Below are 72,089 nucleotides of genomic sequence, written 5' to 3' on the forward strand. Positions count from 1 at the left end.
AATTCTTCAAGTGAAGAAAACCTTCTCGCATTCCTCCTCTCATTGAAAGCTTTCCTGACTTGAACAATTGAAAAAAATGGTCGGAACCTATTCGATGACATGCTTATAAGCGATTCAATGTTGCTGCCATTCCATTGAGTTTTTTCATCTCCTTCACCTTGGTGGGTCGCTTTATCACCTGGATCGCCTTTATCTGCTATGGATCCACTTCTATTCCTCGATGTGTGACCAAATGGCCCAAGAACTTCCCAGTACTCACCCCAAATGCACACTTTATGGCATTGAGGTGCAGCTTATTCTTCCTTAGAATGTCAAACCCTTATTGGAGATGCATCAAATGGTCAAACTCTTGCTTGCTCTTCACTACCATATCATCTATGTACACTTCCATGGTCCTCTTAATCAACGATCTGAACAGCTTTGTTACCATCTTCTAGTACGTCGCATCTGCATTCTTAAGTACAAAGGACATCACTCGATAACAATATATACTATTTGGAGTTATGAATGAGGTCATGTGTTGATCTGCATGATACATAGGGATCTGATGATATCCCCGATATGTATCAAGGAAACTCATCCTCGTCTATCCTGACATAGAATCCACCAACTGAAAAATCTTCAGTAGAGGGAAGAGATCTTTTGGACACGCTTTAGTAAAGTCAGTAAATTCCATGCAAAGTCTCCATCTCACATCCTTCTTCCGTACCACCATGGTGTTAGAGAGCCATTCGGGATATTGCACTTCCCTAATGGCCCCTGCCTTGAGCAGATTATTGACTTCCTGCACAACATCTTTAATCAAGGCTTCACAATTGGTCGATGGGTGGAAACTTCTAGATCCACCCTTGGCATCTCGTATGACATCCAAGCGAATGCTTTCACATTTCTTCTTAGCATTCCAATCAATAACAGCTTTTCTGATGGAGATTCGTCCCAACTAGAAAATCTCTTTCCGAATATTTTGGTGCCACTTGCACCTTCTCCATGTCCTGCACAGACTTTACAACTAGCTCTTGTCCAACTTCCTCTAATATCGATGCTTCTTTCCCCTATGATCTCTACTACTCCATCCCTAGAGGGTAACTTCAATGTCTGACTATATATATATGGTACCACCTCCATCATCTACAGACATGTTCTACCCATTATTGCATTATAAGAAGACGATAGGTCTCTAACGAAAAAGTCTACCTCTAAAGCCTTTAGTTAAGCAGTGACCGATAATCTTATCTTTCCCAATGGCACACGGGCATCACATTCAATCCTACCAGGTGGGTAAGGACTAAGATGAGGTCAGCCTGAGTTTTTTCAACTTTTGAAAAAAAGAGTAATACATTATCTTCGCTGAGCTTCCTTGATCCACCATTAGTCTCTTCACTTTAGCATTCTCCATGTGCAAAGTAATCACAAGCGCATCTTTACGTGGAAAGCTTATCCTCGTTGCATCTTCTTTTGAGAAGGTTATTGCTAGGGTATCATCTCATAGTCTTCTCCATCCCACCCTGGGCTTGAAATCTAGACATAACAACTCCTACTGGGCTTCAGAAAAAAAAAATTTAACTTGCTATTTAATCTTCAATCTCGTGCTAATTTGTAGTCTCGCGATAATACAAATCCAAAGCCATTAACTTAACAAATCCAAGAACAAATGTAGCCACAAAAAGAACAAAATTTTAACTGAATAAAATGGGTCCATGATCTCAATCAACTTTAACAGACCCCTGAAACCACATTAGCGAGCCCCCATCAATGATCAATGCATCTTCAACCCTTCATCGATGCCACCAGCTGCTCCACTTTAGTACCTCTAGTCCGTCAACATGATCTTCAGCGCTTTCATTATGATTTCCTCCTCTTTTTCCTCCTCAAATTTTCATCCTCGAATTCACCTTTATCTTCAAATAGCATTTTCAGAGGAGGCAAAAAGGGCATCGCTAGGGGATTGAGCACAGATTGAGCCAGGGAATCGCAGTGTTCTTTTAGTGACGAGGGCCAATTCCAGTACCTTGACTTTCTCTTTTTTGCGAGCATGTTAATGTTATGATTAAGAGATTTGGAGTGTGAAACTAGATTGACAACAAAGCCAAGCCATTGGAAACATTAATTCATAAAATTCCATTTCTTGTATTCTAAGGTTTCATCGATAATCTTGTGATCTGATGTCTTAGCATGTTTGTATGGAAGTCTTCAAAGCCCAATTCTTAACTTTGTTGATTGCATGTTTTGTGATTATATGAGTCTTGATTGAAAGTAGTTTGGCACCTACGGAATGGATGTGGTAATGTTATGGTGCATTGATTGAAAGTAGTTTGGGCACCTATGGAATGGATGTGGTAATGTCATGGTGAATTGATTTTTGAGTGTGAAACTAGGATGCTGGCTAGGCTAGCTCTTTTGAATGAAAATTAAGTGCACTATTTTTAGGCTTTCATCGTAAACCAATGAACTAGATGTCTTGCCATGTTTCAATTGAAGTAGTTAGAAACTACTTTTTCAATTAAACTTGTATGATTGCTTGCTTATTGTCTTAAACATGAAAACTACGTATCTATCGGGATGGATTAGGGGCTTGGTTGTTTTCATTCATAGTTTTCTAAAATAATTAGTTTTGATACAATTTCTCATGCTACCGAGTCATTCGGCCTTTTAAAATTTCTGCACATAATTCTTCATTCTTTGCGATAAGCTACTAGTTTTTGCATTAAATCCATTCAACTCAGCATTGTTTGTTTCCTTGTGGTTCGACTCCGAACTTCCGGAATTATTACTTGATGACCGCCCTATACTTGGGGTAGTTTCTTTGACACTTTTTGGTGCAATTCACTCATGTGGTTAAAATCACCACATTAAGAATTTCTTCGTCTTGGCAACTACGAACAAATGGTTTATTTACCAGTTAGGTGTCATAATGCCTTTTTAAATGGAGACTTAGATGAGGAAGTTCATATGAAACCTCCTTCAGGGTATAAAACTCAAAACATAAATCAAGGCTGCAAACTTAAAATATATATATATATATATATATATATATATTTATTTATTTATTTATGGCTTGAAGCAAGCTTCAAGACAAGGGAATGGAAAAAAAATACACAAAAACTTTGATTGACTTTGGATTCAATCAAAGTAAAGCATGTTATTCTATATTTTACTGTAATAACAAAAATAGTAAAGTTATACTTTTATTATATATGTTGATGATATGACAATTGGAGGGGAATGACATTCATCTTATCAAGAAAATTAAACAAGACATTAAGACATTGCATCATGCTTCAAAATTAAGGATTTAGGTATTTAAAAATACTTCTTAGGTTTGGAATTAGATCAGGCATATTTAGGAATAACTATTTGTCAGAGAAAATATGCACATGCTATTTTAAAAGATACGGGCCTCTTATACGCTAAGCAAAACAATTCCCCAATTGACACAAAAATCTTTTTTACTTGTTCTCCACTCTCCTTCTCCACAAGAACCTTAAACCTCTGAAACATAGAAAATATCTCAAACTTCTCTCTTAGAAAATAAACCTATATTATTCTGGAAAATTCATGTATAAAAGTTAGAAAGTATCTGCAATGATTGATAGAAGGGACTTGCATGGATCCACACAAATCTATATAAATCAGCTTCAAGACAGTTTCTGCTCTCCAAGTCCCTTGTTTTGGAAATGAACTCCATATGCTGCTTTCCCACAGGGTAAGTCTCACAGACTCCCTCTAGATCTATGATATTTGGAAGACCAATAACCAACTCCTTTTGACATAGCAGCTTAAGGTCAGGACCATCAAGTGATAGAACCTTATGTGTCACAACTGAGTATCCCCTACTTTTCAATTTTTGCCTTAAGAGCCACCATCTCATCATCAAGTGTAAAATCTAGCATGAAATTTTTATAATTTTTCATTGGCACAAACATAATATCCTTCTCTGCATTGTCACTATCATAGATCACACATCCTCCGTTCTAAAAAATCAGTTTGTACCCATGCTCCATCATTTGTCCCACACTTAGCAAATTATTACTAAGTTCAGGAACATACATGACATCATTTATGAATTTTATTTCCCCATCAGTTGCTATTTTAACTCCTCCCTTTTCCCTTAGATTCTACCACTTCACCATTTCCCAGTCTGATTCTGAAAGAAGCACTATGCTGAATACCGTCAAACAAACCCTCATTGCGAGACATGTGATTGCTGCAATCACTGTCTAGATATCGACAATGGTTTTGGAAGGCAATGTAGATTGAGTAGTATAAAATAAATTTTCCTCCTGAGCAGGACTAAACTCAGCAAAGTTAGCCTTGTTCTCTATTTTAAATCGACAATTCTTTTGAATATAGCCAAATGGCCCACCCTCTGACATATTTCACATAGTTTAGTATTGCCAAAAAAATTGTATCATTGACAGTACTGAAGCTAGTACCTTTATCAGAGCCTTTCCAATGAGGTTGCTTGCGCTTTTTGGAGTCATCCCTGAATGCAAGTTTGGCTTGAAATTCTGATTCCATAGACTGAGTATGTTCTCCATGCCTCTATCTCCTTTGCTCATGGGCTTCCAGTGACCCAACTAGTTCCTCAGGTTATAACATATTCAAATCCTTAGATTCTTCAATAACTGCTACCACAATATCATACCTCTTTGGCAGACTGATAAACATCTTTTGAACGACTTTCTAATCTATGACCTCCTCTCCGAAGGTCCTCATATGATTTACGACATCCATAAGCTTGTTGTGAAGTCCTTCACCACTTCTACCTCTTACATCCGAAGGTTTTCAGATTCACATCACAAGTTTTGTAACTTGATGACTATTGTTCGACTATCTCCTTCAAATTCTTTGGCAAGGATGTCCCAAGCCTCCTTGGCTTGTGAAGCCCTAATAATACAAGGGAAGATTGTGCCTCCTACTCCGTTTTGTAGCCTAGACAAGGCATTAGCATTCAACATCTTGCTGCCTTCAAGGGCTTTCTTTGCTTTAGTATCCAAAGCGCTCTCATTTGTTAACCCTTCTAACGTGAGAAAAGTCTTCATCTTTACCTTCCATGAAATATAGTCTTCGCCGTTGAACACAGGAATCAAGGATCGATCATTCAAAGACGTCATTTCTTAACGGTGAAACATAATCCGAGCTCAAGTCTTGCTCTGATACTATTGTAGGGAAAAGTAATCAGACAATGAACACAAGAAAAGCTTAACACAATCGTAATCTTCTGCAAGTTGAGAACCCCAGATCTAGGTTTTCACTCTCTCTTTAATCGATAAATTAGTTGCTTAACCTCTTCTTATGAGAGGACCATATAACATATTCAGACAGTAAGACAGTAATATAAACTAACCATACTACCTTTGACCCAAGGAGATGTAAAGAAACTTACATTTAACATTAATACAAACATAATCATACTTAATTAAACACAAATGCAAATCATTCAACAAATTTAGCCCCACCGTCGGTGACCAAAATTGTCGTTGTCGGTGAAGGAACCTGTGACACAATTGGAAAACCAACTCTCCCATTGTGAGAACTAAAGTGCAGCACAGGGAAGATCTGGTTGGTGGCCCACATGGCTGTGAATGAAGGGTGGTCCTAATGGGCCGCATGAAAAAAAGAGAAATTTTATCTACACACCACAAAAACACTATCTTTACACCACTTTTTAATTTTTATAATTTACATAAATATCCTTATATATAATGACATATTAATCCTTAAACTAAAAATTTTAAATAAATAATTTTTACATATTTAATTAGAGACTACTAAGTTTACACCAGAAGGAAAAACAACAACAACAATATGTCGTTTTTTTGAAGGAAAAACAATACAACCTAGAAAAACAACACGACCCTACCAATTTTTGGAGAGAAAATCAGACCTGATTTGCTAATTTTCATTTCAATATTTTTATAACACAAAATTAGTACAAACTTTTTATGTTCTGTGATCCTCAACACCAATTTCGAATTCATGGCTTGCCCTTTCAAGAGGGGTTCACCAGAGCCAGAGTTTCAGGTTCTACAGAGAGCAAATCAGTCTACCTAAAGACCCACCAAAACCCATAAAAAAGCAAAACTCACAATTGATTTGGCAGACCCAGCAAATCAGTGTAGAAAATAAATTATCGTGAAATTGAAGCCAATCCCACTTCAAAAGTTCCAATTTTGTTGTCAAATTCTTGGTTGGGAGAAGAAGAAGAAGAAAGAGAAGGTAGTGGTGCTGGTGGATTTGACGGTGGTGGTTGTGGTGACGATGGGGGTCAGGGTTTCATGGGAGTGAGGGTAGTGATAAATCATGTAATCATAAACGCAGTCACCTACCTACTATCAGGTCTTGCATATATACTTACCTTACTGGGTAGGATAATTCAACGATTTTTTTAGACAAGATGGGACCAGGGAAAAAAAAACATTGGAAAAAGGAGCACACTTTATGATAGATTTGATTTCATTAGGTATTATTGCCAGTTTAGAACAAGTACAACATATGATACCAACACAAGTTTTGCAGCAAAAAGGTTAAGTAGTTGTAGGAGGTGGTATATCATATATAGTGGGGCAGGTCTGTGGTTGAATTTGGGCAGTGATTAAATCGGTAAGAGAATGTGAAGATGAATTTGGGGTTAAAGAGATGTGTGTGTAAACTTAACAATAGAATTTCTAATATTTTACACATTAAGGGTAAATTGGTCTTTTCACTATAATTTTGTGTGTAGATTTATAATTTTTTTGTGTAAATTTATCATATTCAAAAAGTGGTGTAAAGATAGTGTTTCTGTAGTGTGTAGATAAAATTTCTCAAAAAATAAAACAGAGAAAGAGAACTTGTTTTAAATTTGGGTTTAAGGCACTTGAGAATGTAGGCCTAGAACTCTTGGGCTTTGACTTATTTTGGCCCATGTTATAAGTATAGGCCACCAATAAAAGGCCCACTATAGTGTATTTAAAACGGAGAATGCCATATTGGTGCACACTTGATGAAAGTTGGACAATTAGGTCAAAGAAAAAAATAGTTTGCCACATAAGTACCTTTTTTCCTAATAAATACCTGTTTTATTTGTTTCATTATTTCGTATTCCGAGTTTGCCCTTCTCTCTCATATATTCCTTGTTTTTGCGTAAGTTTTCTATTTTGAGGAAGCTTTATTCAGATTTTCTCCGTAATTTGGTTTTGTGATTGATTGCATTGATTCGAGATGAAATCATCTGTTTCTATAATCTCACGTCTCGATTTACCTGGCTTCATTAATATTGTCAGATCGATATTTGATATCGATAAGGGAAATCTTTGATCAACGTTTTTGTTTGGATTGCTTTAGTTCTTAATCGTAGATAATGGAGGAAGAGGTGATGCTTCTTTGTAAGTTTGGTTTAGATTCTTTAGTGTTGAAGATTTGTAGTGGTTTCGAATTTAACAGTTTAATTAGTAGGTTATGTGAGAATTGAAGTTGTTTGGATAGTAATAATATCATTGTTTATTATTCTCTTCTTGGACATCCTAGGTGCTTTTTGAGGAATAATAACGAGTTGGACATGATGATTTCGTTGTCTCGTTCGTTTGGTTTGAATGTTGTTGATCTTACCGTTACTGTTTCAGAAGTTTCAAATGTTTCTAAAGATGTAGAGGTTGAGGCATATGCTAATGAAGAAACGGTAACATTAACTAATACGAATGCCTTTTTGAGTTGTAATGATACTGATGTTGTAGACATTGTGGTTCATAGGGAAAAGCATTATGTTACTAATAAAACAGTAATATCATCCAGTGTGACAGTTTTAGATAATGAAGATACGCTGTTGGATAATCAATGTGCTTCATCTTGTAATAGAGTATTATTTTCTTCTCATTGGTCTAATGGAATTAGTCACGTTGGGCAGGTATTTGATGGAGGTTTTGATGAATTTAGATCTACACTTTCTAGGTATTCAGTTGAGATAGGTTCAAGTTCAATTATGTGAAAAATAATAAGGATAAGGTGGCAGCTGAGTGTTTTGAGAAGTATAAGCAAAAGTGTAATTGATTTCCACGGTGAATGGATCTTGCATTGTGAAGAAATTTGTTAAAGAGCATAGTTGACAATTAGTTTTATGTACTGGTGATTCTAGAAGGTTGTGTTTTGATATTATATTTCTCGATAGTGCACAAGAGTACTAATATCACAGTGTATGCAAGTAAAGAGGTCGATCCCTCAGAGACTAGCTAATTCAATTATTGTACCTAACTTATTATATGAATGAAAATTGATGACGAATGAGAATGTGAATGATGTAATTAAACTAACTAACGAGGAATGAAAATTTAGATTTTTGGGATATCAATATAAGAAAAGTACTAGGGCAATGATTTCACCTAGTACTGATATCACAAGCATCCAATTAACAAACACAAAATTACGGTTCCAATTCAAAGGTTGTTTTTTTCTCAAATATGCTAGTTCATTCTCGTAGTGCCAACAAATATTATTAACAATGGATTAATCCTGTTCGGTTCCCAATTGTTAACCTAAGGCCAATAACTCATTACTATCTAAAGAACTATAACAACCAATCAATCCCCTAAACCTTGTTCATGGCAGTCGACAATTGATTTCCTTAGTTTCAGTTTAGTCAAGACACGTGAATTCGTTTCGTTCCTTAATCCTAACTAGATGAATCTAATTGAACATTCAATTGACGACCAATCAATCAAACAAACAATAGATTATAAGCGTAGAAATTAAAGACACGAATTATGAACCAAAATTATGCATTCAATTAATTGAAATACTTGTAATAATCATCCTAGGCTACATCAAGCCCTAGCAAAGAGGTTTAGTTACAACCCATCATTCGAAGGACGAAATCGAGTCTAGAGAGAGAAAACATAGAAGAGAGATTTGAATGAAAACCCCTTGAATTGACGAAATTGTGGTTGGGTAGGAAGCCTCAATTCTTCGAATCTTGCAAAAGCTTGAAGAAACTAGTTTTGTCGCTTGGAGACCCCCCAGAAAAAGTGTTTCCAACCCTAGAAACGTGGCCCTTCTTTTATATCAAACTTAGGAATCAAAAGAAACCTAATTTTAGTCAATCTCAGAAAACTGTCCCGTCAGGTACAGCTCTAGCGGAAATGACCGCTTGAGAGCTGGGAAAAGCAGCTTCTGGTCCCCCAGCTCTGTCATGCTTCGCTCGATCTTGCTTGGCCGCTTGAGCGGTGATTTGATAACGTTCTGCTGAAGCTTTGCTTGACCTAGGCGCTTGATCGGTGATTAACGATGCTTCTATTGCAGGAGATATATACTAGGGTGGTCAAGCGGTGATTTGTGCTCAAGTGGCCTAGTACAAGATCCAACTTCAATGTTACTCTTTCCTTCACGCAATTTCATCCATCTTCGTATCTTTCCACTTCATACTTTTGCGCTGGCTCTCCTACAATAAAAACACAAAGAATTCATGTAATATCAACCCAATTTCATCAAAAATACCAAGAGTGGGATTAAATATGTGCATATCAAGTTTCAACAACATAGCTGAGCTTATTCAAGATAATATCAGAGTTAATCACTCTTTATCCCTAACTGAGGTTGTAAATCTTATGCTTCCAAACTACGGCTTGATAATACCATATAAAAAGGCATGGAGAGCAATAGATAAGGCTAAGACCACGTTGTTTGGTGACTCGACTGAGTCTTTCAAGCTTTTAAGGTGGTATATGGAGGTTGCAGTTATGAATAATCCTGGTAGCCACATTGTTTTAGATGTGGATAATGTATCAAAGAGATTTCGTCCTATTTTTGTTGCATTTCATGCTTGCATTCATGGTTTTCAGTTCTGTAGGCCAATGTTGTTCTTGGATGGAACATTTGTGAAGGAAAGATTTAAGGGCATCATATTATCTACCACTGGGAAGGATGGTGATCAAGGTATTGGATTTTTTTATTATTTAACTAATTGTGTTTCATGTTATTGTTTGTATGTTACAGTTTGATGTTACTGTCCCTTTTTTCTATTGGTGCCAGGTTTATATCCATTGGTTTTTGCTGTTGTGGACTCAGAGAATCAAGAGAATTGGCTATGGTTTTTGACTGAACTATTCAAGTTTGTTGGGAATGATCGTGAAATGACATTTCTATCGGATCGGAATGCTGGTTTATTGGATGCATTTCCCAGAGTTTTTTCAGATGCCAATCATTTTTACTGTCTGCAACATTTGATGAACAACCTAAGAGATAAGTTCTGTTGTAGTGCCTTTGGTAATAAATTCAGGGAGCATATGGTTTGGTTGTTTTGTTAATGTGCGCATGCTCTAACTGAATTATTGTTTCGTAAAAGGCTAAATGTTCTGAAAAGTAAAGGAGGCTCGATAGTTGAAAGTTTTATAGAGGGATTATCGCTTGTTAATTGGAGGAATGCATACAGCAGAGGTTGTCGTTATGGTGTCGAATGTTGTAGAGTCTTTCAATGCTTGGATTGTTGAGGCTAGGAATTTGCCCATAAAGCATATGATAGATGCAATAAGAATAAAACTTATGATTATGTTTTCTTATAGGAGGCAGGAAGCTGCCAAGTGGAATGGTATATTGTGTCCGAAGATGACAGAGAAGTGGGATAAACATGTGGTCAATGGTAGGATATGGAACGTGAAGATATCTTCTGATTTGGTGTTTGAAATTATTTCAAATCCTTTAGATACTGTTAATATTAGAGATCGCACATGTACATGTCTGCAATGGCAGCTCAACATATTTCCTTGTGATCATGCTGCTATCGCTATCAATAGGATTGGATTCTTGATGAAAGAGATTGTGGAACGTTATTTTCATGTCAGTTCATACCGAAGGTCTTATAAAGAAATTATATATCCTATTCCAATATTTACAATGCCTGAATTTGGTAGCTTTAATGGGAACGACATAGTTGCACCATTGACAAAAAGACAACTTGGGAGGCCTAAAAAGAGAAGATTCAGGTCAAGGGGTGAGCTTGTTAAGAGAATTAAATGTTCAAGGTGTGGTAAACTAGGTAGTCAGAACAGGAAAACTTGTAAGGAACCAATAGTGTGTTAATGGTTTATCTGTTATTGAGATTTTGATTTTATAATACAATATTTTGTTTTTTTTATATGTTTAGTTATTGTGATTGACATTTTTGTCTTTATGCATATTTAGAATTTAAAAATTACAACTGAATAAGAGACAGTAACTTCATCATACAGTACCACCGAAAGAAATAGTAACATGAAAGATATATAATATTGAACTAAACATGTTTGTCAGCAGACATTATAGAATCAACAATCAGTTTCACTACAAAAGATATGAACAAGCTACAAACATCAACTTGATTTCTATTTATTGTCCTTGAAGTCCTTTATGAAATTTGACACTATTTTTGCTCTCTACTTTTTGACTTCAGGCAATGGCATTGTTTCTTCAATTTTCTTGTTGTTGCAGATTTTGTCAATGATTAGGCAGACTATGAATCCGCAGTAACACTTCCTTGTTCTTGTTGTGGACTTTTCATTTCAGCTATCAGAAGAAATGTAAATTTATCATCGCTGTAAGTTACGTTTGCAGATATTTCTGATTTTAGCAATTGTTCCTTCATTACGTTCTCCACATATTCTTTCTGCAATTCATTAATGGTGAAGAAAATTAGTTATTTATATGTATAATAATGCTATATATACATATAGTATAAAAAACCCATTTTAAATATAGAAAGAGTAACACGATGTTTATTCATTACTTACTAGAAGTTTGGCATCTTCAAGGTAGGTGTTTGGTCTTCCATCTTTAGGCAGGAGCGAATTGTAATGGGTCTATTCATATTTCTCATGGTCGAAGACCAGCATTGTCCAGTGATCTGGTACAGATTCCCCCTGGCGTTGGAGTTCATTGGAAATATCATATACCTGGGGATATTAGTTAGGGGCAAATGATCATCTATCAATCTTTTTCAGCTATCTTCCATCTTTTCGTATCTGTCATAACTATGTAAAAAAATATATGTTAAGTAGTTATCTTAAAATATATGTTGTAGTATTTTTTTGTGTTAAACATAATTTTTCCCAGCATAAACTGTTAAATATTATGCATCTTTTTACAAATGTGTCTTCTACAATTGATGATGCATTTTCCATCAAAATTTGATTGTGAGCATTAATGACCTGCACATACATTGTAATCACACATATTAAATCATTTTTTTCATATATGTTAATAATAAACCAAAGAAGTTTCAAACTCACATTGTTTGAAATTTTATAATCATTCAGAATATCAAACAAGTCTTGTAATGTCACTGAGTTGTTGTAAGATGATCCATGCCAAATGTATTCTCTGTGGAATAAGACATTTGAAAAAACTGTAAGGTAAAAAGGAAAAGAAAAGAAATTGAAAAAATAACACTGAAATAGTAACATCAAAATTGTAACTTGAAGATTTCTTAAATAGGATTTACTCTGGCTTTTTGTCTTTGATTTTTTCAAATATACTCTTGATATATGAACTAAGATATCTTCGTGTTGTCCATTTTGTAGCCACTTTGGTTGCTACTTTTTTCATCTTGTTCGGCGGAACAACTGTATCAACTACTCCATCATAAGTTTCTTCTCCCTAAGCAGTTTCTTTCTATTCCTTCCAGAGTACGTGAATTCTGGATTAGTTTTTGACTTTCTTTCTTTTGCTTTGATGTTACGTACCATTGATCTTTGTGGCGTTAATCCTTCTTGTTTGGTCTCCATTTTTTCAGTGAAGTCAACAAGTTGGACAGCCAAAGTTGCATTTTCTACCTCAAGATCTTTAATCTTTTCCTCTGATGTCTTCATATTAGTTTTTAGTAACGTTATATCATATAGATGTTTCTGCACCCTTTCTTGTTTTTGAATTAGTTTCGATTTTGTATCTTCATGCTCCTGATCATTGTTTTCAAGTTTTGCAATAGCTTTAACAAGCTTGTTCATTAAATCTTCCTCTTTGGCTTGGGAGGCTTCTAGTTCTTCTGCAAGAACTCGATTCGAACTTATGCTTCAGCTTACTGTTGTTCTTCAGGTTTTTGTTATACTTAAGGTTGCTATTTTTATTTTTCTTCAACCTGATGTGCAACATTGGACAATGTTTGTAGCCTTGATTCGAAATGTTCCCCTTCTTCAACTGTGATGTCTTCTCTTTGTCGTTCTGTTAATTCATAACGATCTTCATCTGATTGACTTCGTTGTGATTCATTGCTTTCTTCTTGTTCTTCAGTTTCTCCTTTCTCTCTTGTTGTTTCTTTTTCTTTTTCTTTTTCTTCATCAGAATTTGTTTTCCCTTCATTGTATTGTCCCTCTTGCTCTACTTCCCTTACATCAATAGACAGTCTTTCTTTCTTTTTCGAAATTATTATATTTATCAACTCTTGTAATGTTTTTTCATTGTCTGTCATCTCTTGCTCATATCCTTCTGACATACTTTTTTATGCTGACACTTCTTTTGTCAGTTCTTTCTCTTTTGATTCTTTAGAAACTCCTTTCCCATTTGACTCTTCTTCAGAGTTTTCCTCATATTTTGATTCTCCATCATCTGTCGACTCTTTATCTGATTCTGTTTCTTTTTTACTCTTCTTCTGGTTCTTTTTATTTAACTAAGAAATCCTTCATCAAATCATATTCAATAACTAATTTATGTAAATCCCCCTGGTTATCTGCATTAAATAGTTTGGAAAATAAAAGTAAGGTTACTATTTTAAAGTGTAACTTTATTGTTCATGTTACTGTTTAAAACAATAACTTCATGAGACAGTAACTTAATTGAAACAGTATTTTGATTCTCTAAAATATTTGTCTTTCCTTCTCCTCTTCAATTGTTTGAAGATCAGTTTTTTTCATTGCTTTGGCTAGTTTGCTTAGATCCCACTTGAGAACTCGAGGTGATGCAGTTTTGTTTCTAAGTTCAGTTTCAATTATCCGCACATGCTCACACAACCAAATCTGTCATTATTAAGAATATTTTAATTAAATACGATATTATACTTATGAATACTTAAATGAAACAATAACAGAAAAAGATGTATAATATAGTATCAAGCTTATAGGTATGCCTATAACATAGCCAGTTACGTTGCCTGGATGTGATACATTCACACAAAGAGACGTAATTAAGTTCTCCAGTATGTGGACAGACCATTCATATGTCTTCATGCTATCTATGTCCTTAACATAGTCAATATAGACCCATCCTAGAGATTGTGCCTTATTTGGTATAAAAAAAGGTCACCAGAATTTGTAGAGTGATTAACCTTGCAACATCTTCAATATCATTTCCTTTGATTGCATCCTCAAGTGCATCAGAAATTAATGTCTTTGTGAGTCTTTTGCAGTTGGTAAATCTTCGTTCCACAAGTTCTGATTCTTGCTTTGTGCTTTTCCAAGATTCCACTTTTTCGTCTCCATCATCAATAGCGAATATCAACTTCATATCCTTTGCTGTCATCTTTAGTGCTCTTCTTCCAAAGTGTAAAATGAGTTCTACAATAAGATCATCGCTCTTCTTGCACTTTTGTCTTTTGGTCTCTTTGTTGAGGATGTTGTTGATGATGTTCCAAAATGGTGTTTTCCTCAGCACTGTCAGATATGATTTTTTGAAATTCAGATTTTCAACCTCTCTTATTACTGCTTGATTGGACCTGTATTGTGGTGTGTATTTTCCCCTTTCAGCAGTAGTTTTTGTTGACATTTTCTTAGTCCCTACATGTAAGTAACATGAAAAGTTAACTTTCATTTAAAGTATTTTAAATAGTAACTCTAGTAATGTAACTTACCTTAGCATTTGGCGTAGTAGCTTCAGTTTTCTTTATATTCTTAACCATAATTGCAATGTAGTATTATGATTTTTTGAGAAGTAAAACAAAAATGGGTTCATATAGTCATCATTGATGGGAGAAATAAGATTAAAGTAAATTCAAAACAGCAAATCATTTATATTATTTTGGGATTTGATATCTTTAGAGCTCGTGTTCTAGACAAAGTAGTCACTAAGATTCAGCAAAAGATACTAGAGAAAAAGTAACTTTATCCATAGGAACAACAGATGTTTAGGGAAATTTTTTCAAAAAAAATTTCATATGTCAATGATACACATAATGCTAAATGGAAGCAGAAGTCGTTCTCATCACTATGAAACAAATAATACAAAGGACCACAACATGATGTTATGTTGTAGTTCTTAAGGCTTATTGGTTTTTAGGTTACTTTACTTACCTCTACGAAACTCGAAAACGGTAGTAGTAACAACTTTATTCTACTTATATATATTGATTTGTTGAACTTTATAGAAAGTGAAAGTGATTTATGATGGTTTCGCTAATCTTTGTATTTGAAGTTAATCGCATGTAAACGATAGTCGTTCCGTTTTGATTTTGAACTTGCTGTAGGTGGTTGCGGAAGTTGCTTGATCATCGATGAAGGTTTATTTTTTTTTATTTTTTCTCTGAAAGTGGAAGCAAGACGAACGCTCGTTACTGCCCTGTCCATGGAAGAAAGTGGAAGGACGATTTAAGAGACTAGTAAGGTAAATGTACATTTGATGGATAGTTTTATGTCCATCAGTTTTTTCGCTGGACCTAAATGGTCAAAAGCCCACTAAAGGGTACCGGCCAGCATTCTCCCTAATCTAAATCACCCATATAAAAGTTAGTTTTGTAAGGGGGGAAAATGGCCACGCGTCAATGGACCATTTAAATGGAATTGGCCCAATTGTCAAGTAAAGGAGTTTGACCAATACCTTGTTTTGGTCGTGAGTAAAGTTTAGCAAATAAAGGGTTGGACCCACCAGATTGGGTTTGCCCTTTTAAAGACCATTCTTGTAAATTAAATAAGTTGGCCATTTTGCCAATTTATTAGGTTGATCAGTATGACCAAATTAATAAGTTGCTCTACGGCTTAGTGGGCTAGACATGCCAGAAAAATAATTAAGATATTTGAAAAATTATTTTGGACAATTTAGTAATTTATTATGGTCAATTTAATGACTCGTTGTAGACCGATATAATCTTTTAGGAGATCGAGGAGACACAATAGACGTTTATCATTGCTTTCACTTCTATCGAGTTAGGGGTTATGATCTCTTTGGCTTTTAAATACCTGACTTTTAATTTTGTGTATAAATTCTAGGATATTATCTCCTTTATTATTTGGTTGCTCGCTAAATTACTTAATGTCATCTACATTAGGAAATACTAGTATTCTGTTCTCTGAAATTGGATTCGTTTAGGGATTCGGTTAGAGTTTCGTTTGCTGTGTTGCTTGTTTCACTCCTTTACTAACATGTCAGGGTTCTTCGTTTATTAGCATCTGGTGCCGATACTTCTTGTTTTGGATATTCTGTGATATATTTCCTTGTGTGTTAAACACCTGTTTCATTGAATCACTATTTGTTACCTATTCTTTGATTCGCAGTTCTACAAGCTTGATTATATTTCCTTTGGCATGTAGTTAAGCATGTGCTATTTTGGATATTGGGATAAAAATGTTGGATTTGATTAGGACTCTTCGTAAAGTTTTGCTTTATATTATTGGGAAATAAAATATTTTCTAAATTAGTTTCGGAATTGTTTCAGGTGCACGGGAAACTTATTGATAGTACATGTATCATCATATATGGTTGATCGTGTATTGGGATGGACTGGATTGTGATTGAGAGTTGTTGGGTTATTGTGATGGCCTTATTGTTGTTGTCAGACCAGTTGTGATTTGGTAATTTATGGATGGATGTGACAGCCTTGTTGTTGTTTTCTGATTTTGTGCGGTGATTGTGTTCGCAACACACCATCATGAGACCTGATAATTGTCTGAGATTTATTCCCTTATTTGTTATCCATTTGATAGTACGTCGTATTTGAGCGCCGTGGCCATCGAGGGGGAATCCAGACTATCGTGTGTTGTTGATTGGATGTGTGTGAAACGTGTTCACTGTCTGAGATTTATCCGCTTATTTGTTACCCATTTGAAAGTATTGGGTATTTGAGCACCACGGCCTATGACGGAAATTTAGACTATCGTGTGTTGTTGATTGGATGTGGATGATTTGTGACGCTACATGCATCGGGAAGAGATGTGTGATTGCATATATATTTTCATGCTTATATATATGCATATTAGATGGTGATTGTGGCATGATTCATTTTCATATTGTCTTAGCCCTTCTTTGCATGACTTCGAGTTTATTGCCATATTTGTAGACTTGTTTTGTAATATCCTGTACTTTTAACGTCCATGTATGATCGACAGGTGTTGAGTATGTATCCATTTGAGTCGGGTAGATAAGTTTGAATAGTCAAATTAGTGGTTTAAAAATATTAAAATTAATACCAAGTGATTTTGGGTGGATTATAAGTGTTCAGGACTCATTTTGGAGTACAACATTAATTAAAAATAAATTCGAATAGACTAGGAAAGGTGTTAGTGGAAAAAATCTAAATAGGGACTGCAGTGTCAAAGGCCGATTGATCTGGATTGGGCTCGATTGATCTACAATTCATTCCTGTTTAAATTTTTTTTGGAAAAAGTGGGTAGCCATCTGGATGGCCTGTCCAGTCGTCCAGACAGCACTCAAATTTTTGCACACATGAGTTTCTTTAAAAACACCCATTTCCTAATTTTTCTTCAAACCATCTGACCTAAACAACCCCCAAAACTCTATTTTCTCTCAAAATCCCTATTCTCCATCACCCAAGATCATCAATCAAGGTAAGATTCTTCTAAGTTAAGTTGTTTCCAAGTTGGATTATAGATTCTCTCTCTAGATTACATGTTCTTCAACTTCTCTCTTTGTTCGAATTTTCAAGGTTTGAACCCAGACTTGAATCCATGAGTTCTTGCATCATTGGGGGCCTAAAAGAAGCTTGAATCCCTTCCTTTTACTTGTTTTTATACCCTTGGTAACTCTCTTTAACCTAAAAGTTTGTATTTGGGGATATGGGATTTTAGTGTTCATGGGTATTTCAAGATTTTTGGTTTAAATCAATAATTTCAGGTTATTAATGATAAATTGTGTTGTTTATGGGTGATTGGCTCAATGGATAGTACTCGGAAAGCATTTGGTGCTCAAGTGGGTCGATTTGTGGATTTTTCTATAAAATGCTAAGGAGGAGAGGTAGGGGATTTCTTATTTTGTTGGGCTCTAAATTTTCAATATTTTTGTGTTGCTTATTCTTGAGATGGGATTCCTTGAAGAAATCACTCTTAGAATGGTCATAGGTATTCCTTGAATAATTTTCCTTTAACCATTATTTGAGCTTGGGTGTTTTGAATGGCCATGTTGTATGTTTTCTTAGACTTCTAATTTATTTAATATCCTAATCCTTAATGTATTTCGATCATTGAGATTGTTGGACTCTTTCTCTTGAATTAATCCATATTCCTTGGCATGTTGTTGATTTGATATTCGTGGATCTTCCTTAAATCATGTCTTCGTTGTCTCTCGCTTTGAAATGGTTATCTCCCGCTTGATGTTCATTCTTGAATTCTTATGTGGGAGAAAGTGGTTCATGCATTCATGGGTTTGAAATGGTATAGGTTTCCAATCTTTGCATTGAATGAATTCATTGTTATATATATATATATATATAGAGAGAGAGAGAGAAATTCTCCTATGCACACCTAATTTGTATACTTAAAATACGCACATATGTTTTCACCGTTGATAGGAAACATGTGGGACCCAAAGTAGTGAGTCTCATTTGTCATTTTACTTATCCACACACTTAAAAAGTGATGCGTATTTTAAGTGCGCAAATTAGGTGTGCATAGGAGAATTCCTCTCTCTCTCTCTCTCTCTATATATATATATATATATATATATATATATATATATATATATATATGTTTACTTGGTTTCCTTAAAACTTGCATATTTTGAACAAATGGGAGATTGATGTGGAAATGTTTTAAACTATGGAAAAAAAATGTAGCATGTATCATGAATTTGATGGAATTTTACATTGGAACTATGGATTGGATATATGTTTGACACAACCCGTAACTCGCGCCTAACTTAACTGAGCTATGGAGAAGAGGCCGAGAAACCAAAGTCGTGAGAGTCTAGGATTGAGCAAAACACTCAGCCCATAATTCGCGGGGGTCTAAGATTGAGCAAAACTCTTGGCCCAAGATTCTTTAGTCAGAAGTAGGCTATTGGAATTTTATACTCCAATACCTAAGTTAAGGCTCCGGATGTCCTGTTAGGTTTACTTATAACCTAGTTAAGCAATAATTGGTTATCGTTTTCAGTGAAAGACCAGTAGCGGATCATGGTATGGCTAAAGAGTGGTTGATAGTCGAGATTTGAGATACTCGGTAATTGGTTTAAATGTATTTATTTTATTGAAATAATTCTATTGGTTTTGAGCATACTTTGATGAGATATTACACCATTTACGTTTGGTTGTCATAGCGAATGATAATGATAATTGGAATAAGAATATGTTCGATATCTGCTGCTCTGGATAGGAGATGTCACTTTTCTGAAAGTTGGAGATCGATAAAACTGTTTGGGTTATGGATAGTGTGTGTTCAAGGGTGCCAGGACTTTCTGTCAGTCCAAAGATTATTGATAAGGGTTACACCAAATCTGAACTGTTCATCAAATGAGCTGTGTTCAGACTTACAATACAAGGCTACTGAATCGAGGTTGCCTTTCGGATAAAGGACTTAAAATTCAAAAAGTGTCAAGTGTAAAAAGTCAGAGATAGGAGACTAACACCGAAAGGAAATAGCTCCTATTAAAATGAAATGAAAAACAACACATCGCTGGAATGCATTAGGAATTTCATTAAATGGGAATACATCTTGTAATGTATTGAGGCATGCTTTACAAGCCAAATCAAAGACATAGCCGCGGAGAATTTAAAAGTAAAGGTTAAACTAGAAACTAATTAGCCGGAGGCATGCTAATTGAAAAGATAATTGATCGGAGTCATTGTCAAAGAAAATAGTAAAGATATGTAGACATGGATCTATGTTTGACGTTGAGTAATTGTAGACTTCTCTTCTTCCTCCTTTTATACTCTTCATGGTGACCATGGTAATCTTCAACTCCTATTCCTTTGACACGTTCTGAACATGTGCAAACATGGGAGGTCGTGGGGAACTGCTGTTGCTTGATGCTAAGGTTGTTGGGCTGAAGTACTTCATAACCACAACAACCTTCTGATAGTGGATATCATGATAAATATCCTAGGTCATGCTCCTTCTTCAAGGTGGACGTGAGAGTGGGGGAAACATGTGCCTTGCTCCACCTTCCTGGATTGTAGGCCTTATTCTTGCAATTAAATACAAATGGCTAACATCCGCCATCTCGATAGTGCTCCTGTATGGTTGAACGTGGGAGGACTTTGTCTTCTTCAAAGTGTAAGACAATCGTGCTTCAAGTCTTTAGTCGTTGTGCAGTTGTTGGAAATGTGTTTGAGAAAATTCAGGAATGTATAGCCAACAAACTCCGATTTCTTCTATACTTCTTTGTACTTATCCGGGTAGAAATTCAGTTTTTCTTCAACAAATTGTTTTAAGTTGAAATTCAAACAATTATGACAACAAATCCTCATTTGTAGCTTTTCGGACATCACCCTTTAGACAATCCTAATTTCAGCAACTATATCTTGTGGGTCCCTCATTTCCACATGTCAGCAGATGACTGGAGGTCATTTCTGGTATAAACAGAATGGTAATGAAAATGAGAAAGGAAATGACCATTATAATTATACATTTGGTTGTGTAAGGAATAATGATATTAATGGTGGATTATAATGTTTGGTATGCAAAATATTTATTGAAATGAAATGTGAAATAACTATTCATTGATCGAAATACCCTTATATGTTTATATATTTATCTCTTCATAAATATGTCATAATAAGTTGTCAAATAAAATAAAGAAATATATTGTTGAATTATGATATATTATATCGTTATATGTAAGTTTTTTACAACATATATGGACCATCATTGTATAATATAAGTCCTTAGAACAATGTTTATAGAGGAGATATAATAGTAAAAAATCAATAGTTAATCATTATTGTACAATGTAAGGTCTTATATTGTACAAATGTAAGAGTTTTAAACAATGTTATGGTAGTGTTAATGTTTGGGCAAGATTAATTTGCTGCTGCCTGCCGTTGCAAGTATTCTTGAGTAGCAGCTGTCGCGAAATACCAGTAGTCACAAATGAAGGAACAACAAAGGAGAAGTACCAATAAAGAAAAGACTCACGGTCTTGATGCCATTGCTATATCAGGCTGCCATCCAAACACATACCTCAAACCAATTCCTCGCCGTTTGCAGCGAAATTTGAGTGTTGCGAACAAATGAGATCAGATGATATTTGCAAGAACAAACCTCTTGGAACAAAGTCCCAAAAAGGGGTGCAAACGCGAGAAAGAAATTAGCCTCTAAGGGGTGCAAGCACACGAGAAAGAAATTGTAAAAAAGCGATTGAATTAAAATGCTATGAAACGGAAATTACATGCTCTTTTTGAGTCTTTGATTGATCAGTCCTTGTAAAATCTAAAATCTAGGCTTATATACATGTTCTACAAAACTGTTAACACTGATATTTACAATTGAATCCATTGGATTGTTGCCAAGTGTCCTATGTTCTTTTAACTGCTCAGTAGTGTTGAATAACTAATTCTTCCTTGGTTGACACGTGTTCCCCACGTCTTGGTGTCGTCACGTCTCTTCTGGGCTATATAACTCCCACGTTGTCCATTTTCTCCACACGTTGAGGTGTTTGGATAACTACCATGTTTGATCGATTTATTTTGTTCAGGCTCCCAACTAGTCCGATTGCTGTCTTATTTTGGTCACTCATTCAGTCTCCACTCAATCAACTAAATGACCTCATTATACCACGTAGCATATAGACATTTTTTATATCTAACAATTACCCCCAATACGGCTTGATTAAATTCTTTTGATTAAGCCATATTCAATTTTTTGGACATTCTCTTACCTTGTCTTATTGGGCCTTATATTTTCATTATGACCTAACATTAAATGCTTGGCTTGTCTTTCTTTTCACACTCTTGTCATCGTATATGACATTGATCTTGGACGACAGCTATTTACAGGTTGAATGGCTCTACTTTTGCCACGTTGGCAAATTCAAATTTCTTGATTTCAATCTGATCACGTTAACCATCACGTTACTCTATTTGGTTAATCATGCTACTTTCTTCGGATATCATTGCCCTCATACTCACTTTTTCATGACTTTCACTTCCTCTTCTTCGCCGCCTTACTTCTATAATTCTCGCTGTTTTCGTACTTCCCAAATCCCTTAACCATGGTGAGATCTTCTTCTTCCAAAGCTAAAAAGACCTCTTCTTATCAAGATTACTGTTTTGCTTTGAACGCGGCTACTAATGAATCTGATTATCTCTTCCCATCTGAACATGAATCTGGCAATTTCTACCTTCGCCCTGCCTTTGTGGATGGGGACACTGTTTCTACAGCTCCTTTGGGTCAACTCTTCCCACTTACAAGCATCTTGCCCTATACAGAGCCTATTGAATTTGGTCCATTGTGTTTGCCCAACGTCATTCTTACTTGGCCTAAACATGACAATGCTTATCAGACTTGGTATCAGCGCATTGTTAATCATACTTCTTCGTGCGCAATACTCACTCGAGCTGGTATTCTAGACTTACTCCAGCTTTATACTTCCATTCCTGTTTATGATTCATGTCTTTTCCTCATGGCTCTTTGTTTTTGGTCTTCTGAATTTAATACTTTTATTTTCCCCATGGGGACCATGACTATCACTCTTCGTGACCTAAGTGCTTTAATTGGCTTGTCTCCTCTAGGTGAGACTATTTCGGCCAATCTCACTTATTCTACTGTTGTTCCTTCTTTAGACAAGTCTACATTTTCTTCTTATTCAACCCTCGTGAATGGCTTTTTTGATCATTCTGTTGAGCCTACCGAGCAAGAACGTACTGCTTTCATCCATCATTGGCTTTGTAAATACATTATTTGCATTCCAAGCTCCAAACCAATTGGGGCTATCTTCAACTTGCCTCTGAAATTGCTAGTGGTGACATTTCTTTGGACATTGCTTCTTTTGTCCTAGCTGCCATTTACCGCAGCATGTTTCTCTTTTTAGATCGAGTGTCTCATCATCATGCGCCTAATGCTTCTGGCCCACTCTGGATCGTCCAGCTTTGGCTTAGGGCGTATTTCCCTACTCCAGTGAAATGTGCTGGCCTTGTTCTGAACAGGCTCGATTTGATTACTTTGTCATAACGAGAGATTTTTGGCTATTTTTACTCTGTCTATACTATTCCTTCTTTCTTTCCTTTTCGTTAGGCTAATGTTCCCGATTTTGTTTTTATTTTTGATGACCCCAATCTTGAATCTACTTCTCTATTATGGGCTTAGTTTTTGGTTAGCCGGGAACATATCCATGACATCTTGATTGGCACGAATGGAAAGGTAGGTTTCGAAGTGTATTGCCCCAATTTTGCTGCTCGCCAATTTGGCCTAATTCAGGCTTTTCCCCTTCCTTATTTTTGTGCTAGTAGTAAGGATCTGTTGTAGCTTCCTCAGAAGAGATGCTTTTTCTGAAAATACTTATCTTTTATCCAAATTCTTGCTTTCCCCGTTTTTTAGTCATGCAGATACTTATCCAATTTTTAAGGTTTGCTACAAATCTATTCATTCTAGACTCTTTATATCCTCAACCAATTCCACATTTTCTACACTTAATCTTTTTGTCCCTTCTAAACCCACCAAATCCACGAAAAAGAACATTGGCACCAGTATTTCTGTTACTTAGGGCGAAACTCGTGTTGTTCCCCCTATTGAGAATTTTCAACCAATTCCAATAGTTCAATACACTGTGGCTAATACTCAGAGTATTTCCAGGGTTTCCTCTCCTCCTAAAGCTTCTTCCCCTGATGAAATATTGGAGGAGTGATGTAAGCATATTTGTGCATGTTTATATCACAGATATTCGGTCATTTTAATCATTTTATTGGTTGATGAGGTTGATTTGTGATGATATTTTATGAAGATAACTTCAATGGAATGATGTTAAGAAACTGTGCTTTAAATTGGAAATTACAGAATTTTGGTACTTAAGACCTTCTTGGATATTTTGCAGGACATTCGGCTAAAGGAGCTGACGGAATAAATTGTCGTCTTCGACAGACTTTTAAAGGACATTTCAAGCTGTTTGGGAAGTGCTGGTTCAAGTCAATCGGAGTACGTTGGGACTCTGAACATTACCCCAAAGTCAGGGCTGGAAGTTTTATATGAAGCAGGATTTTATGCTGCTGACCAGGTCTTTAAAAGCCCAGAACTTGAGCATATGAGATCCAAATCAAGTGATTCAAAAGCCCATAATTATTTACACATTCGGAGCTACAACTTTGATGAAGAAGTTCAAGTCTGAATATGCTTTGAATTGCCCAGAATCCAGTTGCGGGATCGTGAACAGATTTCTGTTTCCTAAAATAATAAAGGAAACAGAGTGATTTTAGGAGTCTTAAATTAGGGCTTCTTAGGAGATGTGGGAGGTAACTAATTATATATAATGGCACGGCAGGACTAAGAAAGAGACACAAGGAGAGAGAGCCATACGCAATCCATAGAACGTAGGTTTCTCTCCACACTATGAGCGACTAGTTTATTTCTTTGGTTCAAGGGATTTGACTCCAATTCATGAGATTTTGAGACTTGGTTTGCTATATTTAAAGATCATTCTGGATTCGAACATCTGTAGTTCTTTATTATATTCGTGAATGATTACATGAATTATTTGATTGAGATGCATATTGATTGATATTTCGTGTGATTAAATGCTATATTGAGTACATGATACGTAATTGTTGTGTTGCTTGATTAAAAGTAGCGATTGGGCAACGTGATTATGATCCAAGTTTTCATCGTTTGCACAAGGGAATTACAGGATGAATTAAATAGTTTTCGCTTGTTAAACTATTGTTCAGTCTTAGTTTCGTCCAAGAATCCAATGCTGTTATTGATAGGAAGAGGATTGCTTAATACCACTTCAGTTGATAACAAGAATTAACTTGAATGTTGAGCTCATGTTAATAACAGAAGGGAGGTAAGGGTTTATCTGTCGTACAGATAGATTTAGCTAAGTGTTTGATAAAGATTGTGTATCCTAGAAGTCTATGATAAATCCATGAATTGGTTGCTCAATATCCTTTGATCCGAAGTTTGTTAATTCTTATTTCCCATAAGTATTGTTGTGTTTACATTCTAATTTAGTTGAATTAAAATCAAATCTCCCCCTATTTCAATTAGCGCGTTAAGAACTGTGAATTAATCACTTGGTCCCTAAAGATCGACCCTTATTCATCACTTTTACCAATTAAGGTTTCAGAGTAAGGTAATTATTTTTGGTTGCGCTTGGCACGCATCAAAATTTGGCGCTGTTGCCGGGGACCAACTGTGATTGAATTTTGTGTTGTTAACGTTTTTATTTTTATTTTTTTAGGTTTATGACCAGGTCGTCTCACATTGGTGAACTAGAATACGATCCAGAACTTGAAAGAACAGTCCGTAGATTGAGGAGGGAAGCCCGACAAGCTCAAGCATTATCTCCTCCGTCAACAAGCACTCCCTGCAGAATCAATATAGCAATAGATTTACACTCTCAAAGCTCATATAGTGAATCTGCATCCGAAGAGGAAGACATGGCTGCAAACGATAGGACTTTTAAGCAATTGGCTGCACCTGCCTTGAATGAACAACCTTTATGCATTGAATTTCCTGCATTAGGCGCTGCCTTTGAGTTGAAGTCGGGACTAATTCACCTTTTGCCTACTTTTCGTGGTCTAGCAGGTGAAGATCCACACAAGCATCTAAAGGAATTTCATGTGGTATGTTCTAGCTTGAGGCCGCAAAACATCACCGAAGAACAAGTGAAATTACGAGCTTTTCCTTTTTCCTTAGCAGATTCGGCCAAAGATTGGTTGTATGATCTTCCTTCGGGGTCCATTAATTCTTGGAATGAGATGAAGCGTTCTTTCCTAGAGAAATTTTTTCCTACGTCACAAGCTGCCAGCATAAGGAAAGACATATGTGGTATTCGCCAACTGAATGGAGAAACTTTATACGAGTATTGGGAGCGTTTCAAAAAGTTGTGCGCAAGCTGCCCACATCATCAAATTCCCGAGCAGCTCTTGATCCAATATTTCTATGAGGGGTTAATGCCAATGGATAGGAACATGATTGATGCTGCCAGTGGTGGAGTACTAATGGACAAAACACCAGCAGCTGTAAGAACTTTGATTGCAAACATGGCAGCGAATTCACAGCAATTCGGGGCACATATGGAGCATCCAGCCAAGCAAGTTAGTGAGGTAAGTACTTCTAACATTGAACGTCAAATTTTTGACTTGACTACTTTGGTGAAACAAATGGCTATAGGATCTTTACAAGCAGCAAAAGTATGTGGCATTTGTACGATGATTGGGCATCCGACGGATATGTGTCCCACTTTGCAAGAGGAGGACTCAACACAACAAGCTAATGCCATAGGAGGTTTTCCAGGGCAACCTCAACTGAAATTTGACCCATACCCCAACACATATACCCCAGGATTTAAACATCCAAATTTGAGTTATGACAATCCAGCAGTTGCTCAAAATAGTTTCAAGTTTCCTTATCCAGCTAGACATCAACAAGGGACACAACCTCCAAATTCAGGTATGGCACTTGATGAACTCATTAAAACATTGGCTAATAACACTCAACAATTTCAACAGGAAACAAGGAGTAGCGTTCAAAATCTGGAGAAACAAATTAGCCAATTGGCTATGGCAGTGAGCAATCTTGAGGCTCAAGGATCCGGGAAGTTACCGTCTCAAACAATTGTGAATCCTCGAGAAAATGCAAGTGCTGTCACATTGCGAAGTGGGACAAAAACCGCTGATTCCAATCAACATTCTATGGTTTTAGCCCAGAAAAATGAAGAGGAGAGGGAGGCCAACAATGACATTAAAGATTCTTCTAAGGTAACTTCTCAACCCACTGTGCCAAATTCTTCTAATACTATTCTTGTTCCTTTTCCTAGCAGGTTGTCCAAGTCTAAGAAAGAGCAACAGGAGAAAGATATCCTAGAGACATTCCGGAAAGTTGAAGTAAACATCCCATTGTTGGACGCCATCAAACAAGTTCCAAAGTATGCAAAATTTCTCAAGGAATTGTGCACTACGAAGAGGAAATTAAGGAGTGACGAGAAGGTCAAGGTGGGGGAGAATGTGTCAACCATGATCCAGCGTAAGCTACCTCCAAAACAAAAAGATCCAGGAATGTTTACAATTCCATGTGTGATTGGTAACAAAAAAATTGAACGTGCCATGCTAGATTTAGGTGCATCTATAAATGTCAGGCCACACTCAATTTATGCATCGTTGAATTTGGGTCCATTGAAAGAAACGAGAGTGATTATTCAGTTAGTCGACCGTTCTAATGCATACCCTGACGGGGTAGTTGAAGATGTTTTGGTGCAGGTTGACGAGTTGATTTTTCCGGCTGATTTTTACATCCTCAATATGGAAGATGGAGGGTCTCCAAATCCTGCTTCAATTTTGTTAGGAAGACCCTTTCTCAAAATAGCAAAGACAAGAATTGATGATGGTACTCTCACCATGGAGTTCGACGGGGAAGTTGTGAAATTTAATATATTTGATGCTATGAGATACCCCAATGACACTCACTCTTTATTTTGTGTTGATTTGATTGAGGTACTCGTGCAAGAAGCTTTTGAATTAATGGATGGAGACGAGTTGGGCATAGTTCTTGCACACGACTTAGAAAAAATAGATACAATTTTGCCTCTGAATTCGGCCATGGAGGAGACAATTATGGCAATGGAATCGTTACCTCCAGTTCCTAAGAGGTTTGAATCGTCCAAAATAGAATTACCACTCTCCCATTCTAAGTTGTTACCTTCTATTGTGCAGGTACCCACTTTGGAGCTGAAGCCTCTTCTGGGACACCTAAAATATGTCCATTTGGGAGACAACAATACACTTCCAGTCATCATTGCTCACGGTTTGACAGCACTGCAAGAAGAAAGACTAATTCGAGTGTTACGAGATCATATCACAGCAATCGGTTGGACCTTAGCCGACATTAAAGGCATCAGTCCATCGATGGCATTGGATTTTATTGGAAGCAGGGTCCAAGCCAAGTCGAGAAGCTTAACGGAGATTGAATCCAATCATGAAGGAAGTGGTCATGAAGGAGATCTTTAAGCTTTTGGATGCAGGAATCATACCCTAATGAAATATTGGCGGAGCAACCTTTGATTCGTAGGAAATGGCCTACACCGACAGAAGGGACATCTCATACTCCTAAGGTACTTAAGGTCACTTTATAACCTTTTGCAAATTTGAATGTAATGACTGATCTCTAACTATTTTGTTGATACTGGGGTATAGAAAGTTCTTGCTCTGAAGAGGAGAGCTACCCATCCCAATACCGACATTGATGTTGAGGGTAATGATGATATGCTCTTGTCAACTTTTTTACCTACCACCCCTCTTCAGATTATTCAACCAGACATTTTAGAAGATACCTCTATTGCTCCTATTGTCTCAGAACCACCAGAGGGAGTTGACAATCAGAATGTTGAGGTTGACCCTATGGCCAATGCCAGGCCGTACCAAAGCTTCCTTGCAATCTTTTGTTGCCTTCTTCTGATGTTCAAGTTGAGGAATTTGTCAATCTTTAATAGTGTTGTAGCTCATTATACAGGATATAACTTGTACATATCAATGTTGAGGACATTCCACCACCTCCAACCATTTCACTAATTGTCCAAGATTCTGAGGTTTGGGTGGCTCTATTGAATTCGTATTCTGGATTTTTAGAGGCACCTATATTAGCCCATGCATACTTTTGTAACCCCTTTCCTCCTTGATTTATTTTTTCTTTTCCAAGACTATTCTTCTATTTTCGCCTCTCTTACTGATATTTTTTCAAAGATAGATAAGATCAAGTCTCCTCAACCTTCATCCTTCTCAAAGCGTTCGCCTGCGCTATTAGCCGGGATGACATAATTCAGGTCATGAACTCTTTGCTAGCTTTTATGGACCTTCCTTTATCCCAAGCTGGAACACCAGAAAACTTGAATAAGTTGGATGTAGCCTCGACTATGTTTGCCCAAATTTCATCTAGTGTTATGAAGTCTTCCATTACCGACAGAATCATTCTTCGGGGCATAGGTAGTGAGTTGCATGCTCTTGTTAAACGGTACAACGAGCAACAAACTACTCTTCGGTCAACCAAATTGGCTGCATCTACTTAGATGGATTTGACCCTTTTTCTTTGTGCTTATATGAAGGCAATCTTCAAAAATATACTAAAGAGGTACAAGCAAACAATTCCAAAATTCTGGAATGTGAGAGGCAGATACAAGAACTTCAGCAGAAGCTAGATGGTCTAGGCAAACAAAAGCTGCTAAATCTAAAGTTGGAAGGAGGAGAAAAAATAGACTGAAAGGGTTCTTTCCGAATTGGAGGGTCTTGGCCGAACCGACATGATTGCTGATTTGGCCGCCTTGGGTTAGGAGGAACAAGACCTTCTTGATTCGTGGAATAATTTGAAGATTATTGCAGAACGAATCAAGGCAGCTGAAAACGATCCCCTGTTATGATTTTCTTCTCTTTTTTTTTACTTCTTGAACGTATTCGTTCAATTTTGCTACATGTGATGACATTATTTGAAGTGTAATACTCGTCCAGCTAAACGTTGTTGTTTTATTTTAAATTAGGAAGTGATGACTTTCCACTAATTAGCTTTAACTTTCATGTTTCTTTCTAACGTATTCCGTTAGAATTATGTCATTCTTTTTCTCAACTGACTCCCATTTAATGCTTAGTTTGCTTACGTAACCTCTTCATCATAGGTTTTACAACATCATCATGGGAAACCTGGTGTCCTAGTTTGTTTTAAGGGCGTGAGACGTGGGGCATAATGACTACATTCTTCTCATATCTTCTTCTGCCATGTGTATCACTACTTAGGCGGTTACTACTACGTAGGTAACGTCTTTAACCTATAAAAGCAAGCTTTTTACCCATTATTCATTATTTTGCCCTTCGTCTTCTTTCCTGCTTCTCACTTAAGCTTCTCGCCATGGCTTCTTTATCCTCGCCTTCATTCTTAACCTTTGAGAGATTTTTTGAATTGCAGCAAGACCCTTTCGTTACTGGCAATATAGTCTTTTCTTCAAGGGTCACTAGGTTTTTAGGTCCTGCCTTTACACTCTCAGGTGCCTTGGACTCTTTCAATTCGGCTAAGCTATTTCCTTCTTCACATCCCTGGCCTTTTATCGAGCCACTTTCTTTTTGCTGGGTTTTATGATGCCAATGCCATTGGCACATGGCCTATCGAGGACAATCTATTATATTTATGGTACAAACATTTGATTGCTGATGAGGCGACAGAGTAGAGTCTCAGGGCCACTGATATCTTGAATTTCTTGAAGGTTTCTTTACATGCTCCTGCATATGATCCCGTGCTATTCCCTATAGCATTGTCTTTTTGGTCTTCAGAATACAATGTTTTCATCTTCTCTGTTGGTCCTATGAACATTACGTTGCGTGATCTCGGCGCCCTTATTCATCTTCTCCATTGGGTGAGTCTATTTTGGCCCATACACGTTTTGAATCTAAAAGATGGAACCCTAGAGTTTTTAATTTCTGTTCCTATCGTTCCCTTATGCGTTGGTTCTCCAACAGCCCAATTAGGCCATCCAAGTTTGAATGAACTCTTTTCATTTATTACTGGCTCTACAAGTATGTCTTATGCATTCTTGCTTATGAGTTCACAAGGGGATATTATTCTTTGGTTGGTGATATTACCAATGGGCTGCCACTTTGATTTATTTTCCTTCGTCCTGGCTGCACTGTATAGAGGATTAGCCGTCTTGCTTGAACGATTGCGCTTTGGCCAGGATTTAATTGTGTCGCGCCTTCTCTGGACTCTTCAACTTTGGCTAAGGGCCTATTTTCCTTTCTTTGGTGCTGCACCCAGGGACACTGAGCTTCCAGGCAGCATCATTGGTCATCTGCCTCCTGTTAACCTCCTATTGCAGGACGTTTTTGTTCATTTTTCTTCTCATAGATTTTTACCACCTTTTCCTTTTGTTGGAGATAATTATCCTCCTTTTGTTTTCCCCCCTTCTGATCCTGCCTTAGAAGACTACAAATTAATTGTTCTAGTCTGGCATAAATTCTTGGTTGGGCGTGAACTCTTTTATGATTTTATAGAGGAAAGAAGGCGTGCGAAGATCTATTCTCCTAATTTCGCTACAAGCCAATTTGGGCTTTCTCAGGCATGGCCTGTTCCCTTGTTTTATGGCCGCAACTTGTGTTCTATTGATAGTTTTCCTTGTTTGACCCAATGAGCTTACCATTATTTCCTCTGAGTCTGACATTCTTTTTTTTTTCTTTTCCTGCTTTGCCTCCCATACTTGGTTCCTTGTTCCGTCATTCTATCTTTGAGACCTTTTGGTCTGAGGCTAGGCAGCGTTTGTTTCCTTCTTTTGTTGGCCATGTTTGCTTGGCCTCTAAATTGGGTCTTTCTGAAGCTCTGCCTTCTGCTCATCCATTGGCTAATTTGATTGGCCTTTCAAGGCGTGGTAAATGGCCTATAGACGATTCGACCAGCAATGCCCATCGCAAAGAATTTTTTTGTTTTTGCATGAACTGCATTTAATGTTTAGAAGCTAATAGCCTCTTTTTTATATTTTGTAGAGATTCCAAACTCGTCCTATTACTTCTTCTCCTGGTTCACAGGTAAGATTATATGTGCATGAATTTTCTTTCAATAAATAGGTCTAACCTTTTCTTTTGGTTAGGACGAAGGATTTTTAAGGCCTCGTGCCTCAAGCTGGATCTCTAACTGGAGTCAGTTGCAATTCGCACCCCCAAATTCTCATTTGACTCCTAATGAAGCTGTCAATATGGACAAGGCTCGTGACACTACGACCATGTACGTTGCATTTCTCTACATGAGTCCTACCCAGGCTACTTTGCTTGAAAATTTCATGCGGCTTGGCTTCATAGAGTCTTTTATGCCTTCTGCTGTTGTACTCAATAGTCTCCCTCTAAGTGCACGTCTTTTGATATCTAATGGTGTACAAGAGATTGTTCTCTTATTGAGGAATATGGCCAAATTCAGCTTGCTACAACTTTGGTAGAGTCATTTACTACTCAGAGGTTGCATTCATCCAATGCGATTAATGCCAAGCAGGAGACTATCCTAAGATTATTGGACGCTCTCGCAATCAAAGATTCTGCTTTAGAGCTTCTGAGGATTCAGCATAATGAAGTCCAACATGAAGTTGAGAGTATCCAGCAAAAGAAAGAAGATTTACAACAGATTTTGGCCCCAGAATTAGAGCAGCTTCAAGACTTATCAAGGAACTTAGAGCTTTAAATTAGGCTAGCACTTCAACTGAACCAGTTGTTGACAATGACACGGTTTCTCGTGCTTGGCAAAAGCTTCGTGCAGACATCCTAGAGCTCCAACGGTCTTCAGGCCATTAATCATATTTTTTTATCGATATTGTAAGATATATGTTTTCGTCCTTTCGCTTAATGAGTCAACTTCTTCTTTTTTTAAGCTGCATTTACAACTATGACTTTTTCTTTACTATTTTCTCTTAGAACCATTTTCCAATATTGTTCATTTACTTCTCAAGTGTCCTTTCAATGCACTTGGATTATAATCATAATGATATTGCTTTTCACATTTCAACTTCTACTTTGGTGAGTGGTTAACACGCCATACATTCAAAGACTCTCATAAATGCAACTTTTAATTCTTTAAACTGGATTCCGCCTCTGAACTCTATATAATAGGGCTTTCCATCTCTTATCAAGCCATTCTTTCTCTTCTCCTTTCCTTAGATCCTTTTGAAGTTCCGTTTGGGGAAGCTAATTTGTTTGCGTGGTCGTGATTTGCAAAGGCGAAGGTTTTCACGATCTAGTGATTCTTGGATCATCTTGGCATTTGCAATCCCGACCAAGTCAACTTTTTAGCACTTGCCATTGTTGATGGTCCTCTTTTCTTCGCCAGTTGTCGCAACCGGGGTCACGACGCGGACCGGCGTTGGAGGATGAAAAATGTTTAGAGTCGCCACCAATTGATTTAAGGTGCAATTGGACACCATAAAGACCTGCGAACCAGAGAAAAAGGGTACGGGGATCGATTAAGTGTGGGGAAGGTGTTAGGCACCCCACAACTCCCGTTTGAAAACGGTTTCCCTAATTAATTTAATGGCTATCTCATGGAAACTTGCTCCTTGCAAGATATAATTGTTTTGAGAAAAAGTTTGTATGAAAAACACTATCAACTTATGATAGTTTTTGGAAAAAGATTTGTAAGAATACTATCAACTTATGATAGTACTTAAAAAAATGTTTGTAATATTACTATCGACTTATGATAGTTTTTATTTGGAAATACACTACCAACTTTTGGTAGGTTTAATGAAAATACACTATCAACTTTTGATAGTTTTAAATGAAAATACACTATCAACTTTTGATAGTTTTTAAATGAAAATACACTACCAACTTTTGGTAGGTTTAACGAAAATACACTACCAACTTTTGGTAGGTTTAATTTTAAATACCAACTTATGGTATAAATAATTATTTAGGAAAGTGTCGTCATTCAATTTAACCGATTATTGTCAACTTATGGCAAATTCATCTTCTTCATTATCATCAATTTCGATCCTTCAAAATGGAATGTGTTGGATTTGGAATTTGGAAGTGAGGGACAAACAAAGGTGAATAAATGTGGGAATTCTGAATGAAGATGAGTATAACATAAACACCAGACACATGAGGACACAGAAATATTGAACATGCAAAAGCCATACTGTGGAAATCCGTCAAAGTAAAGTAAAGACATGCTCATTATAAAAACCCAAACAATGGCCGTGAGCTGGATCACAGATGGTGGTGCATATAGAGATTACTCTTAAAGGCTATTGACAGAAACTGACAATTCTCAACTGGTTCAATTGTTGAACTCAAAACATGGAGGACGTGGCAGGTTTTAGCAGTAAAGTTCTGATCCTCTTTGACAACAACAATCTTTATTAGTTGGAACTCTTTGAACATTACATAAATTTGTAAAATTGCCCCAATTGCATTAGTCAAGCTGCCCCAGTATCAGTCAATTTTACTTTGTTCTGCATCCCTCTGTAAATGAAACTATCATGACTCTCATTTATTTTCTTCTCTCTTTTTTTTTTAATTTTTTTTTTAAAAAATGCGTATGATTTTCTATACATTATGAAAACAACAACATTATTTCTTATTTATTTCTCTTTTTAAAAATGTGTATGCATGTGGTTATTATTTGTGCAAATCCAGCTTCAATTAATAGATGTCTTGAAAATATTGCCAAACCAAATTGCAATGACTATGCCTATGTGAATGTCATGGGAAGAAAAATCGAGAATGGAGATTACTATTAAAAATATGGGAAATAGACATTAGCATCAAGTACTGGAAAAAAGAGATAAATGAATCACACAAAAATAGAGTATGCCATCACACGTGGTATCCTAAACTTCTGAAAGTTTCAAACATGGATCTAGGGTTTTGTAAAGTGCATGGTTAAGTTTATCTAACTATGTCGAGAGGTCCTGGATCAGGTTGCTTTTAAATCCCAGCTATTGGAACAAAAGATCCTCCCTTAACTTTTAAGGGAAGTCAATCCGGTGAGGATGTCTTCCACTATCCATGCGGAGACGGAATCTCACGAGAATAGCGGTCAACCCTCTCTAATGCTAAAGGTAGAGCCCGGGTGGTAGGCTATAGTGAGTGTAGATGTATGAGATGACAAATAATTTACCACGACAAAATAAATCAACATTTCTAACATATAAAGGAAACAAGCAATTAATCATACAAAAAGAAGTAACCATAGCCAATTAATTAATCATAAGGGCTTGACCCTCTTAGGTTTTAAAAAAAACCTGGACTCCCCAACAGAGTCGCCAGTTGTCGTAACCGGGGTCACGACGCGGACCGGCGTTGGAGGATGAAAAATGTTTAGAGTCGCCACCAATTGATTTAAGGTGCAATTGGACACCATAAAGACCTGCGAACTAGAGAAAAAGGGAACGGGGATCGATTGAGTGTGGAGAAGGTGTTAGGCACCCCACAACTCCCGTTTGAAAACGGTTTCCCTAATTAATTTAATGGCGATCTCATGAAAACTCGCTCTTTTGCAAGATATAATTGTTTTGAGAAAAAGTTTGTATGAAAAACACTATCAACTTATGATAGTTTTTGGAAAAAGATTTGTAAGAATACTATCAACTTATGATAGTACTTAAAAAAATGTTTGTAATATTACTATCGACTTATGATAGTTTTTATTTGGAAATACACTACCAACTTTTAGTAGGTTTAATGAAAATACACTATCAACTTTTGGTAGGTTTAATGAAAATACACTATCAACTTTTGATAGTTTTAAATGAAAATACACTATCAACTTTTGATAACCAACTTTTGGTAGGTTCAATGAAAATACACTACCAACTTTTGGTAGGTTTAATTTTAAATACCAACTTATGGTATAAATAATTATTTAGGAAAGTGTTGTCATTCAATTTAACCTATTATCGCCAACTTATGGCAAATTCATAGTGAAATCAAATAAGACCAATAATCCAAATAAAGGAAATCAACTTATGATTTCCTTAATTGAAATGACCTACATTCCATTTTAAATTCATACACTCATAGTAAATAAAAATAATTCGAATAATAAATGTCCAAATTAGACCAGTCAACATAGATGAATTAAACTACACAACATGAGGCCCAAATATACACGGACTGCAATAAACCAGTAAAATCCTGAAATTGCACAAGATTCCATTAATTCCAGTCCAAATAGAGTCCAGAAACCTGCCCAAAAACAGCCCCCATATTGTCCAGAAAACAAACCACAAACTGCCTAAAAACTGCACAGAAATCTGCTCAATACAGCCCTAAAATTAACCAGAAAATTGCACAAAAAAACTGCACAAAAATCTGCTCAATACAGCCCAGAAATTAACCAGAAAACTACACAAAAAACTGCTCAATACAGCCCATAAATTAACCAGAAAACTGCGCAAAACAGCCCATAAATTAACCAGAAAACTACACAAAAACTGCACGAAATTCTGCCCAAAATAACGTCAAAATCCGATATCAAAACCAAATATTAACATGGTAAGCATACAAAGATCCTAGCCAAAAATCAAATCTATATATTCTTTTCAGCAAGGCAAAGTGAATGCAAAGAATGTTTACCTTTGAAGAACAAAACTCAAAAGATGACAATCAACTAAACTCTCCTTCCCTCTTTTCTTCTTCTTTTTCTTTCTCTCTTTCTCTCTTTCTCTCTTTCTCTCTTTCTTTCCTCTCTTTTTCCTCTCTTTTTCTCTCTTTTTCTTTCTTTCTCCTACGGCTGCCTTCTCTCCCGTTATTTTTATTTTTTTTTTCCCAAAAGCCAAAACCCTCTTTTTTCCCTTTCTTTCACGCCTCCTCCCCTTTTTCTTCCTCTCTTAATTCTCTTATATAATGCCATACCACCTCACACAAAAACCCTATTTCTACTCTTTTACCAAAAAGTCCCCTTAAACCGTATTTTCTTTTCTCCTAAGAAAATTACCCTTTTTGTGTTTTTCATTCCTTTTGCAAACCCTAAAAAAGTGCCACCTTTCCCCTTTTTAAGATTTTATTTCCAACATCTTCTAATTTCCTTATTTTGTAGATAATTTCTAGGATTTGGTTTTATTGGGCTAATATTTGGGTATTTGTGGACTTAAGGATCCAAGAAACAAACTTTTGAATATCCGTGGGCTTGTGGGTCAAGGACAGACTTTTGCATTTTTTTGTGTTTTTCTATTTTTTATTTTTTGGGCTGGACGAAAACCGGTTACTACAGATTATAATCATAATGATATTGCTTTTCACATTTCAACTTCTACTTTGGTGAGTGGTTAACACGCCATACATTCAAAGACTCTCATAAATGCAACTTTTAATTCTCTAAACTGGATTCCGCCTCTGAACTCTATATAATAGGGCTTTCCATCTCTTATCAAGCCATTCTTTTTCTTCTCCTTCCTTAGATCCTTTTGAAGTTCCGTTTGGGTAAGCTAATTTGTTTGGGTGGTCGTGATTTGCAAAGGCGAAGGTTTTCACGATCTAGTGATTCTTGGATCATCTTGGCATTTGCAATCCCGACCAAGTCAACTTTTTAGCACTTGCCATTGTTGATGGTCCTCTTTTCTGTAGAAGTGTTGCTCATGTTTCTATTGGGGGTTCTCTAAAAATCCTGAGCGATATCAATGATGTCAATCGGTCGTACGAACATCTTGAACCTTCTTATTGTGGGTTAATTTGGCCTGTTATTCTCTTGGTAAGTGATTTATTCTCCAAGTAAACAATTTCTCTTTTCTATTTTTTTACGAACATGTTCGCCCTCCCCCCTTTTTTATTAAATATTTTCATGTTCCCAACTGATGGGATATATTTTTTCAAATATTTACCATTTATGGCATGGATGTGTACATCTTCATCCAAGTCTTTCAGATGATATGCACCATTAGGCAATACAAACTCTACTTGTTATGGTCCTTCCCAATTAGGTGACCACCTTCCATATTTTGGGTTTTTCATGTCAAGGGGCAATCTGGCTTTCCATACTAATTCCTCTTGTTCGAATGACTTAGCCACTACTCTCTTGTTGTAACACTTGACTACTTTTGCCTTTTGTATCTCAATCCTATTAAGTGCATCTAGTCTAATTTCATCTAATTCTAACAAAGTTTACCCTTCCTCCATTAAGTGAAGTCCTATGGTCAACCATTATAGTTTGGGGAATCCCAAACCTATATATAATATGGTTTTTTATGAAATCGATCATGCTTTCTTGGGTTATTTCTTTCAAAGGTATTACTTCAACCCATTTGGTAAAGAAATATGTGGCTACTATAATGAAAGTATGTTTTTTTGACAATGAGGGATAAATTTTCCCTATCAGATCTATGGCCCAACCCCTAAATGGTCATGGCTTGATGATTGGTGCCATCTCTTTGGCGGGTGCTCTCTGGATGGGCCCATGTTTTTGGCAAGCTTGGCAGCCTGTGGCATATTGGATGCATATCTCCCCCATTTTTGACCAAAAATAACCATGTCTTATAATTAACCATCTCATTTTTACACCAGCTTGATGAGCTCCACATATTCCCTCGTGTACTTCAGCCATTATGGTATTGGCTTCTTGTAGACTTACACATTTTAGTAGTACTCCATCTGGGCATTTCTTGTAAAGTGTTTCATCCACCAATAGGAAATTCAAAGCTTTCAACTTTGTTTTCCTAGCTATTGTCATTCTCAGATTATTTAAGAACGTGGCGTTCTCCAATCTGAATCATCCTAGTATTCTATACTTAGGATTTCTACACTATCCCTATTGAGGGCTCATTTGATTTGCCCGTATTTGGTAACATCATGTGTTAATACACTAATTTCCTTAAAACCTTGTGATAGTTCATTGGCCATGTCATTATACACCCTTGGAATGAATTGTACTTTAGTTTGGTCAAATTCATCCAATAAACTTTGTACAATTTCGTGTAATGCGAGCAATGAATGGCTTTGACACTTAAATGTCCCCAACATTTGGCAGAGTACGAGTTGGGAATCTCCTTTAATTCTCACATTCTTGACACCTATTTCGATAATTAATGCTTCATACTTGGCTTGGTTATTCGTACACATTTCTTCTAACGTAAAATAAAATCGATATTTTGATTCAGTGGTGTTATAATAACAATTCCCACTCATGCCCCTTTGGACGTTTTTGATCCATCAAAATATAGAATCCACAGGCTAATAGATATCTATTACACATAGATCTTGTTCCAATTCTTTAGTAGTACTTAGACATGTGTGATCGGCCAAAAAATCGGCCAGAGCTTGATTTTTTATCGCTTTTTGAGGTACATATTGGATATCAAATTACGACAGGGCTAATGCCCAATATCCTACTCTTTGATGCAAAACTGTGCGAGAAAACATGTATTTTATTATGTTTACTTTGGAAATTAAATACACTCTTACAGGCCTTATGTAGGCCCTTAGCTTAGTACATGTAAAAAATAAAGTCAAGCATAACTTCTGCAATGGAGAATAATTATATTCATATTTGAGTAATTGTCTACTTAAGTAATAAATGGCTCTTTCCTCGCCTTGGGAGTTCTCTTGCACGAGCATCCTGCTATGGACTGATCTTCAGTCGATATGTACAGCTTTAATGACTTTTCTTGTGCAAGGGACACCATTATTGGCGACCCTGATAGATAAGCTTACAGGCTTTCAAAAGCCTTTTGATGTTCTTCCTTCCAAAAAAATTCATCCTCGCTTTTCAGCTTTAGTTAAGTTGAGAACACTTTTGTTCATCCTACACAGTTGGAGATAAAACGTCTTAAAAAATTTACATGTCCTAGGAATCGTTGTAATTCTTTTTTAGTGCCTGGTGATTTGGCCTCTAATATGGCTTTAGATTTATATCTCAATCCCTCTTTGATGCACTAGGAATCCCATAAAATTTCCAGCACACTTACACCAAAGGCACACTTAAGCGGATTTAACTTTAATTTGTAAACCCTCATTCATTCAAATAATTTTCACAGTTGATCGAAATGGCCGTTAATTTTGACCGATTTAACCACTATATCATCAACATAGACTTCAACATGTTGGCCAATCATATCAGGAAAAATTAAATTCATGGCCCTTTTATACGTAACTCCAACATTTTTCAAACCAAATGGCATAACTACCCATTCAAAAGAACCCAACGATCCTTGACATCTAAAAACAGTTTTATGCACATCATTCTCGTCAATAAAAATTTCATTATACCCAGAATACCCATCCATAAAAGAATAAATTTCATATCCAACAGTTGCATCTATTAGAGAGCCTACTGTAGGCATTGGGTACTCATCTTTGGGCGTGGCCAGATTTAATTTCTGAAATCTATGCATACTTAAAGTTTTCCATTTTTCTTCATAACAGGAACTATATTCGACAACCATTCTACATATCTAGCAGTCCTGATGAATTTAGCCTTTAATAATCGCTCAATTTCTTTCTTTATCTCAGGGACGACATTAAGGGCGAATCTCCTAGGGGGTTGTTTGTGAGGTTTGTAATTCGGCCTGGTTGGTAGTTTATGCTCCACTAATTGTCTATCTAAGCCGGGCATTTCGTCATATTCCCATGCAAAACAATCAATATACTCTTTAAGTAGAGCGATAAGTTTAATTCTAACCTCTGTGTCTAGCAGTCTACTGATGAAGGTAGGCCGATGCTCCCCTTCTTGTCCCAGCTCCACGTCCAGCAGTGGATCTTGAGCCTTGGTGAATCTTTACTGTTCTACTTCGTCCATGGTACCCCCCAAGTTTATTTCATTTACGGTGCTACCTTCGTTCAAGCAATCTATTCCACACATGTTAGTGAGTTTTTCTTCCATTTGATGGCCATGAACTTGGCATTAAATTCTTGCATTACGGCCTATTCTTTTCGTGCAATATGTTTTCCTTCCTCCTATTCTTGGTGGTAAGCCATTAATCTGGCTCTAGCGGCCGTTACTATGTCTTGCTTCGTGGCTTGTTTGTCCATCATTGAGATTATTGTTGGCTACTCGAAAGCCACTAAATTTGGCCTTATCAAGTTAAACAGATTGGTCAATTATTCGACAGAGTAGTCTTCCTTCGTGCCTGTCCATTAGAGTTTTCTCTATCTTGAATTAATCTAACTGGTCCGTAATTTCCTTTATATATGTGATACTTGGCCATGGTTTGCTATCAGCCTGTACTATTTCGGCCTCGTCTTTTTGATTCCATAATATCAAGCATTGACGTAATGAAGATGGAATGCACCTGCTACCATGTATCCAATCTCATCCTAGTAGCATGTTGTAATTGGTAGGCCCGTCGATGACAAAGAAAACGGTAGTTCTAGTTGTACTCCCAATGGTTATGTCCAATGGTACTACCCCTTTGGCCGATGGTACTCCTCCATTGAAGCTGGTTAATACCACTTCTGTTGGAATCAAATCCCCTTCTGCCTTGGCAAACTTTTTGAGCCTCTTATATGGGATGGCATTGATGGTTGTCTCATTGTCTACTAAAACTTTGGCCATTGGAATTCCATTGACCGTAGCATGCACATACAGGGGACGCAAAAGCTTGATCAACCTCTTAGGTGGTTTATTGAATACCACTTTCTTGGCGGCATTGATCTCTATCTTCCCTTCTTTGTCTAAAGACTTCTTACCTTTGCTTTCTACTCCAACTTCTATGATTTCTAGGGATTTTGGTAGGTGAGGTTCTTCTTCTTCCTTGCCCAACCTGTAAGTTCTGACTGGCTAGAGGATGCTTCATTTTTCTTTATGGTGGCATGTGGTACTCTTCGTGTAATTTAGGTGTTCCATATAGAACGAGAAACTCAAATCTTTGTCCCCATGATTCTCCTAGTGGCGCCATAGCAGGATTTCAGGCTCTATATAATTATTTCAATAGTCGTCCAATTGAAATCTTCCTCCTTGAGCCTCTGTCACAATGTCAATTTCCTTTTCAACATCTGTCATCCTATCACCTTCCTGTTCGGGCTTATCGAGGACGAAAGCAGCTGCTTCTTCTTCATTCCTTTCGTGTTCATTTTCCCCATCGTAATCTCCCTCATCTGTAGGTGGTGCTTTCTCAAACTTACTCGACATAAGATAGTTATTAGCTACTACAGGTGGCATTGTACCGAATCGTATGGTAACGGGAGTTGTATCCTCACTTTCTTCATCTTTCTTCCTATCAAACTTAGATTTTCCACTACTGCTTGATTTTTTAGCAGCATCTATTTCCATGCCTGTTTCATCTTCTTAGGTTTCAGTAATGCCTTTGGTGGTATCTGTAGCTAATCCACTCCTTACTTCTGAGTGAATCTGGCCATATCTCCTTCTCATCATTTGGCCATAGTTCCGCTGATACTTTTTTTGCTGAGTGCATGTCATCTCATCGAATGGGATTGATTTCTTAGTCTAAGCGTTATAAAAGTGCCAAGTATTAGCTTTGTGCACCTGAGGTCGAAATGTTCTAACACTTTGGACCAAATTGAAATGTTCTCCATAAAACCTTGGTGCATAGCTCTTTGGTTGCCACACAAATGGCTGCCTATCTCGTATCTCATTTGATAGTGTCTGTATCGGCTTAATACTATTGTAACATCTTATGCATAGATCTCTTGCTTTGTCAGGGTTGTATATCATATTTCCTTTAGTTTCAAGTTTGTCCAAAGCACCGCTCCCTCGTCCAACACTAGCTTAAATTTAGGCAGACTTATCTTGGTCAAATCAGATGTGACCATATTTACTCTTGCTGTTTTGGGAAAAAGATTCTCGTCTACTCCCATTTTCCTTTTGTCGAACGTAATTCGTCCAGACTCGATGGCATCCTATAGTATATTATGAAAAACAAGACAACTGATAGTAGTATGAGACCATGCATTGTGCCATTTATAATATCTCTTCCCTTGAATTTGTTCTGGACTAGGAAGTTTATGTTTATTGCTTAGTTTAATTTGTTTATCTTTATACATTCGATCGAATATTTCGTCAGCTTTTGATAAGTCAAAAGAAAACGTTCTAGGCTTCTTTTCTTTTGGAGCATCCTCCTATTCTACAATTCCTTTCTTAACCAAATCCTTACATACGTAGGGTTTTCCTTGTATTAATTTGGCCAAACATACATCGGTCTGGTTCTTCTTATATCCTAACTTATTATCCACGTCTAATTCATTCATCTCATAATTTGAATCCTTATAATAGGTTTCTCTACTTCAATTTTTCATTTGTTCCCCTTCTCTTAGTAATTGCTCATATTTAACTACATTCGTACACAACTGAAATAGATTAGGGAACTCTCTATCCTAAAACTTCTTCTTTAAATCAAAGTTTAGACAACTTTGCGCGATTCTAACAAATTCTCTTTCGGGCAAGGGAACAAAACACTTGCTTCTGGCCGTTTTAAACCTCTGAAGGAAGGTTTCGGCCCATTCATCTGGTAATTGCCTAAGGTTAGCTAAATCTACTAGCGTAACTTCCGATTCAGCTCTATGAAACTGAGTATGAAAGAGATGTTCCATCTACGGCCAATTTTGGACCAAATTTGCGAGCAGATTAATATACCACGAGAATGCTGTGCCTGACAGCGAGCTGGCAAACATCCTAAGTTTGTGAAAGTCTGATACTTCTCCACATTCAAGGGCAAATCGCCCTATATGGTCTATTGTAGAAACTTCTCTTAACCCATTATACAATGTGAACTCCGGTACCTTAAATCCCCTAACAAAAGTATATATTTGATCGATCCAATCAAGATAAGGTTTCCTATACGTAGGGCGAAGAGTTGGTCTAAGCCCTAGACCGATTTTTTCCTGAAGAATTTCAGTCACCTATTCAATAATGTTATCTTGATTATATGGGATACCCATAGGCGGGTATGGTAGTACGCCCTAATTTGGATTCTCTATGAATCCTAGACGAATATTTGCACCATTAAAACCTTGACCATTATTATTCTGGCCAAATCCTTGAACGTTATTATTCTGCCCATGACCTGGGCTATTGTTATTCTGGTTGTAATTGTTCTGACCAAACGCTTGGCCGTAATTATTCTGGCCGAGTCCTTGGCAATAATTGTTCTGGCCATAGTGGTTTTGGCCAAATCCTTGGCCATAATTGTTCTAGCTGAAATTGGTTTTACCAAATCCTCGGCTATGATTATTCTGGCCGAGTCCTTGGCCATAATTATTTTGACCATAGTTTTGGCCGATGTTATTCCTACGACTTGACCATTTACAATTTGGTCATCTCCAATTTCGCTAGCTATCTGTCCGTCCCTAACTTGTCCAATTTGGTCATCTACAATTTGGTTCCAACATGGCTGACACTGGTACCTGTCCAGCTTTACTTGTAAGGGTAAGAGGGGGCTGCTGTATTTTGGCCAACAGTGGCCTGGTTACTAGTCTGACCATGTTCAAATATAAAGCTTGATACATTAGGTGGGATAGGTCCTATAGGAGAATCCAAACCCCTATTTTGGTAACCAATACCCCCAAAGGTATGTTCTGGGCAACCTTATCAAACACATTCATGAACTTAGCCACTCCTTCATTTAACGTATTTAAATGTTTGGCTAATCCATCGAAATGCATAGCATTGTTACCCATTATTCTATCACCATTGTGCAAATTCTGGATGCGTACCTGTTCAGCCACATCATTGGTTGTGTCATTAAGGAGATAGCGTATTACTCTTGGATTGAGCATTTGCATACTGTCGTATCGACTCTCTCACATTCCTCGATAGTAACCACAGCTTCGGTGCTTATTTTTGGAGGCATCTCTTGCTTCTTACACCAATTTGTCCCACCAAATGTGCGAATTTGTTTGCAGTAGAATTTGAGTGTTGCGAACAAATGAGATCAGATGATTGTAGCAGGAACAAACCTCTTAGAAAAAAGTCCCAAAAAGGGTGCAAACGCGAGAAAGAAATTAGCCTCCAAGGGGCAGAAGCACACGAGGAAGAAATTCTAAAAAGGCGACTGAATTAAAATGCTATGAAACAGAAATTACATGCTCCTTTTGAGTCTTTGAATGATCAGTCCTTGTAAAATCTAAAATCTAGACTTCTATACATGTTCTACAAAACTGTTAGCACTGATATTTACAATTGGATCTGTTGGATTGTTGCCAAGCATCCCATGTTCTTTTAACTGCTCAATAGTGCTGAATAACTTATTCTTCCTTGGTTGACACGTGTTCCCCATGTCTTGGTGTTGTCACGTCTCTTCTGGGCTATATAACTCCCATGTTGTCCACTTTCTCCACACGTTGAGATGTTCGGATAACTATCATGTTTGATCGATTTACTTCCTCCAGGCTCCCAGCTCGTTCGATTGCTATCTTACAATGGTCGCTCATTAATGCGGGCAAATCAATAAAGGAAAAGGAAATCGTAAATCAAACCAACGTTTGATGTAAGAACACACTAGAATCCACTACAAATTGAGAGAAACACTCTAGGGTTTTCATATATTTGATAGAATAAGAGATAATGACCTCTAGGGCTGACTAGATCCCTAATATGAAGTAAAACACCAAAATGTAAAAAGTTGTAAAACGCCCCTAAATAGAAAATAATCGATTTGAGGCCCTAAATGATGGAGTTTTACAAATCTAGGGTGGGTTCAAAATGTCGTTTCGCTTCTACCGGTCAAATTTCAACGAAAACGGACAACGTTTACAAATTTTCCAACTTTCTGTTTGTCTTCAATCAGCTCCATAGTAACCCAAATCAACTTCAAAACAACTCAAAATCATCTCCTATATCAGTCCCTTCCACCCCAAAAGATTTTGACCCGAGTGAACTTCAAGGCAAAGCTCCCTCATCGGAATGAAATGCATATAAATCAGCCACATTGAAAGTGTTGGACATCCCCATATGAGCTAGAAGATCCACCACATAAGCATTATCATTGATCTTCTTCAATTCCTTGAAAGGACCGTACTTCTTACGCTTCAATTTGTTGTAGATACCAACTGGGAAACGCTCCTTACACAACAAAACCATAACCAGATCTCCCTCCTTAAAAAGCTTCACATGCCTATGCTTATCTGCGGCAGCTTTATCTTTTGCATTAGTGGCTTCAAGCTTCTTCTTGACTTCAGCTTGGATCGACTGAGATTCTTCAGCAAAACTGCCTACAGCAGCACTAACCGCAGGGGTAACTGGCAGCCTCTCAAGTCCACAGCATGCTTAGGAACCTGCGTGTAAACCAGCGCAAAAGGAGATTTACTAGTAGCACTATGGACAACACTGTTATAAGCAAACTCGGCCTGAGCAAGTGCATGATCCCATTGCTTTGTCTATCACCACAAATACTACGAATCAGATTGCTAAGTGTCCTGTTCACCACCTCAGTTTGCCCATCAGTCTGAGGGTGTGCAGTGCTACTAAAATTCAAAGATGTATCAAACCGCTTCCACAAAATGAGCCAAAAATGGCTAAGGAACTTTGAGTCACGATCAGATGTAATTGATAAATGTTCTAATATACACTTTAATTGATAATTTATCATGGACATTTGTCATACAATTAGGGCTTGAAGTGATTATTACATAATTAAAGTACAAATATCATTTTTAATCACTTTATATTTATTTCTATATTTTTAGGCCCAAAAACTTATAACCCATTTTTCAGTTCAGGTCTTATTCCATAAACATACCATATGAAGCCTAGTTCTGTTCAACCATGTGTCATCATACTAAGTGTAAAATAAACCACTTGCATCATCTGTATATTTACATATCACCATTCCATTTAAGCATCCTATCATGTAGATAAATATATATACATATGTATATATGCTTACCTCACATCATTTATTACCATCTACATATGGTACCGAAAGTCCATATATATATAGTTGTGTGTACATATATATATATATATATATATATATATATATGTATATACACATTGGGTACCAAAAGTCCACGTAATAGTCATATATATATATAGATATATATATATATATATGTATGTATGTATGTATGTGTGTATATATATGTATATGTATATAATTGTCTTACATCAATAAATGTAATCTAACCAATTGCATTGGCTTTCACGTATGCATGCAGTTAATATTGCAATTCATTTTCCTCTAAGGTCTTCAAAATACGGCACAGAAAGGAATCATGTGAAGACTATCATTAGTATTCTCCATCTCACAAGTAGATTTTCACTACTATAAGTTGAGACACTGAGACAATTCGAGGACGAGATATTTTCTGGAGAAACAAAGAGCAAGAGGAGAAAAAAATCAGAGAGTGAGAGATAAAATCAGAGAGAGAGTTCTTTAGTTTTATTGTCTCTTTTACAGCAATTCTCTCACATATTCTTTCTAGAATTTTGTGAGATTAATTGCTGGTTGTGCAAACCTAGTAAGGAACTAATCTTCTTACTAGGGTGATGATGGATCCACTCTATTATGTTTAAATAAATTTGATTTGATTAATTGTTAGTTTATTTATGTTATGTCAAGTGTTAATTAGCTATTCTTTATTGATAATTAAATCCTGATGTTTAGCTACCATCTAGGTTTAATTACTATGATGCAAATTGAGGCAGATGCCCATGTTCAATTTGAGATCAGCTTCTTGCACCTAACACCGGAGTTACTTTGAGATAAATGTCATATGCTAGGGTCTTTGTGATCGCTACATAAGTTACCACAGGTTCTAATGCATTCTTGATTGTCCTAGCCAATCCATATGCCCATGGTTGAAATTGAGAATAGACGTGGTAAGTCAGATGCCCATGACTATTACATAAATTAGGGGACTTGATCTTTGACATGCATGAATGAAATGATAATTGTCGGCTAAATAATTTACATATAATAGAGTTGGTGAAATCAGATCCCTAGTGTTTCCACTGATAATTACGAAGAGTTGGAATTACAGATATTTAATATTCAGTCCTTGTGGATACGACACTCGTATTTGCCACTTCTATACTACAATTGATTCGTGCACTTGCGAGTATAATTTGGGTTTGGAATCGCTATGTTTTTAGCGGGTCTTAAATATAACATCAAGTTTTTGGCGCTGTTGACGGGGACTGATTTAATATATTGTTATTTAATTCTTGTATATATATATACATATATATATATATATATATTAATATTAGTATACTACACCTCCTTAATGGAATGTTTTTCAGTTTTTTGTGGATGGCTTAACCGCCCCATCTAACTATTTATTATTGGCTGGTTCTACTGCTACTGCCTATATCTATTTATAATAACTGTCACTAACACGTACTAACCTACTAACATTTCTAACCTTTAAATTTATGCCACTAACAGTAACATTTATTTACTTAGTTTTTTTACAGTATTATTTATATTTGTGGTTGGCTTTACACTGCCCCACCTTTATATATATATATGCTTATGTAGTCGGTTGAGCCACCTAATATAACTTTTTATTTCTGTGAATACTTATGGTTGGCCTTTATGCCCCATTTTATTGATTTTTATATTAATTTTTTATTTTGTGTATATTCACTCTTTTAAATTTGTTAAAAAAAATAAAAAAAAAAAGAAGTTATTATCGCTGACATTTTCTTTTATGCAAGGACGATCTCAAAGTTTAAATCTTATTAAATACAATCAGATTTAATACAATCCAGAGATTGAACAAACTCACGCAAAATTGAGAAGAGAAGCAAGAGGAAATATGACGGAAGAGAATCCTAAGAATGCTCTTCCTAGAATTGCAAATCCACCAGTCAATGCACCTGCTCGGAGGCCAATGAAGAATTCATTTGTACCTCAGAATATGGAGCAGCCATCCAGCATAGCATTTCAACCCAATGTTCAGGGCAATGTCACATTCTCTCCAGTTCTACTCAATGCAGTCCCACACTTCCGAGGCACAAATTTGATGACCCTTACCTACACATCAGAGAATTCTTTGAACTCTGTAAGACAAGATCTGTTTAGGGTTTGACGTTGGAAGAAGTACGCTCATGTTGTTTCCATTTTCTCTCAAAGACAATGCGAAACTGTGGTTCAACTCTTTGACCCCAGGTTCGATCACTACATGGGAGCAAATGGCAACAAAATTCTTGAAGAAATTTTTCCCAACCTAGAAGACAAAGCAATTCAGAAGGGAAATTCAAACATGGCAGCAAAAAGATGGAGACTTATTTTATGAAGCTTGGGATAACTTTAAACAGCTACTGCTCAAGTGCCCACACCACAACTTGTCACAAGATGAACAAGTTCAAGCTTTTTATGAAGGACTCGACACAACAAACACAAGCATTGTAGACTCAGCTTGTGGATGCATATTAATGGAGAAAAGTAGTGAAGAAGCTTTTGAACTATTTGAAACTTTAAATGAAAATTCTCAACAAGTTTCATCTAGAGTAAAGCAAGGGGTAAAGCTTCCAATAGGTGTGTATGAAGTCCATACCAGAGTAGAAAACCAACCTCAGTTGCAAGCCATGGAGAAGAAGATTGACATGTTAATGAAAGCAATTTCATCTTCCCAACAAGCAGCCCAAGTTGAGATGTGTGCCATTTGTTCTCAATCTAACCACACCACGGAAACATGTCCTATGTCTTCCAACTCTAAAAAAGAACATACCAATTATGTGGGGCAAGGTGGCTTCCATCCCAACAACAATCCATTTTCAAATACATACAATCCAGGATGGAGAAATCACCAAAATTTCAGTTGGGGAGGACAAGGCTAGAGTAAGTAATACAATCAGAAGATGACACAACAAGTCCTTGCTGAACCAAAGAAGCTTTCTTTGGAGGAGCAAATGGCTCTTCTAGCTCTCAACACCAACAATTTTATTAAGAAAACGAGAGCAAAATAGCAGGTACGACAACAATTCAGCAACACACGTGGATCTATTCAGAAACTTGAAGTTCAAGTTGGTCAAATTGCTGAGCGATTAAGTGAAAGGGAGCTGGGCAGATTGCTGAGTCAACCAGAAGTCAATCCAAAAGGCAAGGAACAAATCAACGCTATTACCACTAGACGCGGAATAACTGTGGGATTTTTAGAGAATGATGGTGAAAAGGCCAAAAAGAAAATAAAAACTGGTGAACAAAAGCCTGATGATAAAATCCAGCCCAAGCCGACCGACTTATCAAAGCATAAAATGAATGAATCTCATGTGCCTTTCCCTAGACAGTTGGTGAATGAGAAGAAGACTGACCAGATATGACGAATAATGGATATATTCAGAAAATTCGAGATCAACATTCCTCTCCTTGACGCGATTCAAAAAATTCCTTCCTATGCAAAATTTCTCAAAGATGTCTGCACCAGAAAGAAGAAACTGACACCATACGAGAAGGTTATGCTGTCTAAACAATGCAGTGTCGTTCTAAACAAGAAGCTACCACCAAAGCTAAAGGATCCATGGAGTTTCACTATCCCTTGTGCTGTTGGGCAAGTTTCTTTTGAGAAAGCTTTTCTAGACCTAGGTGCTACCATCAATCTGATACCATATTCAGTTTTTGTGCAACTTGGTCTCGAAAATGAATTGCAACCAACTTCGATCACTTTGCAATTGGTGGAGCGGTCAATAAAATTTCCACGAGGTATAATAGAAGATGTTCTTGTCAAAGTTGACACATTTCTCCTTCTAGCAGATTTTATTATCCTTGATATGGAGGAAGACAGAAACATACCAATTATTTTGGGGAGGCCTTTCTTAGCCACTACAGGAACTATTGTGGATGTACAAAAGGGTTGTTTGTCCATGACTGTGGAAGGACAAATGGTGGAATTTAATCTATTTGAAGCTACTAGACATCCTTCTGATACAGGGGAGTGTTTTAGCATAGAAGCTTTTGATGGCTCAATTTATGATTCATTTTTGGAGCATCAATCTACTGACCATTTGGCAACTTGCCTTGCGTTTCCTGAATTGTAAGTTGAAGAAGATGATGAAATTGAAGAATTTTGTGTATACTTGTAAGCACAACAACCAGTGAATCATAGGTGGATCCGTACATTTGAAGCTCTCGGTCCTCCACTTTCGAAAGTGGTTCCTTCTATTGAATCTCCACCAAAGTTAGATTTGAAGCAACTTTTGGAGCATTTGAAGTATGTTTTATCTTGGTGCTGAAGAAGCGTTACCTATCATTGTAGCTGCTAATCTCACTTATTCGGAGGAAGAAAGTCTCTTGCGGGTGCTACGACAATACAAAAGTGTTATTGGGTGGTCCATTGCTGACATCAAAAGCATAAGTCCTACTATGTGCATGCATCGAAATTTACTTGAAGATGATCCAAAATTCTCACGTGAAACACAAAGATGCCTCAATCCATCGATGAAAGAGGTAGTTCGATCTGAAATATTAAAGTTGTTGGATGTAGGAGTCATCTATCCTATTTCCGACAGCCAACGAGTCGTTGGGAATCACGGTGATTACTAATGAGAACAATGATCTCATTCCAACAAGAAAAAAGATAGGGTGGCGTGTTTGTATTGATTATAGAAAGTTGAATTCTGCCACAAGAAATGATCACTTTTCTTCATCATTTCTTGATTAGGTACTGGAAAGACTGGCAAGCCATTCCCATTATTACTTTCTTGATGGCTACTCTGGCTATAATCAAATTGTGATTGCACCGGAGGATCAAGAGAAAATAATTTTCACATGTCCTTTTGGGACATTTGCATACAGAAGAATTCCATTTGGGCTTTGCAACGCTCCAGCTACGTTTCAACGGTGCATGGCAAGTATATTCTCTGACATGGTGGACCACATCATTGAAGTATTTATGGATGATTTCTCTGTGTTCGGATCATCTTTTGATACCTGTCTGTGCAATCTTGCCTAAGTTTTGGAGAGATGCCAGAAGACTAATCTGGTGCTTAATTAGGAGAACTATCATTTTATGGTTTGTGAAGGTATTGTTCTTGGTCGTCTTAGTTCCGAGAAGGGGATTGCCGTTGACAAAACAAAAATTGAAGTTATTTCTAGATTGCCACCTCCCACTTCTGTGAGAGGTGTGCGATCTTTTCTCGGACATGCGGGGTTCTATCACCGTTTCATCAAAGACTTCTCAAAGATTTCCAGGCCATTGTGCAATTTGCTCTCCAAGGATGCCACTTTCCACTTTGATGACGAGTGTTTGCAAGCATTCAACAAATTGAAGCAATTACTTACATCTGCACCTATCATGATGGCACTAGATTGGAGTTTATCATTCGAGCTCATGTGTGAAGCCATTGACTATGCAATTGGAGTTGTGTTAGGGCAAAGAGTCGACAAGCTACCACATGGCATTTATTATTCAAGTCGTACTCTCAATGATGCCCAACTTAATTACTCAACAACAGAAAAAGAACTGCTGGCGGTAGTTTTTGCATTGGAGAAATTCCGGTCATACCTAATTGGATCTAAGGTGATTGTCTATAGCGATCATGCGACTCTCAAATATTTGTTGTCTAAGAAAAATTCAAAGCCGAGATTGATTCGTTGGGTGTTATTACTTCAAGAATTTGATTTGGAGATAAGAGATAAAAAAAGAGCAGAAAATGTTGTAGCAGATCATCTTTCTCTTATTGTTCAAGCAAACGATGGTGAGAAGACGAAGCTTCCATTGAATGGAACTTTTCTTGATGAACAACTTTTCTCCGTACAAATTGAGATACATTGGTATGCTGATATTGCCAATTACCTTGCAAAAGGTGTTATTCCCAAAAACTGGACTCACCAACAACGGAAGAAATTTTTCTCCACAGCCAAGCATTATTTCTGGGACGAGCCTTACTTATACAAGTATTGTGTTGATCAAATCATTCGGAGGTGTGTGCCACAAGAAGAACAACGGAGTATTTTACAATTCTGCCATACATTTGCTTGTGGTGGTCACTTTGGTACCCAGAGAACTTCTGCAAAGATTTTACAATTAGGGTTCTATTGGCCAACTCTTCACAAGGATGCCCACATTTTTAGCTCCACCTGTGAAAATTGTCAAAAACTTGGCAACATTTCTCTCAGGAATGAAATACCACTCAATAATATTCTGGCAGTTGAAATCCTTGATGTTTAGGGAATAGATTTCATGGGGCCATTTCCCAAGTCTCATGGGAATGAATATATACTAGTGGTAGTAGACTACGTGTCCAAATGGGTTGAAGTTGTTGCAAGCCCAACCAACAAAAGTGAGGTGGTAATCCGGTTACTTCAGGATATAATATTTCCAAGATATGGCACTCCACGTGCTATAATCAATGATGAAGGGAAGCATTTTCTGAACAAGAGTGTGTCTACACTCCTTTCCAAGTACAATATCACGCATAAGATTGCCACTGCTTATCATTCTCAAATCAGTGGACAAGCTGAGATTTCTAATCGAGAAATTAAACGAATTTTGGAGAAGACTGTGAATATCAAAAGAACTGATTGAATTATAAAATTGAATGATGCTCTTTGGGCATATCGAACTGCATATAAAACTCCAATTGGCATGTCTCCATATCGTTTGATTTTTGGCAAGGCTTGCCATCTTCCTGTGGAGCTCGAGCATAAGGCATTTTGGCAATAAAAAGGTTGAATTTTGATTACGATGTAGCTGGTGAGAAGAGGAAACTGTAGCTCAATGAACTTGATGAGCTACGTGACGAGGCATACGAAAATGCAAGGATTTACAAGGAAAAGACAAAGAGATACCATGATCAGCACATTGCAACGAAAGAATTTTCTCCTGGTCAAAAGGTACTTTTGTTTAACTCTCGTCTCAAACTTTTTCCAGGGAAGTTACATTCAAGATGGTATGGCCCATTTCAAGTTGTTCGAGTATATCCCCATGGAGCTGTTGACATTTAAAACTTGGAGATGGGAAATGAGTTCAAGGTTAACAGTCATCACCTCAACCTTATTTGGAAGCTAATTATGACACAAGAGTGTCCAACATTACTCTCCAAGACCCAAGTAATTGAGTGTTGGGAACACTCCGTCTTGCCCAGACGATAAATACAGTACTTATGGGAGGCAACCCATATTTCTTTCCCTTTTTTTAGTTAATATTATTATTATCTATTTGAAAAACAAAAGTACATTGGTTCTCATCAAGCGTGGAAATGAACAGCAGAGCGTGACAGTAAATAGACTGGTGATATGATAGGCACCTCAAATTTCTTCCATATTTACAGTACGCTTTTCTTTATTATTCTCGATTCATCTTCATCTCAAATCATTTTATTTTTTTGGAGTGTGTTTTCTCTCTCTAACAGAGATCAGGAAATATGCTGAGACGCCCACGCACCATCGCATCAAAATTGTAATCCAGGCATGCATTGTTCAACGAAGCTGAAATCATTCCTTAGTGTAGAATTGATAAAAAGATACAGAGAGAAGTCATCAATAGATGGGCGATGCACTACCTGAGGGAGCATTCCTTGTTGTTTCTATCACACTCTCATCGAGCTACCCCGAAGTGAGTGGACTGGGGATCAACCGGTTTACCAGGTTATTATAGTTGGTGTGAAAGTTCAATTCACAACAATAGAATTGTGTTGTTGCTTAAGGTATCCACTAGCATATGATGAGACCATTCGATTTCAACAACCGATCTTTACATTAAAGCAGGGAATGATTGATGATATGTGTGGAGGAAAGAGGAATAAATACAACATCGCTACACGCTGAGCCTACTTGCCATCAAAGATGTGGTTGTTGGATGATGCTATCAGGGAAAATCTGTGTCCTATTAGCCATGAGTAAGAACAACGGGGAAAATTCTTGTCAGTTTTATACTTTATGTATAAAGGGTATTGGTTTGACATTGGGAAGATCTATCTTGCCACAATTTTTAAAGCCAAATCTTATGTCGAGACGAAGCTAACAAAAGCGGGAAAGTTATTTTTCCCACGGCTTATCACAAGGTTGCTTTTGCTCAAAAGCATTCAACCTCCTCGGTCTCAAGCATCTTCGGAATATCAGGTCACCATGCTAGAAAAAAAGACATGGTGTCAAAGCATTAACCATTTGAAAACATCTTATGCTAGAAAGAAGCAGACCCAAGAAGATCCCTCGACATCACCACCTGGAGATTCCTCATCAGCAGTTGCAGCGTCTCTATAACCAGATCGCATGAGTGTAGCGATCGCCCGGCTAAAGATGGGACTGCAAACACTAGGGGTTGGACAACAAAGGCTAGAGCACATGTTGACCGTGCTCATGGATATGCTACGGAATTGAAAACATAGCAATCCAATGGTCAGAATTTTTTTTGTATCAGGTTGTATTTCTCTGAACCACAGCTTCGCATATTTACTTTTCATATTTAGTTCTTTCTTTTCCCATTGAGGACAATGCGAAATTTTGAGTGGGGCAGGAAATGATTAATTGTTAAAAAAAATGTAGCTAGAGGAGGCAAGTGTTGTGCAACCTTAGGTGCAAGCTTGAAACACTTGTAGTTGATTTCTTGGAGGGAGGGATGCCAACTTAACCAGCTAAGTAATTAGTAGTTTGTTCAGGAAACAACCACCGATAAGGTATTTGGGAGTCCTAAGCATGGACTGGACGAAATGTCCATAATTGTAAAGCCCCAAAGTGGAGATACAATGGACTGTTGACTTTGGCTTAGGTTCCATTGAGCCGACCAGAAACTCTTAGAGAATGACAACCTATTGTAAGGCCTTGTTAGCCTTTTACCCGTTGCTATGGGGTACATCTCTTTAGTTAGGTTGATACTAACCTAGCATTCAGTCTCAAGGATCCTAGTGTTGAGACAAATTCCGTTTGTTTGCGGTGCTTTGGGAATATTGAGTCTTAGAACCGTTTGTTTGTTAAATGTCTATGCCATTTAGTTATTTTACACCAAAAAAAAAATGTTTGTGATTTGGAAGTCATGTTTCTACCATATTTCTGAATTGGTCTGAGTATCTCTGAAGTGTGGATAATAATTTGAGTTGAAAACCCATAATCACTTGTGGATTTTTCTGACTTTAGTTTTGTCTCACCCATTCTGTTTAATAATTGGATCAATTGCATAGAATTACGTATTTGTGGGGTATGATATTTAAGATTAATTATGAATATTGTGATTTTCTTGTGTTGATTTGGAATTTTTTGAATATTAATATCTTGGGATACATGTATATATTCATATTTTTTAAAAAAAGAGTAATTATAAATAACAGGAGTGTCTATGAGTTTCTCTACTGAGTAACCGGGCCTCTTGCCTCAATAAGCATTGAGTGTTCACGTAAAAAGGTAGAAAAATCAAGACATCAACCTATCTGACAAGCGAAGTTTTGTAACCTTTTTGACTCAAGTTATTAAATCCGTTGGGGTGTCTTTACACTTAATGCACTGAGCCAACTGGATTGGGAGTCATTGGTTGAATGCTTGTTACAAGGGTCAATTAGAAAGCTTAATAAGACTGTGCATTGCACATGTCACATAAAAAAATATATATAATAAATTTAAAAAAAAAAACAAACAAAAGAAAAGAAAAGAGAGTCAATAAATAAAATCCCTTGATATTAATTATTCATTGAGTCTGATGATTCTTGTGATATTACAGTGTTTGTGTTAAGATTAAATTAAAGCCACGTGTTTATGCTAAATTCACTACACACTTCACCTCACGCTAAGATAGAATGGGTGGTATGAGATTTAGTCAGAATGATTTGTTCTAGTGATAGTGGTTGGTGGATTCTTGAATATATTCATACTAACGAGATAATTGGATTATTTACATTTATGGCATGAATTTTCTGATCGCTTGAATAACTAGGGACTAGCAATAAGCTAGTTGGGGTTTGTGATAAATGTTCAAATATACACCTTAATTGATAATTTATCATGGACATTTGTCATACAATTAGAGTTTGAAGTGATTATTATATAATTAAAGTACAAATATCGTTTTTAATCACTTTATATTTATTTCTATATTTTTAGGTCCAAAAACTTATAACCCATTTTTCAGTTCAGGTCTTATTCCATAAGCATACCATATGAAGCCTAGTTCTGTTCAACCATGTGTCATCATACTACGTGTAAAATAAACCACTTGCATCATTTGTATATTTACATATCACCATTCCTTTTAAGCATCCTATCATGTAGATAAATATATATACATATGTATATATGCTTACCTCACATCATTTATTACCATCTACATATGGTACCGAAAGTCCATATATATATATATATACACACAACTATATATATATATATATATGTATGTATGTATGTGTGTGTGTATATATATGTGTGTATATAATTGTCTTACATCAATAAATGTAATCTAACCAATTGCATTGGCTTTCACGTATGCATGCAGTTAATATTGCAGTTTATTTTCCTTTAAAGTCTTCAAAATACGGTGTTGAAAGGAATCATGTGAAGACTATCATCAGTATTCTCCATCTCACCAGTAGATTTTCACTACTATAAATTGAGACACTTAGACAATTCGAGGACGAGATATTTTCTGCAGAAACAAAGAGCAAGAGGAGAAAAAAAATCAGAGAGTGAGAGATAAAATTAGAGAGAGAGTTATTGAGTTTTATTTTCTCTTTTACAACAATTCTCTCACATATTCTTTCTAGAATTTTGTGAGATTAATTGCTCGTTGTGCAAACCTAGTATGAGGAACTAATCTTCTTACTAGGGCGATGATGGATCCACTCTATTATGTTTAAATAAATTTGGTTTGATTAATTGTTAGTTTGTTTATGTTATGTCAAGTGTTAATTAGCTATTCTTTATTGATAATTAAATCCTGATGTTTAGCTACCATCTAGGTTTAATTACTGTGATGCAAATTGAGGCAGATGCCCATGTCCAATTTGAGACCAGCTTCTTGCAGCTAACACCGGAGTTACTTTGATATAAATGTCATATGCTAGGGTCTTTGTGATCGCAACATAAGTTACCACAGGTTCTAATGTGTTCTTGATTGTCCTAGCCAATCCACATGCCCATGGTTGCAATTGAGAATAGACGTGGTAAGTCAGATGCCCATGACTATTACATAAATTAGGGGACTTGATCTTTGACATGCATGAATGAAATGATAATTGTCGGCTAAATAATTTAAATACAATAGAGTTGGTGAAATCGGATCCCTAGTGTTTGTCTACTTGTGTTAATTCTTATTCATTTTGTTTCCGCTGATAATTACGAAGAGTTGGAATCACAGATATTTAATATTCAATCCTTGTGAATACGACACTCGTATTTGCCACTTCTATACTACAATTGATTCGGGCACTTGCGAGTATAATTTGGCTTTGGAATTGCTATATTTTTAGCGGGTCTTAAATATCACATCAGTAATAGTCAAAGGAACTCCATGTAGGCGCACAACCTCCCTGAAAAACAACCATGCAATATGGGAAGCATCGAAAGTCTTCCTACATGGCAAGACATGGATCATCTTTGAAAACCTGTCAACTACTACAAAAACAAAATCGACACCACGCTGAATCCGTGGTAACCCCAGCACAAAATCGATAGAAAGATCCTCCCAAATACCATTAGGAATAGGAAGCGGCATATGCAATCCAGTATTATGAGATTGTCCTTTGGCCGTCTGATAAATATTTGGCACAAAATTCCACATATCACGCCTCAACTGTGGCCAGTAATACCTCTCCTCCGCACTAGCCATGGTCTTATCTCTACCCAAATGCCCACAAACACCACCTCCATGCAAGTCTTTGATCAGCTTCTTATGTAAAGAAGTGCGGGGAACACAAAGTCTATTGACAAAGAATAGATAACCATCATGAATGCAAATATCCACCATGGAATTCTGCCTCATTTGACATATCTCCCAATTCTCCTTAAAATCATCGTCCTCTGCATATAAATCCTTCAACAGCTCAAACCCAATCACCTCATGGCTAACTGAAACCAACAATGTTGCTCGCCTACTCAATGCATCAACTACACGATTAAGAGCTCCGTATTTGTGCTTGATAACAAATGGGAACTTCTGCAAAAATGCAGTCCATCTATTATGTCTACTCTCCACCTACTTCTGACTATTAATGAACTTCAAAGCTTGATGGTCCATATATAAAACAAACTCAACCTGCATCAAATAAGGCTCTCAATGCTTCAATGCCCGCACCACAGAATAGAACTCGTGGTCATAAGTGCTCCATTTCATCCTGCCATTACTCAACTTCTCACTAAAAAAAGCAATTGATCTACCACCCTGAGAAAGAACAACTCCAATTCCTGTACCACTTGCATCACACTCCACATCAAATGGCTTCTCAAAGTTAGGCAAGGCTAATATTGGTGCAGTACACAATTTCTCCTTGATTAAGGCAAAAGCCTTTTCAGCCTCATTTCCCCAATTAAACCTGCCTTTCTTCAAGCACTTCGTAATAGGGCTAGTAATAGTGCTGAAATTTAGGATAAACCTCTTATAAAATGTAGCAAGTCCATGAAAATTGCGGACCTCACTAACATTTTTAGGAGCTGCCCACTTTCTAATTGCCTTGACCTAGTCTTCATCCACATGAACACCTTCTGAACTGATCAAAAATCCAAGAAAGATCAACTCGTCTGTCATAAAACTACACTTTTTCAAGTTCACAAATAGTTTGTTTTCTTGCAACATTGCCAAGACAGCCCACAAATGCAGCAAGTGCTCCTCTTTTGTCTTGCTATAAATCAGTATATCATCAAAAGTAAACAACCAAAAACTTAGTCACAAAAGGCCTCAATACCCGATTCATAACACGCACGAATATGCTAGGAGCATTGGAAAAACCAAATGACATAACCATCCACTCAAACAAGCCATCCCGAGTTTTGAAAGCTGTCTTCCACTCATCTCCCTTATGAATGCGAATCTGGTGGTAGCCACTACGAAGATCAATTTTCAAAAACACCTTTGAATCCCATAATTGATCAAGCATATCATCCAATCATGAAATAGAAAAACGATACTTAATTGTGATCCGACTAATGGCATGATTATCCACACACATCCTCCAGCTACCATCTTTCTTAAGCACCAATAATACTGGAACAACACAAGGACTCATGCTCTACCTAATAAATCCCTTCCGCAGCAAATCCTCAACCTTTTCCCTTAGAATATCATTCTCCTTATGACTCAATATATAGTGAGGCAGATTAGCCCCAAGAATAAAATCAATCTAGTGCTAAATTCCCTCATTGGTGGAAGGCTATCTGGTAAATCATCTGAAAACAGATCACCAAACTCAGCTAACAGTGGCTGGATTGCCTCTAGACACTCTGCATACTCCTCCTCATTCTCTGACTGACTCACAACCAATGCCTTCACCACTAAGGCATGCATTTCTCCCACATTCTTATACTCTACAGCAATGTCATGTTCAGAACAAGTAATAGTCAGAAAAGAACTCCCTTCCACCTTAGCAGCCTTAGGTAATGGAATAGAACGCCCCTTGGAAGGAATTATCGCCACTTTATGATCACCCCATTTAAACAGACAAATATTATCCCTTCTCTTGTAAGTCATATCCATATCAGACTGCCAAGGCCTACCTAAAAGCACATGACTAGCATCCATATCTATAACATCACATAAAACCTCATCACGATATTGCTTGCCAATAGAAAGAATAATGTGACACACCTCTTCTACCTTCACTGTAGGACCCTTCTGAATCCACCCAATAGCATAAGGATGGGGATGCTTCCATGTAGGCAATTTCAGATGCTCTACTAGCTTCATGGACACAAAATTCTCATAATTGTCACTATCAATAAGAAGGTCACACACCATCTAGTTAATGGTGCAATGCGATCTAAAAATACTATGACGCTGCGAGGTATCCTCCTATTTGAGTGATAACAGAATCCTCTGCACCACACAGTTTACTCGCTCACCTTCCTCCTCAGCAAACTCAGCACCCTCATACTTTTCATCCACACCAGCCCCCTCCTTATCCTCATCTTCTTCATACTTTGCTACATTAACTGGCCTCCTATCAAAACACTCATTTGACTTATGCCCTGGTTTGTTACACCGATAGCACTTAATTGGGGCTGCCTTTATATAAGGGTTTGGATTAGGATTAGTATTTTTGGCTCCACCTTGAACCCTGCTACTATCTCCTTCTGCAGCCTGAGTTCTCTATGTTGTAGGCACTGTATTACGTTTAGTCACCGATGTTGGACTAGCCGCTGGTGCTTGTGAGCTAGTTCCCTTATAGGAAGAGTAAGAGGACTCTGTAATACTGCACCTCTGGTTCATATTCCCCATGGTTTCTCTATCAACTCAACCATCAAGACTAGGTTAAAAACCTCATCAATAGTCTATATAACTTGCAGCCCAATCTTCTCTCTCAAAGATGGCCTTAACCCATTTAAATATCTAGCTACCCTTTGCATCTCAGATTCAACCAAATTGTTGCACGCAGACAACCTATTAAATTCAGCATTATATTCAAAACATTTTGTTACCTTGATAGCAATTCTAGTAGAGTTGAAGCAAGTACTGTTCATAATTTGGTGGTAAGAACCTGGCCATCATTAGTTGCTTCATCTTCCTCCAAACCCTAACAACAGCCTTCCCTTGCCTCCTCTTATTAATCTGCAATTGATCCCACCAAACAGCTACACTTCCCTTCAATCGAAACGCCACCAACTTCACCATTTGTTCCTCAAGAACCTCCATCATATCAAAGAACCTCTCCACTTCAGAGATCCACTCCAGAAACTCCTCAATCGGCATATTCCCATTGAAGGTAGGAATATCCACTTTAAGCCTATATTCCTCGAAAGGCCTTTATTGTCTAGCAGCTTGGTAGCCAGCATAACCCTCAAAATCTTCACCATCTTCCAAATCTGAATCATCTGGTAAGGGCTATTGATACTGCTAAATAGGAACACGACCACCACGGACAGGTCTGGCTACTGGTTCTACTAGAGGCTCCTCCTCAGTAGGAGCATCACGGTCATCATGTCCAGGTTGCACAAGATGTGCGAGTTGGACCTAAATCATGAATCTGTGAAGCATATCAAGCAACTCCTCCATCTATTTTCGTTGAGCCTCAATCGCCGCCCAAATAGCATTGATCCCGCGCTCTCTAGCAGCTTGATTCTGACCTCTTCCTTCATTGTTAGCCATAGATCCAAGGCAAACTCCTAAGCTCCGATACCAACTAATGTAGGTAGATCAATAAAGGAAAAGAAAATCGTCAATCAAACCAACGTTTGATGTAAGAACACACTGGAATCCACCAGAAATTGAGAGAAACTCTTCAGGGTTTTCATATATTTGAAGTAAAACACCAAAATGTAAAAAGTTACAAAAACACCCCTAAAACAGAAAACAATCGATTTGAAGCCTTAAGCGATGGAATTTTGCAAAACTATGGTGGGGCTAGGGGTGAAAATGTCAATAATCTAACAATTGAATTTGAGTTTTTGGGTTCGATTGAAGAGTACCAACAAAATAGAGTGTTGGTGTGAAGTGAAAGGATTAGGTTTGTGTATCGAACCACTCCCATTTATGCAAGATTTCAACATGAATTACAAAGAACTGAAATGGTGAATAAGAAAGATTTCCTTCTTGGAATACTTCTATTAGGCTTGATCTTTATTCTACTTTTCCACCGGACCACACTCTTGACCTCCGATCGAGCTACGAGCACGAGTAGGTAGGTGGCTAAGGGGGAGGGGTGGCAGCACTGGAAAGGACGGGGGGACCCTTCTTTTTGTTTCGGGCCAGATGAGATGATGATTGGTGGGTCAGGTCCAAGCCCATCCTTCAGGAAATATTAGATGACATAATACCCGTAATACTACACCAAGGGGTTACCATTATTTGAGAAGGAATTCATGAGTGACTGACCATACCATGGAGCTAGTCTACTGTTAAACGATGTACATCTCTTCCTCACAGCCCCTGGTTCGGTTCAAAACGCGGTTTCGCTTCAGCCGGTCAAATTTCATCGAAAACGGACAACATTTGTAAATTTTCCAATTCTACAGCCACACCCTCAAAAATGATTTCTACTAGCTGGTAAAAGTGGTAATTAACTCCAACTTTCTGTTTGTCTTAAATCAGCTCCAAATTAACCCAAATCAACTTCAAAACAACTCAAAATCAGCTCCTATATCACTCATTCAGTCTCTGCCCAATCATCTAAATGACCTCATTATACCACATAGCATATAGACATTTTTTATATCTAACACTTGCTGAAATCGTAAAAATCCACATCACAAAGACTAAGATCAACAAAGACCCAATTAGCTTTCATGAACAGAAAAGGGATCTTGTGTATCAATCTAGGTTTTCTTTCTTTTGAGGAAAGAAAATAGAAAACCCAACTTGTAAATAAACCCCAAAATCCATCTATACAGATCCTATGTATGAATCACAGATTTTCATTATTTTGAGGATAGAAAATAGAAACTAAAAGCTTTCTCAACAAGTACATGCCATGGACAAATTGAAAAGACCTAAATCCAAAAACCTCTAAAAAAAATCTTCTCTTTAGCATTAATGATTGCATTGCCAGTTGGATGTTCTTCTTCAACTCTTTCCATCGGAGAATCCAAATGTCAACGGGCTATGATGTTTCACGAACAATGCTCTCGCTCTCCCAACAAAATTCCCTCTCTATAGATATGGGTTTGCTTAGATCTATGATTTTTTATTTTATTTTTTTTGAAAGCCATGTCATCTTTTACACCTCACTTTTATTTTCATGCAAAATGAGGCCATGTCAGATATTACTGTCAAAATAAAAAAATTTAACGGAAGTTTGAAAGAAAGGCTAACTTGTACCATTCTTGTAAGTACAATGACCTTTTTAATCCAAAAAAAAATTGAAGGGCTTTTTTGATCCAAAAAATAAAGTACAGGGGCTAAATTTATACTTATCCCTTATATTATGTGTATTTGTAGACGTCAAGGAGAGCTCAACGTCTCGAATGGGCTTGAGAGAAGGAGGGGAGGAAGCAATAAGAGGATGCCTATGACTGATATAAAATAATATAACTTGTGCCATTGAAGGTACACCTCTCAGGATCTGCCAGAAAAATCGGAGAATGAAAGAGAGCTAACTGATGAAACCTCTTCATTTCTACAACTGATAAACTTCTTGAATTTATTGCCTAAGGCCAGTTCTCGAGTATGCTGTTCCTCCAAGCTATATGTGCATCTTGTTCATCTGGAGCCATCTTAGTTTGTGTGGTGTAGGCTTGACATTAAGGCTTTGCTTGCATTGAAAAATAAAGAGTGGAGGGAGAGTTAAATGAGGGGAGTTATGAGATGGAGACTACCTTGACTCACGCTCACTTGAATAGAATGTAGGGTTAACTAGAGTTAAGAAATGTGAGCTACAAAAATATCTTTATTAAAATTAAAATGAGTGAAAAAATTTTATGGATGAATTAGAAAATAATAAACAAAATTTTCTCTCATCCCGCAAACCCCAAATTGAGGGGTTGCAAAATGTAGAGTTTGAGAGTTAAGTTAGGGGGAACTTCACCCCTCCTTCGCGTCACTTCACTCTTTCTCTTACTCCTCCCTCCTTAATGATTTTCACATAACTCTCCAAAATATCATTACAAAGCAAGCCCTTAGGGATTTGTGGTTCACAGTGATAAACTGCAGTGTTGGTTTGAATGCCTTAGTAGAGTTAATGATTGAAAGGTAAAAATAAAAAAACATTACTTGGAGTTGTAGCATTAATTAGATGAACATTATTTGCACCCCGTTTTTTACTAAGTACACTCCATTAATCTTCTAAAAATGCACTAGAGTGGGGTGTACTTAGTAAAAAATGGGGTGCAAATAATGTTCATTGATGTGAGATTTCGAACCACTAAAATTATAGCAATTCAAAACTCAATTTATACTCGCAATTGCACGTATCAATAGTACTATAGCTTAGCAAATACGAGTGTCAAATCCACGAGGATTGAGTATTAATATATCATAATTCCAAAATTCACTATAGACATCACCAAATAAAAAACAAAAGATTATTTATGATTGAAAATTTATGAAATTAAAAGAAAAATTATAAGAAGCATGCAAAGAACAAACAAATGGGTGAGCTAGGGTTCCGATTTCACCATCTTTATTGTGCTTAAATCCTTTAGTTGCCAATTATCAATTCCTACATATATGTCAAAGACCAAGTCCCCTGATTCATGTAGTAGTCGTGACGTCTAACTTACTACGTCTATTCTTAATTTGCAACTATCCATGGTGTCTATACTAGTTTAACAAACAAGAACACAATTGGATCTATGGCAACTTATGTAGCGATCACATGAATCCTAGCATATGACGTCTATGTCTAGGCAGTCATGGTATTAAATTGCAAGAAGCTATTCCCAATCCGAGCATGGCGTCTACTACGAATTGCATTAGAATAATTAAACCTAGATGGTAGCTAAGCATCACGGTTCAATCATCAATTAAGCACAACAATCATCACTTGACATAACATAAAGAAATCCAAAAATTGATCAAACCAATATCATTAAGCACAATCAAAGAGGCTACATCGTCCCCCTTGCAAAAGGTTTAGCTACTTGGGCGACAAAACAAAAGATAATAGAATCCATGGAAATCTAGGAAAGAAAACACAATAATGATGAAACCCAATTGCCGAAATCCCTTCTTCTTCTTTTTTCTCCCATCAACCTCCAAAGGATCTCCCTCTTTGACTTGTAATGAGGTATTTATATGTGTTTGAAACTCTTCCCAACCTCCTAGGGTTTCCTTCAATAATAAAAAGCACGTAAACGTCAAAGTAAACTCCTAAAACAAGTCAAACTTCTAATTCTTGGATTTTATTCTGTTGAACGCCTGTTGAGCGTTAGCTGCTGGCCAATATTGTGACATCTACGCTTGAGAGTGGGTTGAGCAGCTGTTGAGTGTAAGGAGCTGAAAAAGCATAAAAAATATAATTTATGCAAAATCCAATCTTATTTCGATAAACAAAACATCAATTCAACCTAAAAACACAAGCAAAAAGGTGTATAATAATATGCACATCAAATACCCCCACACTTATCTTTTTGCTCGTCCTTGAGTAAAACAACAAAGAGGGAGACTAAAATACAAACTAACTCACTGTCGCAGGAATCGCGATGGCACTTAGCATGTGACACAAGCCTTTAAACCCCTAGGTATCCCTAGTGGACGAGTCATAGTCTCGTGAGGGCTTACCAGAATGATACCTACAAACATTATACGACACCACAATGCCAAGTTATTCCACTAATAGAAACATGCAAATACAATATTTCTTTCAAATTCACACCAACAAACCAAGCATTAGGGCAACATTTTCCAATACAAACATTCATTCGTAAACTTCATTATATCCAACGTGCTTATGGAATGTGAAATAACACTTTTATAGGGATTTCAATAACAACTCAGCATGAACACAATCATAGCATATCGGAAATCATTAGCAAAAACAAGTAAGCACACTGGGTTGTTTATTTATTTATTTTGAAAGCAAACTATTTTTTTCCGTGACTTGGCATTGTGGTTGTTCATTAGCAGAAACATGTTTTACCCCCTTAAGCTTTCTAATTGACCCATGTAATGAGTTTTCAACCAATGACTCCCAGTCTAGTTGGCCTAGGGCATCATGTGTAGAGACACCCCTTCGGATCTAGTAACTCAAGCCAAAAAGGCTACGAGGCTAAGCAAGTCACGGTAGAAGTCACTCATGATCTACCTTTTTACGCGAAACTCGCTGTTTGCTAGGCAAGAGGCTCGGTTACTCAGTAGAAAACTCATGAGAAAAATCCACTTATTCTATTTTTCTTTTTTTCTATTTTTCTATTTTTGTTTTTTTTTCTCGATTTTAATCCCGGACGTGTAACTTAAGAAAACTAATGTTCCTGACATACGACAAGTGTCCAACATGAAGTGTCACCTCATACCCCATAATACAAGTGTTCAAATTATTGGATCACGCAAGATAAACAAAGTTGTAGATATAAACACTCAATTGGGCATGAGTCCTTAGCAAGATTCATTAGTGCTTCAATTAATCACAACATCATATTCATCAAATTTCATTCATGAAAATCACAAGGCATTGCAGTTTTTTTTTAATTTTACTTTTTGCAAAAAAAAAAACAAAGTTTTTTCCACCCCCACACTTGAATTATGCAATGTGCTCAGTGCATGGAATGATGTGAAAAATAGCATAAAGAAATAGTACTGAGTCAAAGCGACACAACCAGACAGTGAAGACACACGGGAAGCAATTCCCGCGTAAACATTCATGACTGCGTAGTTGTCGTAAAATCCTCAATTTCTTCTTCGCCTAAGACCCGATTGATGAAACGTAAAATTCTACAGAAACTAGACATCCATAGCTTTCTGTCCATATATGGTACATTTTCTGGTTCATCCTGAACGGCTCCCAGAGTAATTTTCAATCCAGTGCTTCGACATAGTCTTTTTCAGCATTTGTTGCATCCATATTTTTCATTGGTGAAAACATATCAAATAAAATAATTATATACACAAGGAAAAAAAAATTCGGCAATACTAAGAAAATATTGAAATTAGAAACAAACTAATAATTTCAATCCCCGACAACGGCGCCAAAAACTTGATGTGAGATTTCGAACCACTAAAAGTATAGCAATTCAAAACTCAATTTATACTCGCAAGTGCACGAATCAGTAGTAATATAGCTTAGCAAATACGAGTGTCGAATCCACGAGGATTGAGTATTAATCTATCATAATTCCAAAATTCACTATAGACATAACCAAATAAAAAACAAAAGATTATTTATGATTGAAAAATTATGAAACTAAAAGAAAAATTATAAGAAGCATGCAAAGAACAAACAAATGGGTGAGCTAGGGTTCCGATTTCACCATCTTTATTGCACTTAAATCCTTTAGTTGTCAATTATCAATTCCTTCATGTATGTCAAAGACCAAGTCCCCTGATTCATGTAGTAGTCATGGCGTCTAACTTACTACGTCTATTCTTAATTTGCAACTATCCATGGCGTCTAGACTAGTTTAACAAACAAGAATGCAATTGGATCTATGACAACTTATGTAGCGATCACATGAATCCTAGCATATGGCGTCTATGTCTAGGCAGTCATGGTGTTAAATTGCAAGAAGCTATTCCCAATCCAAGCATGGCGTCTACTACGAATTGCATTAGAATAATTAAACCTAGATGGTAGCTAAGCATCACTGTTCAATCATCAATCAAGCACGACAATCAACACTTGACATAACAAAAAGAAATCCAAAAATTGATCAAACCAATATCATTAAGCACAATCAAGAGGCTACATCGTCCCCCTTGCAAAAGGTTTAGCTACTTAGGCGACAAAATAAAAACTAATAGAATCCATGGAAATCTAGGAAAGAAAACACAAGAATGATGGAACCCGATTGCCGAAATCTCTTCTTCTTCTTTTTTCTCCCGTCAACCTCCAAAGGATCTCCCTCTTTTACTTGTAATGAGGTATTTATATATGTTTGAAACTCTCCCCAACCTCCTAGGGTTTTCTTCAATAATAAAAAGCATGTAAACTTCAAAGTAAACTCCTAAAACAAGTCAAACTTCTAGTTCTCGGATTTTATTCTGTCGAACAGTTGTTGAACGCCTGTTGAGCATCTGTTGAGCGCTAGCTGCTAGCCAATATTGTGACATCTACGCTAGAGCATGGGTTGAGCAGCTGTTGAGCGTAAGGAGCTGAAAATGCCCAAAAAATATAATTTATGTAAAATCCGATCTTTTTTCGATAAACAAAACATCAATTCAACCTAAAAACACAAGCAAAAAGATGTATAATAATATGTACATCATTCATCATTAATTATTCTAATTTTAAATGGAAACGTAGACTATGACTGTTTTATATTTTATATTCATTTTCGTTGCTGGATGGTGTGCGTAAATAGCTACTCTTCATACATGCATCTGCAACAACACAAATTACATAGCTAGCTGGTTTTATTTTACATGCATAAAAAAAATATATCAATGGCAGTAATTAAATGCTTATCAGAGCTTCCTCGTATGGAGTTCAAGTTAAGGCCATCCATATGAGATCAATATGACTTTGCTTCTTTTACAAAAGACCATGATTTGGTAACAAAACATGTCAATCTCTTTGATTTGTGTTTGTTTTGCGATTTACATATTCATGCATATCTATTATAGGAGTTGTATATATATAGATATATATCTTGTTCGGAAATACTGTTTATTAATTATATACTTGGCTATGAGCGCTATGTTACAGGACTTGAAGTCATATAATCGAGAAATCGATGCACTGAAAGGTGAGGTTAAGGATATTGTTGGCTCTATTTGGCTGCAGATGTCAAAAAGGTCACTCTTGCCCTTCATGGAGACGGGATCGTTGTAACGATCAAACAGTTGCGAGCGTGCCAGAGATTTGCAGTCAGTCTCAAAGTGTAAAAACAGAATGTATTGTGATTGCACTGCTAATCTAACTTCTAAATCAAATGATTGTAAGGAGAAAGGGTTTAAATCAGGGTCTCAACATGAAAATTCCAAGGAACTCTAGATCCACTGAAGTGCGCTTCACTAGACAAATCAGAAATGAACGAAAATGCCAAAATGAACACTTCATTGATGAACAAAGTATGTGTACATTGGGGTTAGAAATAAGAGTGTGCAAGAACAAAGCTTGAAAACAAGAATATTAACAGAAATGCTTGAGAGCTTGAGCAATTGAGAACATGAAAACTTGAATGCTTTAGAGTTTAAGCCAATGGGCTGAAATTTGTATTTGTTTGATGTGTGTGTGTTGTCTATTCATCATCTTCTCTTCTTGTTTTTATACTCCATCAATACCTCCATGTAAGCTAGAACTTCGCCCATATCAGCTAGAAAAATGGCCATAACTACCAAGACTGCAGTGACCCGAAATTCATTCCATTATGCTCCATCTTCTTCAACTGTCTCTTCTGGAAGCTCCATGTCTCCAAAAACTATCTCCATGCTGTTGAATTTGTGCAGAAAATAGTTCTCCATGATAATAGGCAACTAAGCAACCAATCACCTTGTAAATAGGAACAAACCCATGTTTGTAGGAACAAACCCAATAATTGATCTTATCTCAATGATTTTGCACCTAATTTGGACTAGAAAAACCACTTAATTGACGGCCCAAATGTTGCAACTAAACTCGGCCCAAATAAACCTCACTCTGTCCAACCCGTGCAACCAGATTGTAGCCTAACCTCCAACTCGTCTGTCAAGCTCATACTCTGACCTTAGCCCGGCCCATAAGCCTACACAAATATGATGTAAACAGATATGCTAATAGCTTTTGCAAGGGATCCTATGGAGAATATTGTTTTGATTGATTTATTATGTCGACTTGGGGTTTCATACCATTTCGAGAATGAAATTGAAGATCAATTGAACCAAATCTTCACTGCTGAAACCATACCTTTCGATGATCATCAACATCAACCTTTTTAAGAATGAACTTGAAGAGCAATTGAATCGTGTCTTCATTGCTCATCAATCCATACCTTTCGATGATCATCAATATGACTTATACACTACTGCACTTCTTTTCCGAGTTCTCCGACAACATGGCTACAAAGTATCATGTGGTATGTATATAGATCTATTTGAAAAACAATGAAATTTTTATTCTTCTATAGTATTAGAGCATTAGCACACTAGTGATGCAAAAAAATTATAAAAGAAAAAAAAAATTTACTCTTCCTACAAGTTCTGCTTCTAAGAGAATCGGTGTTTTCACATATAATTTAATGATAAAAATGATAATGGCGAGGGATTTTTGAATCATATTTGTTCAATAAATTTAAGGATGATCACAGTAACTTCAAGGAAGACGTTAAGAGCGATGTCAAGAGCCATTGAAGGTACACCTCTCACGATCTGCCAGAAAAATCGGAGAAGGAACTTAGAGCCAATTGATGAAACCTCTTCATTTCTATAACTGATAAACTTCTTGAATCTACTGCCCAAGGCAAGTTCTCGAGTATGCCTACGTCGATTCCTCCAAGCTATATTTGCATCTTGTTCATCTGGAGCCATCTCAGCTTCTGTGGTTTAGGTTTGACATTAACGCCTAGTTTGGTTGCATGGTTCTGGCCGGAACGGAACCATGTAATCCGTTCATGTTCTCAATTTCGGTGTTTGGTTGCTACGTCTTCATTGGAATGGAACTGCAAGTTCCTTTGCAGACTAGAACTTCACGTTCCCAGTTCTCCCTTAGGAACTTCAAGTTCCGTTCCTGCTCAGAATCATCTTGAAAAATGAATTTACATAATTACCCTTACATAAGAGATCTTGACCGTTCATATGAATGAATCTCAGCCATTAATTTCTTTGAAACTTTTTTATGGACATATTTAAATGTTGTGAGAGTTGTGGATTTTATTGCATCTTATGAACATGAATTTGGCTTTGTTGAACATATTTAAGTTTATGTTTTAGGAGCTCCTGTATTTGTGGATTTTACATTATGGTCTTGATGCCTTTTAATTATGTTAAATATATTTCAGTTTATGTTATGCAACTTTGTCAAAATGCTTCCTTTTGTTAAAGGGGTAATATAGTCATTTGTCCATTATTCTCATTCCATTCCTCCATGAATTCCTTACATACCAAACATTGGAACACAGAGTTCCTGTTACAATTTCTTGAGCAACCAAACGTAGGAATTGTTGGAATTCCTATTCTCGTTCCCGTTCCTGTTCCTATTCCTATTCCTGTTTCATTCCCACCACTAACCAGACTAGGCTTAAGGCTTTGCTTGCATTGAAAAATAAAGAGTGGAGGGAGAGTTAAATTAGGGGAGTTATCAGATGGGGACTACTTTGACTCACTCTCATTTGAATAGAATGTAGAGTTAACTAGAGTTAAGAAATGTGAGTTACAAAAATATCCTCCTTAAAATTAAAATGAGTGAAAAACTTTTATGGATGATTTAGAAAATAATAAACAAAATTTTCTCTCATCCCACAAACCTTAAATTGAGGAGTTATAAAATATAGAGTTGAAGATTTAAATTAGGGAGAATTTCACCCCTTCTTCACCTCACTTAATTTTTTCTCTTATAATCCAAACAATGTAGAGTTATTCCTCATCCTTAACCATTTTCACATAATTGTCTAAAATATCATTACAAAGTAAGCGCTTAGGGATTCGTGGTTCACGTGATAAACTACAATGTTGATTTGAATGTCTTAGTAGAGTTAAACTTATGTTATTTTATTTGGTTCATGTTTGACTTTGGTTGCTCCTCAAGCACACCATTTGAGTCTATCAAATCCTACACGGCAAGAAATTGAATTTATTGTTTTTTTATTGATTGTGGTCACAACCTATCACATCCTACCCAGTAACAAATTGATAACCATTTTCA

General features: G+C 36.8%; 2 protein-coding genes and 1 non-coding gene across 11 annotated transcripts; 1 reads left to right on the plus strand and 2 right to left on the minus strand.

Annotated features, from left to right (window-relative positions):
* The first annotated feature begins 17,571 nt into the window (after positions 1-17,571).
* LOC120003252 lies at positions 17,572-32,662 on the plus strand. 9 transcript variants are annotated; one of them, XM_038852151.1, is made up of 6 exons: positions 17,572-17,708; positions 17,807-17,899; positions 17,995-18,114; positions 24,124-24,616; positions 25,486-28,356; positions 28,439-30,145. In XM_038852151.1, exon 5 carries the CDS (start codon positions 25,490-25,492, stop codon positions 28,250-28,252), a length of 2,763 nt encoding a protein of 920 aa, XP_038708079.1. In that variant the 5' UTR covers positions 17,572-17,708; positions 17,807-17,899; positions 17,995-18,114; positions 24,124-24,616; positions 25,486-25,489; the 3' UTR covers positions 28,253-28,356; positions 28,439-30,145. The 9 variants fall into 9 exon arrangements, with proteins under 9 accessions (XP_038708079.1, XP_038708078.1, XP_038708081.1 ...); XM_038852150.1 differs by having other exon boundaries at positions 18,045-18,114; XM_038852153.1 differs by lacking the exons at positions 17,572-17,708; positions 17,807-17,899; positions 17,995-18,114 and adding an exon at positions 22,202-22,654 and having other exon boundaries at positions 25,486-25,832; positions 25,947-28,356; positions 28,439-30,148.
* LOC120004701 lies at positions 26,054-26,160 on the minus strand. The gene has a single exon (XR_005469617.1). It is a non-coding gene; the product is annotated as a small nucleolar RNA R71 (small nucleolar RNA).
* A 27,144-nt stretch (positions 32,663-59,806) lies between the features above and the next one.
* On the minus strand, positions 59,807-60,463 carry LOC120003573. The gene has a single exon (XM_038852592.1). It carries the CDS (start codon positions 60,461-60,463, stop codon positions 59,807-59,809), a length of 657 nt encoding a protein of 218 aa, XP_038708520.1.
* Between the last annotated feature and the right edge of the window lie 11,626 nt (positions 60,464-72,089).

This window comes from Tripterygium wilfordii, chromosome 8 (genome assembly GCF_013401445.1).
Source record: "Tripterygium wilfordii isolate XIE 37 chromosome 8, ASM1340144v1, whole genome shotgun sequence".
NCBI classification, from domain to species: Eukaryota; Viridiplantae; Streptophyta; class Magnoliopsida; order Celastrales; family Celastraceae; genus Tripterygium; species Tripterygium wilfordii.

Excerpts from the sequence above, each read along its gene's own strand:
- LOC120003252 (XM_038852151.1), top strand. The coding sequence starts at position 25,490 with ATGACCAGGTCGTCTCACATTGGTGAACTAGAATACGATCCAGAACTT.
- LOC120003573 (XM_038852592.1), bottom strand. The coding sequence starts at position 60,463 with ATGGTGTGTGACCTTCTTATTGATAGTGACAATTATGAGAATTTTGTG.